This window comes from Rhinoderma darwinii, chromosome 1 (assembly GCF_050947455.1).
Source record: "Rhinoderma darwinii isolate aRhiDar2 chromosome 1, aRhiDar2.hap1, whole genome shotgun sequence".
Lineage (NCBI taxonomy): Eukaryota > Metazoa > Chordata > Amphibia > Anura > Rhinodermatidae > Rhinoderma > Rhinoderma darwinii.
The window spans coordinates 127971037-128043125 of record NC_134687.1 but is presented as its reverse complement, the minus strand read 5'-3'; the positions used below and the strand labels follow the sequence as shown (position 1 = coordinate 128043125).

The following is a 72089-nucleotide window of genomic DNA, read 5'->3' as shown; positions in this document are numbered from 1 at the left end:
TGCATGGGAGAAGTGGCAGAATGTGAAAGGAGATTAATTTTGTCCGTGGTCCATACTGTGTGTTAAAAATACTAGCATAAACTGACGCATTTGCACAATTCTTGCATAATTTTTCAAATTTTGCCCACTTGAGAGAAAAAAATAAAAATTATGTATACTGACAAATGCCATTAAAACAAAGCCCATTATGTCCTTTAAAAAGAGTGTAAAATTCAAACGTCAAACTTTTTTTTACACATTTTATTAGTACCCCTAGGGGACTTGAACCAGCGATCGTTTGCATAAATCAATAGTATAAGCAAATAAAATAAACTTTTTAATATATTTTATTGATGAAAAATTCCTCTCTTTCTCCACTAAGCAGACTTCTTTACTTCTCCCCTCCCCCCATATAATTGTTCACTCACTCTAAATTTACTGCCTAATCCATCTTGATAGACGAGACTTACTGAAGGATGCGGTTACATGCTGACCAAAGAAGTATACAGAGAAGGGAGGGGGATAAGTGATCAGGAGTACAGTGACACAGAGCCCCTTCTGCAGCTTCGAGTCAGCATTATATATCACCCCAGTGCTGGATTTACAGCTACACAACTCATTACAGCTGTATGATGTCTTCCATGTTGCTACCGCTTTTGTGGATGTGCTACAAAGAGAATGGAAGAAGGGGAAAAGGGCAAGAGGGAAAGTAGTGTGATCGTGTTGAATTGAAAAATAAATACTTTATTAATAAATTGTTAAAAATGGCAATGTTAGATGTTGAATTAACAGTGACAATGACCCCTCACTTGACACTGTAGACAAATTAATGTCTTAAGTGAACATACTCCGTTGTCAATAAAATTACTGGCCCTCTACCTATATAGGACAATTAGCCTAATTGTCCCATACAGGTAGAGGGCCAGTAATTTTATTCACAACGGAGTATGTCTACAGTGTCAAGTGAGGGGTCATTGTCACTGTTAATTCAACATCTAACATTGCCATTTTTAACAATTTATTAATAAAGTATTTATTTTTCAATTCAACACGATCACACTACTTTCCCTCTTTCCCCTTCTTTCATATATACTATTCAATTGGTGGTGTACACCTAGTGTGATCTCATTACACTAATAATTTGTACAATTATAAGAGGGTAACACCTTTACGTATTCTTACGAAGAAATTGGGAAGCAGGATATTCTCTTCTCTATGTGTGCAATATATAACAGACATGATAGCAGTTAGGATACACCCACAAGCTCAGGGATAACTGAGAATTAGAGAGATAGAGCCTGCAGTGGGAAAAACTACTAAACAGTGCAAGATACAAGTCATATAATGGCGAGACCTAGTGTTATTCCTTATGTACAGACAAATAACAGCTTATTCTGAAAATTCACCTGAAACACAGCTACGGTTTAAACCCGGAATTGAATTGCTAATATAAATGAAATACAGTACAGGAACATGTTCAATATAAAGGAATTAAACTAGTTGTAAACTAATTGAACTAAAAGTTTTAAATCAAAATGTTAAGCACTTTCAGTGCAAAACTTTAAGTAGTAACAGAAGGACATAGATTTAATTATGTCAGTTCTCTTTGAAAGCTTTATAAGTTATTAGTTCATTCCAGAAATATTACTGGTTATTATCTACACACAGCCCATAAAGTAGCAATAGTAAAAATAATAACAGTGTATACTAGATATACATTTAATAAACCACACAAATAATTCTAAAGAAGGAGAAAGCAGAATGACGTGAGATAAAATATTGCCCTGACAGTTTAACACAATAATTAATTTAGAGACTATAATACCTGCGGTGAAGCAGAATCCTCAAGGAATTTAATTTTAACATTTTACAGCCTCAGATTGAAGGGTATATTCTTTCAATCTGATTGCACTAAACTGCAAGGCCGAGCAGCTTTTAGTATTGCTTAGGATTTAATAGAGTTGTCTTTGAGTAGCCTTGCACAAGCTAGCTACAATATAAAAAGAATCTTTCCCTTGCTACCTGATTGAAAGCTACTTGTAATTGCATTATGATTAGAAAGGCAGCATGTTATGGCTCAATGTTAAAACATTTTTTTGAGTCACTTACAGCTGATGCCTGAGAGAAATTCTACAGCTTCAGTTTCACAGTTCAATGGGTCTTGAAATAACTGTTAAAATAAAAATAAAGTTTTTGTCCCTTTCAAGGTTTATATTTTAGTGTGCCAAGAATTTGTTAATTGCTTTTAAATTATATACAGTAGGTTTATTTTTCCAAAATTCCCTTTGACCCTCTAACCTTTGTAATGTTTGTACATTTACCAAGATGAGCAATATCTGTGTTTCCACATAGGCAGATTATCAAGGTATCTTTTATGGGGTTGGACAGAAATATGTGGTGTCATAACAAGTAAATGTACAACTTTTAAACAATAGAATTCACCTTATATGGATCAAGGTAACTGTATACATAAGATTGTTCAACCAACAGCTATGTTCTCTTACTCCTGAATGAACATGCTAGTTCAAAGTAACCGAAAAGGCAAGGTATTTCAATGGTGGAAGTGGGATAACTAAATTACACTCCTCAACATTGAAATTGTAAAACCAAGAAGGAAAAGTTTTGAAATTGTAGAAGCCACAGGATCAATAGACATATTAATGATATGCAAACGATAAAGAAAATGAAAACAATTTATTCCAAACATCTTTTATCTATTCAGTATCGCGTATGAGAGCCACATGCAGAAATACACGCACTTACACACCTTGGCATGCTATCAATCTGGTTATTAATGGTTGTCTGAGGAATGTTATGTCACGCTGAATGCACTTGGGCATGCAAATCAAGATTGGTTGCTGGCAGCTCCCTTTGAAATTGCCTTCCAATGACGTCCCCGATGTGCTTTATAGGAGACAAGTACGTAGACGCTGCAGGCCATAGTAGCATGTTTAGTCCACGCCTAGCTGTTAGTGTAACTGAAATGAAGACTTGAAGACTAGAGAGGTCCGGCTGCCATACATTATGCCACTCCACACCATAAACCCGGGAGTAGGAGCGGTGTGACGTTCCCTTGTGAAGGCCTCTTAATTGCGTTGCCCAAGTGGTCTCCAGACCAATCTCGGTTATCATTATGTCTGAGACAAAAGTGTCACACATCGCTGAAGAGGATAGACCTCCATTCCAGCCTCCATTGCCCTCTTGCTGTTCACCATAATAGCCTTTGAGAGCGGTGGCGTGTGGTCAATGGAACACCTATAGCTGGACGTCTGGCTCGTAGCCCAATGTCGTGCAAACACCTTCTAATGGTTTGTGTCTACACTGGTTGCCACCCTAGGCTTGGGATGTGATGTCCAATTTCACTTGCAATACAAAATGGATCACTACGCGCCATTCTTCCAATCAGACGATCCAAACAGAAGTTCGCCTCCATGCACTTCTTTCTGTCATTCCCATTCTTTGCTGTTCTCCCAACTCTTGGGACACGCAACGTTAATCAGTGCTGACATCTCGGCCTAAAACAGACGAGGAGACAGCACTTCCAACATATGTCAGCTTTTTAATCACCTGTGCAACGTTTCAGTCCAACAGGACCTTTCTCAAGCATGTCCTGTTGGACTGAAACGTCGCACGGGTGATTAAAAAGCTGACATATGTTGGAAGTGCTGTCTCCTCGTCTGTTTTTGTCTATCTGGTATCAGGGACCGTGGATCCGGTCCCATTGAGGCGTGCACCCATCTGTGGTCCAGTGCTGTGGTATTTCTCTTTTTTGGACATCTCGGCCTAGGCGCGTAGTGATCTGCCCGAGTGATAAAACAAGGTCCCTCAGTTCAAGGATTCTGTCCCTCTCGGTTTACGACAAGTGGCGATAACTGGCACATCGAAGAACAGGAGGCATCGCACAATCATCCCACAACACTTGATCAGATTTTTGAGGTTTCATGTGGCTAAAAAACTTTGCTTTCACTCTAGCTGTTATTCCTCCCCCCCCCCCCCCTACGCCACAGATAGGAGCTAGATACTTAAAAATGTGATCATTTGCAGATCTTAGCGACATCTGCTACTTCCTTGATTTGTGTAACTTTATGGCTTACCCTTCTTGGTGTTGCAATTTCATTGTTGAGGAGTGTATAAACTATGCTTATTAACACAGTTATTAACTAGGTCAACTGGCTGAATAAGGATATGGTCCAAGCACATGTACATAAAGCAAATGTGAACAAAGTACTCTGGCCAGATGGCTTACACCCAATTGTCCAGATGGTGCTAAATTCATTTTTTTTCTATACCTCAATTTATAATATTTATAGACTCTTAACACTCGAATGATGCAAATGAATTGGTAAAAAGCCAATGTGGTGCCCATATTTAAAAAAGGGATGTTGATAGTTTTTAACTGACTCAAAGACTTATTCTCTGATTAGTCCCTAGTTATAAGTGGTATACCCCAAGGTTTACCATTTTTACAATCATAACACTACCACCACAAGTCTGAACTGTTGTTACAATGATGTATCTATGGATTTCTTTGTTTTACACCCTATCATCAGCTCATCTGTATTGTCCAGCAGAACCTAATGTGGTCTTCTGCTGTTGTAACTCCATTTCAAGGTTCAATGTGCTTTGCATTTAGATATGGTCTTTGGCAAACAACTGCTTTAGGGGGCTTTCTTATTATACTTTATTTGTAAAGCCTCAGCAAATTACATAGTGATGTACAGTAAATGGTAGAGGGCTGCAAATACTCCCTTCAACGAAATACATACAGAAACACAATACTTGAGGATAAGAGAGCCCTGCCCAATTCTTACAATCTAAATTTCAATTGATTTATATCAAAGTACAACAAAGAACTGAGCAGAGTCCGAAATGTTACCACTGTACTTTATAATTCCAGGCTTCCGGTCTTGTTATAAGCATGGTTTCTGCTCAGTAAAATGCATGATTACTGTGCTGCTTTGTTAATTTTTCCCCCCTTACATGTATTTCCCAGATCTCCCACACCACCAAGATACTGTGTTGATACTATCTGGGTCATAGTAAACAAGAATAACCATATTTCATTACTTCCTTTGATAACCAAAAATTTGCTGTATAAGACTCGAGACTTCTTCCAAAAAATGTTTCATTGCAGTGCATTGCCACAGACAATGTGTCAATTTAGCTTTCTTAAAGAAGTATTCCCAACTCCCACATTTATGGCATATCCACAGAATACAGGGTAAATCCTTATCTAACCAACTCATACGCGCATATATTAAAAAGAAGAAAGTATCTAAACAAACACCCCGAAAAACTGAACTTTTTTATGTCTATCATGTCAAAACTGTAGTTTTATGATAAAAGGTAGCACAATAAATCATCCGACAAGAGGCACTGAAATTAACATCAAAGGTTACTTTAATTGTAACTGTAAAAATGTGATTTATATGTTAAAATGCCCATGTGGCAAAGTGTATGGCTTATTAAAATACGTCTGAATGAACATCATTCAGTCATAGGGATATATGAACAAAAAAATAACGAACAAAAAATTAAAGAAAAGGATAAACAAACATTAATACAATGGTAATGCAAACAGAAGCTATGGTTTCCATTTGGCTTTCCATTCATAGGTTCCCCTGATGGAAAGGTCTAATGGAACACATGACGGAAGCCCAAAACGGATCGAAGTAACGCATTATACAACGCAAGTATGAACGTAGCCTAATATTGTTAGTTAGTTCTCTCTAGTTAAACATCTTGGAGGATTTTTGTATAAATATGCAGGATACTTGAAATTTAACAAAATAAATAGTAATCGTTTTTTAAGGAAACAGGTACTTCTAATCAAAATATACAACAGCATTATTCGCACTAAAACTAACGTGTCATAAGCCATTATCCTGCTGTTATCCATCTCAATGTTTTATTATACATCTGAATTGTATATTTCAATCATATTTTTTATGATTTTTAGAAGTGATATATAACATGTACGACTATTTAAACTGGTGGTGCGACACACTACGCATGCTTGGGAAAGGGGGTGTACCCCCGAAACGTTGCATCGGCTTAGCAAGACGCCAATCTGCCCACCTCGTGCAGAGCGATGTAAGATCCTGTACAGGTACGAGGATGTAGCCATCTTTATCTTGACTGATAACTTGCTACAACGTGATATCACAAAACAAAAGCCATTGAAAAAGTAAAGTTAAAATTGCTTGACACTGTGTATTTAATGTGTTAAAAGTCAAAATAAAGATGGCTACATCTTTATGTAACATTACCCTCCCTCTTACAAGGCTTCCCTGGTGATCTTCTGACTGCTTTATTTGGAAATTTAATATGGAATTTCCTCACAAGACAGGTAGCAGGGACATCCTCCCTAGGAATCCAAGATCTCTCTTCTGGACCACGCCCCTTCCAGCTTTGGATTTTTGATGCGGATCAATAACACGGATTTTGCCTATTGCAAATCTAACCTGTGTGAACATAGCTATATTGTGTGCAGATTCAGCCCAGAGTAAAGGCCCTATTATACCGGCCAAATTCGGCAGCTTGCTGATCGGCGCTCGTTTGCTCCGGTCACAAGGAGCTATGTATGGGGACGAGTGGTGGTTACTCCTATCGCTCATTCCCATACATTATTATCATGTCAGCAGCGCATCTCCCTGTTTACAGGAGGAAGTGCTGCTGACAACGATTATATTTCAGTTTTTTGAAACTATACAAACAGCAGATGAACGAGCGTTTGTGCGTTCATCTTCTGATCCCTGCCCTGTTTACACAGGGCAATTATCGGCAACGAGCATTCTATGAACACTCGTCTGCCCCATAATTGCCTAGTGTAAAAGGGCCTTCAGAGTTCTACCAAGTTATCTTGGTGTGCAGATGCATAGGTTCTCAGGAAAAGGACTGATTCACTCTTTCAGTTTGACCATTTGATTGAGGATGGTAGTCTGTAGAATGGTTCAGGGTTATCCCTAAGGAGCTGCAAAGGGATTTCCAGAAATTGGGAACAAATTGAACTCCCTGGTCAGATGCTGAGGAGCTTTGTGATTAAGGCAAATTTCCTTGAAAAATATCTGAGCCAGGTGAGGTGATGATGGTAGACCTTTAATGAGAGTAAAATGGACCATTTTAGAGAATCTGTCGTCAACACTACTCAAATAATTGTACAGGCATTAGACGGAGGAAGATCTGCGACAAAATTTAATGGAAATTTCTGTCCAAGGGGAAGCTCAAACAGAAAGAGGTTGGAGAAGTCCAAAAGTGACTTGACGTGACGTTTTGAAACGAGCACAAACAGTACAAGCCACCAGGATGCAACGGAGGATCAATCATATGAGCGAGGTAATCTGGAACATCATCAAAATAATTAAAGGAGTAAGAAAGAGCATCTACTTTACGGTTTTTATTCTGCTTTATGAGAAATGAGAAAATGAGAATGCTGTTGAAGATCAGCCAGCGTGACAAAGGTTAAGGCACTAAGCGGACTGGAGCTTTTACAGGTGTTTGATCTGTATAGATTGTTACAGAATGTTTTGCTACTTCCAAATGATGTTGCCCTCCTCTAGGGCCAATTTGATTCCCATTTGCCAATAATATAATTTCTCTCTGCTGGGGAATATTTCTGAGAGAAAAAACTGAACGGATTAAATTTCTCCAGAGGATGGAGAAAGGGCTGGCCCTATTCCTTCCAAGAATGCATCAACCTTGAAAAAGTAAGGATTATTTTTTATCAGGGTGCCATAAGATAGAAGCAGAGGAAAACCCCTGTTTCAGGTGCTCAAAGGCTTGCATAGCTTCCTCTATCCATTCACGTGTTCCGTGTTAGTGATGTGAGGAAAGCTATGACAGAGTAACTTCGGATAAACCACTGATAGTAATTGGTAAATCCAAGAAAACACTGAAAAGCCTCTAAGTCCACAGGACGAGGCCACTAAAGTATGGCAGAGACCGTCTCTGGATCCTTTTTCAGACCGTTGGCAGAGATTATGTGTCCTAGGAAAGGCAGTTCAGAGTGCTCAAAGACATTTTTCTAGTTTGGCAATGAGAGAGTTTTCTCATAGCTGGGAAAGCAAAGTCTTTACATGAACGCAGGGAGAAGTTAGATCCTTAGAAAATATCAGAATAACATCCAAATATAAAGTAAAATAGCATACTGTTAAAGAACGTCGTCCCGTAAGATCTTATTAACAAAATGTTTGAAGACAGCAGGGCCATTACAGAATCCAAAAGGCATCCCGAGGTACTCAAAGTGACTGTCGCAGGTGTTAACAGCTGTGTTCCACACGTCTCCTTCTCTAATTGTAACGGTTCTTCACAGTTATTTTGTTTAAATCATGATAGTCAATGCTAAGCCTAAGGTATCCCCCTTTTTCTTGACAAATATAAACCAGCACCAGAAGTAGATTTTCGAATAAATCCTCATGACATGTTTTCCTTAATATAGGTTGACATGGCTTTGGTCTCGGGGCAAAGACAAAGGGTAAATTTTGCTTCTAGGGGGTCTAGGAGGGCTATGGGAAAGTCAAACTGTGGGGTGGATTTGTCTTTTCCTGTTGTTTGGAGAAGACATATATAAATTGAGCATACTGAGGTAGCAGCATGGGTGATCCGAAGACAGGACACACAGGCAGGCATTGCGTTTTTCTTATGGCTTGTAAACGGGGTTTTGCTGTGTGTTCGAGGCACACACGAGCCGCTATCAGTCGAGCGGATGGTCCAGCTGACTGATGGATTTGGCTTACAGCGGTGCTTTGCTGCTTCTATGTTTAGGGTATACAAAGAAGTTGCAGTGCAAAAAGTGAATACAAATTTGAATAAATGTCTATTTGAAAAACGTTTTTAAACACATAATGCCTCAATTTCATAAAAAAAAAATTGCTACAAAGGTTTGCATAACCTTTACTTTCTGTTGTTCTATTATTAACCGTTGTTCTAATGAGCACATGCTCCCCTGTTACAACGTATTTTTAAATTGTTCCCTGCAATTTAAAATATCGACAAACCATCCTCCATACACATATATATATATATATATATATATATATATATATATATATATATATACATATATTTTATCAGTATACAACTAGACAACAATTTTATGTAGCTATTACCTTTAGAATGTATAAACTCCCTTCATAACATTGAATTTACTTTTTTCTGAATCCAAATTAAGAATTGTTTCTTGTTTTGCCAGTTAGCTTTGTTATGCATTCATAAGAGCCCTGAGGAAGAAATTTACCTGTATGCCCATTTGGGCCTGGAGTCTTTCCCAAGGGTGATCTGCTACTAACCACTTAAAAGCAATTAAAAGGTCTAACTGTGTTTTAGAAATTTTAGACATATTAGACATCCAAGAAAACATTTTGCTTATTTTTATCCAAACTTGGTTGTTTATAGTATCCAGCAAATATTTCTAAAATCTCAGATGAATAAAATCTTAGGCCTCGTTCACACGGAGTTTTTTGCAGGAGGAAAATTCTGCCTCAAAATTCAGTTTGGGATTTTGAGGAAGATTTTGTCCTTCCTGCATGTCGTTTGCCGCGATTTTCGCCGGGTTTTTCGAGGCGTTTTTCGCTCGCGCCCATTGAGTGCTATGGGCAAAAAACTCAGCGAAATACGCTTTCTCTGCCTCCCATTGATGTCAATGGGAGGTCCGAGGCATAAACGCGTGAAGATAGGGCATGACCCTTCCTTCTCACGCGAGGCGGTTTTACCGCTCGCGAGAGAAAACCGACCCCGCCTCCCATTGAAATCAATGGGAGGCATTTTCGGCCGGTTTTTGACGAGTTTTGCGGAGCGGTTTCCTCTCCAAAAAGCTCGTCAAAATACTCCATGTGAACAGGGCCTTTCTGTCCCCTTTGATAAAAAAATAAATAAATATGGGCAGGCCCCCTTTTGTTATTTTCCAAATTTGTTAAAGCTTGCCGACTTTGTTACCAAATATATATGGTAACTTTTTTTTTTCTCACTGCACATTAAAAATCTTCTTTATTCAGATACATCTTAAAGCTTTTCTGTCTACTGTAGTTTGTCGTTTAGGGTAGAATTAAATTCACCTCCAATAATCTTAGACACCGCAGGATCACTAACCACCTAGTTTGTGAGTTCCCTGAAAGAATTCCACTTTCAGTTTCGGGGATGCATATTCATTGTTTACCCATCACCATTATATTATTAATGGAGTATCCCCAACTTATGTTGTATCCACGGGCTATGCAATAAATGTCTGATAGATGCTGGTCGGCTGTTTTTGTAACTTCCATAGAAGTGGATGGAAAGAGCCTCGCATATCCTATATGCGGTAGCAGGTGGCTGCCTCACCAGGCAGGGCAGGGGTCCTGTGACCCCCGTTCTAGGGATAGGTGTGGGTCTCAAAGCTGGGACCCGGATTTATCAGACATTTATGTATTATCCCATGGACAGGGGCGTAACTAGGAAACACTTGGCCCCATAGCAAACTTTTGACTGGGCCCCCCTCCCCTGGGTCCCACACACAGCCCGCCCTTGTAGATAGTGCCCCCCGTAAATAGTATAAACAACACAAAAGTTTGAACAGCACATTCCAACAAAATTAAACAAAACGTGTATACAGGTGCAAGAACGCCTGTGACTGCAAATTTATACAGCACACAAGAAAATTATACTGTATGGGGCATCTGGGTGGGCATTATACCGTATGGAGCATCTGTGTGGGCATTATACTGTATGGGGCATCCGTTTGGGCATTACACTGTATGGGGCATCTGGGTGGGCATTTTACTGTATGGAGCATCTGTGTGGGCATTATACTGTATAGGGCACCCATGTGGGCATTATAATGTATGGGTCATCTGGGTGGGCATTATACTGTATGGAGCATCTGTGTGGACATTATACTGTATGGGGCATCGGTGTGGGCATTATACTGTATGGGGCATCTGTGTGGGTATTATACTATATGGTGGCAGCTATGGAGGCATTATACTGCGTGGGGGCACTATAGGAGCATAATACGGTGTGGGCTGAACCGGGTGTGTATGGGTGGGGATTGGGTGGGATTAAAAGAAAAAAAAATTGCCGCTGCGTGCCACATCGATTGTCCCTCTTTGTGATACTTGAAAGTATAGCACTGTCTACAGGGAGGGCTGTATAGTACTGTTTGGGGAGGCTGTATAGCCCTGTCTACAGGGGGGCTGTATAGCACTGTCTACAAGGGGGGCTATATAGCAATGTCTACATGAGGGAGTTGTATGGCACTATTTACAGGGCACAAGAAAATGGTGACAGCACACTGCAAACACTAATGCCACCTAAGCAACTAAATATATATAAATATGCATTACTGCTAAATCTACTTACAATAGAAAGGTTCTTAGTGCACATTTTGATCAAATTGTGTGAGCCCACCTGCCACGACAAGGGGACTTCTATGTTTTGTTTATGTGATTCATATGTGTGGTGTTAGTGACTAGCTCCATTTTTGATCTTGCACTGCTCCCATTCTGCCCTGGGTGATTTTGATTAGTTTAAGGCTGGTTCCTACCATCCCCAAGTATATGTAGCCTTAGTCCCAGTTCTGGGTGCATGTGCAGCGTAGGTTCCCACCTCGTAGAGGTCTCCTTGTCATGGTAGGTGGGTTCACACAATTTGATCAAAATGTGCGCTAAGAACCTCCCTATTGTAAGTAGATTTAGCAGTAATGCATATTGATATATTTAGTGGCTTAGGTGGCATTAGTATTTGCAGTGTGCTGTCACCATTTTCTTGTGCCCTGTAAATAGTGCCATACGGCTCCCTCCTGTACACAGTGCTATACAGCCTTGTAGTGTATACAGCCTTCGCAGTGTGCTGTCACCATTTTCTTGTGCCCTGTAAATAGTGCCATACGGCTCCCTCCTGTAGACAGTGCTATACAGCCCCCCCCCTGTAGACAGGGCCATACAGCCTCCCTATACAGTGCTATACAGCCCTCCCTGTAGACAGTGCTATACTTTCAAGTATCACAAAGAGGGACAATCGATGCAGCACGCAGCGGCAATTTTTTTTCTTTTAATCCCACCCAATCCCCACCCATACACACCCGGTTCAGCCCACACAGTATCATGCTCCCATAGTTCCCCCACGCAGTATAATGCCCCCATAGCTGCCACCATACATTATAATGCCCACACATATACCCCATACAGTATAATGCCCACAGATGCCCCATACAGTATAATGCCCACACAGATGCCCCATGCAGTATAATGCCCACCCAGATGCCCCATACAGTATAATGCCCATGCAGATTCCCCCATACATATAATGCCCACACAGATGTCCCATACATTATAATGCCCACACAGATGCGTCCATACAGTTTTATGCCCCATACAGTATACTGCCCACACAGATGCCCAATACAGTAAAATACCTACACAGATGCTCCATACAGTATAATGCCCACAGATGCCCCATACAGTATAATGCCCACACAGATGCCCCATACAGTATAATGCCCACACAGATTCTCCCATGCAGCATAGTGCCTACAGAGATGCCCCCATGCAGTACAATGCCTTAACAAATTCCCCCATATAGCATAATGCCCCATAGCTGCCCCCATGCAGCATAACAATACCCCCAATAGCTGCCCCCACAGTATAATGCTCCCCAATAGCTGCCCCCACAGTATAATGCTCCCCATAGCTGCCCCACACAGTATAATGCCCCCATAGCAGTCCCCACACAGTATAAGGCCTCCCATAGCTGCCCACACACAGAATAATGCCTCCCATAGCTGCCTCACAGTATATTTCCCCCCATAGCAGCCCCCACAGTATAATGCCCCATGCAGTATATTGCCCCCATAGCTGCCCTAACAGTATAATGCCTGTCACAGTATAATGCCCCCTCATAGCTGCCCCCACAATACAATGCCCCCCATAGCTGCCCCATACAGCATGATTCCACCCATAGCTGCCCCCATAGAGTATAATGCCACCCATAGCTGACCCCACAGTATAATGCCCCCCATAGCTGCCTCACAGTATAATGCCCCCATAGCTGCCCCCACACAATATAATGCCCCCATAGTTGCCCCCACAGTATAATGCCATCCATTGCTGTCCCCACAGTATAATGCTCCCAATACAGTATAATGCCCCCATAGCTGTCCCCACAGTATAATGCCCACACAGTATAATGCCACCCATACAGTATAATGCCCCTCATATAGTAAAATGCTCCTATAGCTGCCCCCATATCAGCCCCCTTTCGCTTCTCAGTATAATGCCCCATAGTGCCTTATAGAAAAATAATAACATAATTAGTCAAGAACGGGAGGATATCACAGCACCAGAGATAAAGATATATAATAAAAATACCGGGTGCAGGCCTCAGTAAGACTTGATCCAAAGTCCCTTTGGTTAGATCCACATACAAGAAACAAGGCAGCACATCCAGGAAAACAGGGAAATTTATTCACCCACCAATGCAACGTTTCAGTCCAACTTGACCTTTCTCAAGAATGTGAACATAACACACAAACACAGTTTATAAGGACTCACAGAGTCATAAATGATAATGACATAATCAATTCAAATGTGTAAAATATCATGTAGTACAGATAATAAAAATAAGCAAGGTATATCTCATAATAAATATAAAGTGCTAAACAGATTAATAATATTATATGTGCCTATAAGCAATGTAAGGCTGCTCAATAATACTTACAAGTAGCTAAAGTGCCTAATTTACCAGGTAAAAGTGGATTAAATACACAGGTTACATTGCTACAAACATTGTAAAAAGTGGACTTCCTGTTACTCTGTCTCGGCGTCTCCTGGTCGCCACTGCGCATCTGATTCAAGTCTTTCTACAGCTATACACTAGAAGGCACTAGAGCAGGGGTCTCAAGCATGCGGCCCGCGGGGCTGTCATCTGCGGCCCACGGGACACAGAGCCGCTAGTATCGGCTCTGCTCCTGGACTCTGTGGAATTCCCTGACATCGCTGTCCACATATGAACAGCGATGTCTGGGGCTTCCCCAGAGCCGGAGTCCCGAGCAGAGCGCTGGTGTCGGCTCTGCTCCGGGACTCTGTGGAATTCCCTGAAATCGCTGCCCATATATGGACAGTGTGTCAGGGTCTTGCCCAGAGCGGAGCAGAGCGCTGGTGTCGGCTCTGCTCCTGGACTCTGTGGAATTCCCTGACATCGCTGTCCGCATATGAAAAGCGATGTCTGGGGCTTCCCCAGAGCCGGAGTTCTGAGCAGAGCGCTGGTGTCGGCTGTGCTCCGGGACACTGTGGAATTCCCTGACATCGCTGCCCATATATGGACAGTGTGTAAGGGTCTTCCCCAGAGCGGAGCAGAACGCTGGTGTCAGCTCTGCTCCTGGACTCTGTGGAATTCCCTGACATCGCTGTCCACATATGAACATCGATGTCTGGGGCTTCCCCAGAGCCGGAGTCCCGAGCAGAGCGCTGGTGTCGGCTCTGCTCCGGGACTCTGTGGAATTCTCTGACATCGCTGCCCATATATGGACAGTGTGTCAGGGTCTTGCCCAGAGCGGAGCAGAGTGCTGGTGTCGGCTCTGCTCCTGGACTCTGTGGAATTCCCTGACATTGCTGTCCACATATGAACAGCGATGTCTGGGGCTTCCCCAGAGCCGGAGTCCCGAGCAGAGCGCTGGTGTCGGCTCTGCTCCGGGACTCTGTGGAATTCCCTGACATCGCTGCCCATATATGGACAGTGTGTCAGGGTCTTGCCCAGAGCAGAGCGCTGGTGTCGGCTCTGCTCCTGGACTCTGTGGAATTCCCTGACATTGCTGTCCACGTATGAACAGCGATGTCTGGGGCTTCCCCAGAGCCGGAGTCCCGAGCAGAGCGCTGGTGTCGGCTCTGCTCCGGGACTCTGTGGAATTCCCTGACATCGCTGCCCATATATGGACAGTGTGTCAGGGTCTTGCCCAGAGCGGAGCAGAGCGCTGGTGTCGGCTCTGCTCCTGGACTCTGTGGAATTCCCTGACATCGCTGTCCACATATGAACATCGATGTCTGGGGCTTCCCCAGAGCCGGAGTCCCGAGCAGAGCGCTGGTGTCGGCTCTGCTCCGGGACACTGTGGAATTCCCTGACATCGCTGCCCATATATGGACAGTGTGTCAGGGTCTTGCCCAGAGCGGAGCAGAGCGCTGGTGTCGGCTCTGCTCCTGGACTCTGTGGAATTCCCTGACATCGCTGTCCACATATGAACAGCGATGTCTGGGGCTTCCCCAGAGCCGGAGTCCCGAGCAGAGCGCTGGTGTCGGCTCTGCTCCGGGACTCTGTGGAATTCCCTGACATCGCTGCCCATATATGGAAAGTGTGTCAGGGTCTTGCCCAGAGCGGAGTCCCGGGCAGAGCGCTATTATCGGCTCTGCTCTGGGACTCTGGGGAAGCCTCTGACATCGCTGTCCATACATCGACAATGATGTCAGGGGCTTCCCCAGAGCAGGAGTCCCAGTGATGTCAGGAGCACAGCTGGAGTCCCAGGAAGAGCCTACTAGCGCTCTGCCTGGGACTCCAGCTCTGGGCAAGCCCCTGACATCACTGGGGCAGCCTCTACAGAGGGCACTGGGGCAGCCTCTACAGAGGGCACTGTGGCAGCCTCTACAGAGGGCACTGTGGCAGCCTCTACAGAGGGCACTGTGGTGTTATCTACAAGTGGGTGTGTGACAGTATCTGAAGAGAACACTGGCATTATCTAGGGGTGTGTTGCATTATCTACAGAGGGCACTGTGGCCTTATCTACAGAGGGCCCTGTGGTCTTATCTACAGAGGGCACTGTGGCCTTATCTACAGAGGGCACTGTGGCCTTATCTACAGAGGGCACTGTGGCCTTATCTACAGAGGGCACTGTGGCCTTATCTAGGGGTGTGTTGCATTATCCACAGAGGGCACTGCGGCAGCATCCACAGAGGGCACTGCGGCACTATCTAAAAAGGGGCTGCCCATTCTTGACATGTGTGCTAACTGAGCCGCCGGACTGCATTTAGCGACACTTAAACTGGAAAGCTGGATTGTTGAAATAAGCACGTGGAGAAATATCTCAAATTTTAAACCTAGTGCTATTATAGTAATGTAGTATTATTATTCTAGTAATATAGTGTTATAGTAGTTCAAATAACTAATTGATTAACAATAATTTTGTATTGTATCAAATTTGAAAGTAATGCGCCCCGTCAACTTCCCATTTTTTCTATATGCGGCCCACTTACCTGGCCGAGTTTGAGACCCCTGCACTATAGGATCGTATTACGCATGCGTCACCGACAGAAACAGCAATTGCTGTGAACTACGGCACGAGTCAACGATGACATCACTTGCGAAGCGCACATCTGTCAACAATCGTCCGGACACCATCTTAGAGGAGGGAGACAGCGCTGCTGACTATATATGCATTACAAATCTGCCTATAACATCGTGTACAAACAGAAAAGCATAGAACGCTAAATTAGCATGTTGTATTTAAACTGTGTATTTAGGCCAAAATGTAAAATCCAAAAAAGGAAAAAGCTCTGGAAATATGTCACAGAGCTATGTGAGAGGTTCAATAAACCATACAGACCAAAGGACACCATGTATTCAAGACCCTAAGGATGAATAGAGACCTCCACTATAAATGGAACCAGGTAGGTATAGGGTACCAAAAGGCCAAATGCACGAAACATAGGATGCCAATGCAGCAAAAGGCACTAGTGACAATAGGGACCCTACCCAACGGTCAGGGGCAACAGCCCACATCAACGAAACAGGATGGGCCCTAACAAATGTGGAATCAAACTAAACCAGGCCTAGGAACTAAACCCTGACTGTGGTAAGTAGATAAAGAGGGTCAACCAGATCACTAATGTGGTGCAATACCTAAACTGGTACACAATTACAATATAGTATGTCCAAGTACATCCCTACTCTCCAAAAGATGAAGGTAGACAACCAGACAAGGTCAATACATAGTGATTCGCCACTTATGTCGGGTCTGTAGTATGGAACATTGTACACTGTATAAGTACACAATATTTATTAGAAAAAATATAACTTGCAAAATCACAGGATATACTAGCGCAGGATAAAATGGTCAGCACTGACCACACACAGACAGCCTCGAGCTCATTCACTAATAGTGAATGACACTACTTTGCTCTGTCCGCCCTTCTCCTGCTCCTAAATGTGAGTGATGTCACTCACATTTAGGAGCAGGAGGGCGGACGAAGCCAAGTAGCGAATGACGCGGCGGCGTTCTGAGTGAGGTCGGTGTGTGCCGGAGAGGGGCCAGACCAAATGATTTCACGGTCCGGATGTTCCCCACCCCTGCACTATATCATATTTAAGAATTTTTTTTATTCAAATTACCAGATCCCTTTTTTATTTGTATTCTAAATCCCTTCGGCATGTTCCACCCATAAATTATGGGTGCATACCACTGTAAGGGTATGTTCACACGGCCTATTTTCGGCCGTTTTTCGGGCGTAAACGGCCTCCAAACGGCTGAAAAATCGGAAGTAGAACGCCTCCAAACATCTGCCCATTGATTTCAATGGAAAAAAATGGCGTTCTGTTCCGATGGGCTGTTTTTTTACACAGCCGTTTTGAAAAAGAAGTGCAGGACACTTCTTGGGATGTTTTTGGAGCTGTTTTTCATTGACTCTATTGAAATCAGCTCCAAAAATGGCCCTAAAAACGCAGCGAAAACGCAGCGAAAAACGTGAGTTGCTCAAAAAATGTCTGAAAATCAGGAGCTGTTTTCCCTTGAAAATAGCTCCGTATTTTCAGACGTTTTTTGCTAAGCGTGTGAACAAACCCTGAGGCTGGATTCACACGAGCATGTTCGTTCCGTAAAGGACGGAACGTGTTTCGGCTGCAAGTCCCGGACCGAACACACTGCAGGGAGCCGGGCTCCTAGCATCATAGTTATGTACTCGCTGCGGGACAACTGTTCCGTACTGTTATCATGTATTCAGTATGTGACAGTAGTTCCACGGAGAGGCAGGGACTCCTAGCGTCGTACATAACTATGATGCTAGGAGTCCGGCTCCCTGCAGTGTGTTCGGTCCGGGACTTGCGGCTGAAATACGTTCCGTCCTTTACAGACCGAACATGCTCGTGTGAATCCAGCCTTATAATTCATGGTTTAATGAGTTGCCAATCATGCTCCTATCAGCTTGAATCAGTCTGAACATTCTCTTTTAGGGTATGTTCACACGCAGTGACTAAAAACGTCTGAAAATACGGAGCTGTTTTCAGGCGAAAACAGCTCCTGATTTTCAGACAATTTTGTAGCAACTCGTGTTTTTCGCGGCGTATTTTACGGCCGTTTTTGGAGCTGTTTTTCAATGGAGTGAATGAAAAACACCTCCAAAAACGTCCCAAGAAGGGTCCTGCACTTCTTTTGACGAGCCGTCATTTTACGTGCCATATTTTGACAGCGACGTGTAAAATTAAGGCTCGTGGGAACAGAACACCGTAAAACCCATTGCAAGCAATGCGCTGATGTTTGTAGACGTAATGGAGCCGTTTTTTCAGGCGTAATTTGAGGCGTAAAATGCCCGAATTACGTCGGAAAACACTGCTTGCGAACATACCCTTATTAGTAAGATAGTTTAGACTACAGAAAAGTTTCTTACTGGATAATTTTTGTTTGTTGTACCATTTTCGGCAGCACTAGACACGAGACTGTATGGTATGAAAGCAGTACCAGATCATTAGTTTCTCAGATACCTAAACCATCTTTTCTAGCACCAAAAACCCTTCCAGGGAGAAAGTCACTCATCACATGTATTCCCGATATTGGGGTTTGTTTTGAGCAGAAACTAAACATTTTGACCATATTTACATGTTAATATACAGAAAGTTGCTGATACATGATTGTCTCATTATTTAAATATAATATAATATGCATTAACAAGTAGTTCTGCAGGTGTCCACTGAGTGTATGTTAGATATTTATGTTTTGTAATTTGATGTTGTCTTTTTGTTTAATTTTTTAAATAGCAGCTGTCAGGTTCCAGTAGGTTTTCACTGCTCTCATGTAGTAGTTTTTTTATAAGTCACTATTCACATGCTATAGAAGATGAGGACAACCAACATATTGTAATATGATCTGATGATTAAACCCATGTTACATCCAATTTTGGTTGGTACAATGTGTTAGTAACCATTTCCCTTTAAAATATTTGCTTGTTATGAGGATCCACTTTCATACCTCCAGCTTTTCAGTTTTTCGCTGTATTGTCCCGTGAAATAGACCTCTAAGGAGGCGGAGATTATGCAAATATGTCCAAATTTAAGTGTTTCTGGGAGATTTTGTGGGGGTTCCTCAGCGGATCGGGTGTGGGGCTTAATAATGTCCCACGAATAAGGATTACATTTTTGGGAGATACTGTATGCCATTTCTACTGTACCTGTAAATACCTGGAAAAGCTCAAATAAATAAAAACATAATATAAATAATATATTGCAATCAAACACATATACAGACATAGCGTAATGTACGGCTTAACATTGAGATATCCATATTCTTAATTTTGTGATATTGTCCACGTAATAATTTCCTGCTGAAAAGTGTTTCTAATTAGGTCAGGCTTATGAAAGGTGTTTTCTCTTTAGACACAATTTCCCATGAATACCCAAAAGCAATATTAAAAACATACATTTAATGAGATTCTTGGACCTTGAGAGACTGGTTTATTTTGGATTTGTTTTTTAGAAAATAATTTATAATGGGACCATTATTGGTTTTCTTAGTATTTAGTGTCTTTGCTTCTTCAATACTGCCACCTTCGGGATTTTTACTCCATTACAAGAAACTAATTTTATCCTGGAACAGTCAGTCAGCATGCACAGCAAGTCAAAAATCAAATCTGCATGTATATCTATATAAACTTGGTGTATCATTAACTATTTATTTCTTCCCTTTTTTGCTATTCTGGCCTTTTCTCAATGCTATTTCAGCTTTTAGACATAGCACAGTTAGTTTATTATATAAGAAACAAAGATAAAAATAAAACAAGGCCATCATACAGCCTAAGGCCTTATTCACACGAGCGTGTGCGTATTGCGCACGCAAAAAATGCTGCGATTTGCGCACGTAGCAGTTCCATGTGGCCTCAGTATGTGGTGCGTGCCTGCGTGATTTTCGCGCATATGGCATCGTTATGACACTCTGTTTTTATGTTTACAAACATAAAAGCAGGAGGTGTTTTTAAGTTTTCATTCATTTATTTTACAACTGTAGCGCGAATCACGCGTGGCACACGGAAGTGCTTCTGTGTGCCGTGCGCGATTTTCATGGGTGCGTGCTGCGCAAAAAACGGGCAAGTATAGGACATGTCGTGAGTTTTACGCAGCGGACACACGCTGCGTGAAAATCACAGACAGTTGTGAATGTCCCCATTGCCTAACATAGGTCCGTGCGACGCGCGTGATTTTCACGATCGTATCACGGACGTAAAATACATTAGAACCGCATGTATTTAAAATGGTTAAACAAGAAAAAAAGGGACTGATTTTTTCAGAAATAGTACCACTCTTGTCCAAGGGTTATGTCTGGTATTGTAGCTCAGCCCATATCCTTGAATTATTATTATTATTATTATTATTATTATTATTATTATTATTATTATTACAATTTGTATTATTTTTTTAAAGTGCATTTTATTTCAGGGAGCTGTACATATGAAAAAAAGAGTTTAAGAACATAACATGAGACAATAAAAACAACCAGTACAATAAAGCTGAGCTTAATGAATGACAGACTGGTACAGAAGGAGAGCGGACCCTGCCTGCCAGTGCTTACAATCTACAAGGGAAGGGGGAAAGAGACAGTAGGTGGGGCTAGAAGCTGCTTATTCGGTAGTGGCAGCAGGGTTATTGCAGGTTGTAAGCTTTTCTGAAGAGGTGGGTTTTCAGGTTACCGCCGCAGCCATTTTCAGATTTTCATTTTAATTTTTTCCTCCCCACATTCCAGAAGCCATAACTTTTTTATTTTTCCGTCCATATAGTCCTATGAGGGCTTGATTTTTGCGGGAGAAGTTGTAGTTTTTCGTAATATCATTTATTGTGCCATATAATGTACTAGGAAACGGGGAAAAAATATTTGTGGGGTAGAAAATGAAAAAAACTGCGATTCCGCCATTGTTTTTTGCGCTTCGTTTTTACGGAATTCACTTTGCAAATTAAAACATGTTAATTTTATTGTGTGCGTCAATACGATTACGGCGATGCCAAATATATATATAGTTTTTTCTATATTTTAGATTTATAAGTGTAAAAAAATTTAATTTATTTTGTGTCGCCTGAGAGCCATAACCTTTTTTATTTTTCCGTCGATTAAGTGGTATGGGGCAAATTTTTTGTTGGATAAGCTGTCGTTTTTAATTATACCATTTTGGGGTACATGCAACGTTTTGATCACTTTTTATTTCATTTTTTGTGGGAGATGAGGTGACCAAAAAATAGAGATTCTGCCGTTTACAATTTTTTTTTTTACGGCGTTCACCATGCGGTGATACCAATTATGTTTATTTTTTTATTTTTTTTACTATGCTGTAGGGGGAAAATGGGAAAAGGTGGGTTTTTTGAACAGCTTACATATACCCTGATGTACTCCGCCCAGCTCACATATGCCCCCACATTATAAGCTGAAATACCACTAATACACCAAGCAAAATCTGCGCTTCAAAAGCCAAATGGTGGTCCAACTGAGCCTGGCAGTGTACCCAAACGGAAATTTATGACCACATATGGGGAACTACTGTATTCTGGAGAACCCGCTTAACAATTTATGGGATGTGTGTCTACGGTGGTACAAGCTGGGCACAACACATTGGGCACTGAAATGGCATATCTGTGGAAAACGGCAATTTTCAATCTGCAACATCTATAGTTTACTCATTTTTGCAAAACACTTGTGCGGTCAAAATGCTCACTACACCCCTAGATCAATTCTTTGAGGGACCTAGCTTCCAAAATGGGGTAATTTTTCAGGGGTACCACTGTACTGGTATTATAGATCAATGCAACATGGTGTCGAAAAACGAATCTTGTAGAATCTCCACTCCAAATACTAAATGGCGCTCCTTCCCTTTAGAGCGTTGCTGTGTGTCCAAATAGCAGTTTATGACCACATGTTGGGTATTTCCGTACTCCGGAGAAGTTGCTTTACAAATGTTACGGTGCTTTTTCTCTTTTATTTGTTGAGAAAATGAAAAATTTTGAACTAATGCTTCGTGTTATTGGAAAATAATGTAATTTTTAATTTTCATTGCCCATTTGTAATAAAATCTATGAGACACCCGTGGGGTCAAAATGCTCACTACACCCCTAAATGAATTCCTCAATGGGCGTAGTTTGCCAAATGGAGTCACTTTTGGGGAGTTTCCATTGTACTGGTACCCAAGGGGCTTTGCAAAAGCGACATGGTGCAGAAAAATCAATCCAGCAAAATCTGCTCGCCAAATGGCGCTCCGTCCCTTCTGATCCCTGATGTGTATTCATACAGTGGTTTATTACCACATATGTGGTATTGCCGTACTCTGGAGAAGTTGCTTTGCAAATGTTATGGTGCTTTTTCTCCTTTATTTGATGAGAGAATGAAACATTTTGACCTAAAGCTACATCTTAGTGGAAAAAAATGTAATTTTTAATTTTTACTGCACAATTCCAATGAAATCTATGAAACACCTGGGGGGGTCAAAATGCTCACTACACCGCTAGATGAATTCCTCTAGGGGTGTAGTTTCCCAAATGGAGTCACTTTTTGGGGGTTACCACTGTACTGGTACCTTAGGAGCTTTACAAATGAGACATGGTGCCGAGAAATCAAACCAGCAAAATCAGCGCTCCAAAAGCTAAATGGCGTGCCTTCCCTTCTGAGCCCTGATGTGTATTCATACAGTGGTTTATTACCACATATGGGGTATTTCCGTACTCTGGACAAGTTGCTTTACAAATGTTGGGGTGCTTTTCCTCATTTATTTGTTGAAAAAAATAACAATTCTGAGGTAAAGCTACATCTTATTGAAAAATAATGTCATTTTTCATTTTCACTGCCCAATTCTAATGAAATCTAGGAAACACCTGATCACGACACCCCTAGATGAATTCCTCTAGGGGTGCAGTTTCCCAAATGGAGTCACTTTTGGGGGGTTTCCTTTGTTTTTGCACCACAAGACCTCTTCTAACCTGACATGGTGCCTGAAATATAATTTAAGAAAAGGAAGGCCGAAAAATCCACTAGGTACTCCTTTGCTTCTGGGGCCTTTGTTTCAGTCCAGTAGCGCACTAGGGCCACATGTGGGATATTTCTAAAAACTGCAGAATCAGGGCAATAAATATTCAGTTGTGTTTCTCTTGTAAAAACCTTCGGTATTACAGGAAAAATGGATTAATATGGAATTTCTGCAAAAAAATGAAATTTGCAAATTTCCCTTCCACTTTTCTTTAATTCCTGTGACACGCATAAAGGGTTAAGAAACTTTCTAACTGCTGTTTTGAATACTTTAAGGAGTGCAGTTTTTAAAATGGGGTGATTTGTGGGGGTTCCTAATAATATAAGGCCCTCGAAGCCACTTCACAACTGAACTGTTCCCTAAAAAAATAGCCTTTTCAAATTTTCTTGAAAATATGAGAAATTGCTACTAAAGTTCTAAGCCTTGTAACGTCCTAGAAAAATAAAAGGATGTTCAAAAAATGATGCAAACATAAAGTAGACATGTGGGGGATGTTAATTAGTGACTATTTTGTGTGGTATAACTGCCTGTCTTATAAGCAGATACATTTACATTTAGAAAAAAGCAAATGTTTGCAATTTTTCGCAAAATTTTGGTGTTTTTCACAAATAAATATTGAATTTATCGACCAAATTTTTTCACTAACATAAAGTACAATATGTCACGAGAAAACAATCTCAGAATCGCTTGGATAGGTAAAAGCATTCCAGAGTTATTACCACATAAATTGACACATGTCAGATTTAAAAAATGAGGCTGTGTCATAAGGTCCAAAAGTGGGTGGGTCCTTAAGGGGTTAAACACCAACTGGGCGTGTTTTTACTTTTGACCAAGTGGGTGTTGTAAAGAAGTGTATGAGGCTGACCAATCAGTAACCAATCAGCGTCATACACTCCTCATTGTTCCAGCCCAGTGTGATTGTGCAGTGGAAGGAGCTGGGCTCTAAACAATGAGAAGAGTATGACGCTGATTGGTCACTGATTGGTCAGCCTCATACACTTCTCATTGTTCCAGCCCAGCATGATCTACAGCACAGTGTGATTGTGCAGTGAAAGAAGCTGGGCTGGAATAATGAGAAGTGTATGACTCTGATTGTTCACTGATTGGTCAGCCTCATACACTTCTTTACAACACCCACTTGGTCAAAAGTAAAAACACGCCCAGTTGGTCTTTAAGAAACTAATTAGCATAAATCTAAAATTGCTCATAACTTGCTCAACAATGATCGTTTTTCAAAACAAAAACCACTGCTGTTATCTACATTAGGGCAGATACAGACGGACGTTGCGTTTTTGCGCGCGCAAACAACGCAGCGTTTTGCGCGCAAAAACCATTTGACAGCTGCGTGTTTCATCCGTGTATGATGCGCGGCTGCGTGATTTTCGCGCAGCCGCCATCATAGAGATGAGGCTAGTCGACGCCCGTCACTGTCCAAGGTGCTGAAAGAGCTAACTGATCGGCAGTAACTCTTTCAGCACCCTCGACAGTGAATGCCGAACACAATATACAGCAACCTGTTAAAAAAAAAGAAAAAGTTTGTACTTACCGAGAACTTCCCGGCCATTGCCTTGGTGACGCGTCCTTGGTGACGCGCCTCTCTTGACATCGGGCCCCACCTCCCTGGATGACGCGGCAGTCCATGTGACCGCTGCAGCCTGTGCTTGGCCTGTGATTGGCTGCAGCTGTCACTTGGACTGAATTATCATCCCGGGAGGTCAGACTGGAGGAAGATGCCGGGAGTTATCGGTAAGTCAGAACTTCGTTTTTTTTTACAGGTTCATGTTTATTGGGATCGGTAGTCACTGTCCATGGGGCTGAAACAGTTTAACTCTTTCAGCACCCTGGACAGTGACTATGTCCTGACGTCGCGTACCGGACATTTTTTTGCCGGGTTCGGCAAAAACGAGTTCGGCCGAACCCGGTGAAGTTCGGTTCGCTTGTCCGGATTCGCTCATCTCAAAGACACTCCGTTTGGATGTTCGGAAACAGAAAAGCACGTGGTGCTTTTCTGTTTACATTCATCCTTTTGACAGCTGGTGCGCTGTTTCAGTCGGTTCGCACGGAAGTGCTTCCGTGCAACCTGCGTGGTTTTCACGCACCCATTGACTTTAATGGGTGCTTGATGCGCGAAATACGCAGAGTTATTGAACCTGACGCGTTTTGTACCCAGCCAATAAAAATTTATGGCCTATCCTCAGGATAGGCCATCAGTAGCTGATGGGTCACGGTCCGACTCCCGGGACCCCTGCCGATCAGCTGTTTTGAAGGGGCCGCAGCGCTCGTACGAGGCTACCTGTGAATCACAACTAAATGCTGTTAAATATTCACAGTGAGCAAGAAGAAATGAAGGAGAAGTAGCGCTCGTATGAGTGCTGCGGCACCATCAAATCAGCTGATCGGCGGGGGGTCCCAGGAGTCGAACCTCGAACCCATTAGCTATTGATGGCATATCCTGAGGATAGGCCATCAATTTTTAGCGGCTGGAAAATTCCTTTCATTAGACGTCTTATAGATATATCTTTAGATCATAATGTATAAAACATATAACAAAATATGTGTGAAATTTACCTAACAATGGTTCTTTCATTACATGAAATTAGAGATTATCTAATGCTGTGACTCTCTGACAGTGAGGTTATTAGTTATCTACTGATGTTTATCATTGAGTGGAACCAAAGATTTGAAACATAATATAGTGTAGAAAGAACTATAATTTCACTGCCATTGACTATTTGAACTTTTGGAACTGGACCTCGGCTTGTCTCTAAATTTACCCTTTGCTTACTGATGTGGACATTCTGCTCCTGGCTGGTTTTGATGTCTGCACTTCCTGATATCCTCTAGTTTTGTGATTTGGACTTTCTGTTTACCCTCTTGCTGTCTTGTTATCTGTTCTGGTATTGCCTACATTGCACCACTTGTCCAACACAGAAAGCAAACTGGGTTCTATGCAGCCAAATCCAACCTTCCTTGCGGTGGGCTCTGGTGAAGACCATGGAGTAGCCTTAGACTCTGCTGATCAGAGTTGTGACGGATTTCAGGTAGCGGATTACTTACTCGCTTGTTCCAGACAGTCTCCAGCTGCCTTTGGGGAATCGCTCACATAGCAATTCCATCAACTATTACTCTGGGAATTGCACAACTAGTAATTCCATAACATAATCACAAGCCTTTAAAATTATATTTTTTCACTATGGAACCTATGCATGCCATGGAGGAACAGATGCACGATCTTACTCACCTGGTACAAAATCTGTCCAAAGGGTTCGTCATCATGAAACTGCGCAGGTGCCAGCAGTCGTTCCATTCGCAACCTAAAGTGAACTTACCTGATCATTTTTCTGGTGATCGTAAGTCTTTTATTAATTTTCAGGAGAGTTGTAGGTTGTAATTCCGACTAAGACCTCTTTCCTCTGGAACTGAGCAGCAACGAGTTGGTCTCTCATGTCACTTTTGCAGGGAGATCCTCAAACCTGGGCCTTTTCATTGAGATCCGATGCCCCTGAACTTTTTTCTGCGGAGACCTTCTTTGAGGCTCTAGGTGTAATATATGGAGAACCAGATTTCACTGCAGTGGGTGAGGCCAATCTGTTATCTCTCCAGCAGGGACGGCGTCCTGTCGAAGATTATTTTTCGGAATTTAGACAGTCGTCCGTCTCTTCACAGTGGAATTATGCAGCACTCCGATGTCATTTCCGCTGAGGCCTTTCTGAAACCTTGAAAGATCTCTTAATAAATTACCCTCCGCACTTGACTTTAGAGAATACCATGACTCTTGTTGTGCGTCTTGACCGCCGACTACGAGAGCACAAAAATGAAAGATCAGCAATGGTCTCTCCCCTTCTCTGCACTGAGGTCCCTTCATCTGATGCACAATAGCCCATGCAGTTGGGCACCACTATGTCTCCTCAAGAACGGAGACTTTTTCGGAAACGCAGTGGGCTGTGTTTCTATTGCGGGGACGCTGGTCATATGCTCAAGAACTGTTCAAAACGTCCAGAACGTTCAACTACGGAAAACTTCAGAGCCTAGATGGTCCATGGGAATGCCATCTGGGCAGCCAGGTTTTTCCCACATTTTCTCCCAAAAATTATTTTGCCTCTTAATGCATGGTTTAATAATGTTTGTATTTCTGGTCAAGCTTTTATAGATTGTGGTTCTGCAGCTAATTTCTTGGATTTTCAGGTTGCAAAAGGATTGGCTATTCCCCTTGTTCAGCTGAGTATCACGGTCAAAGTATCTTCTTTAAATAATACCCCTCTTTCTCAGGGGTCGGTCAAGTTCTCTACTCCGCCTGTTACTTTGGAAGTAGGTACCTTGCATACCGAACTAATCTCTTTCTTTCTTCTAGAAAATTTGCCTTCTGAAGTAATATTGGGTATTCCATGGGTGTAGACACCTAATCGTGTTATTGATTGAGTAAAAGCAGATCTGACTAGGTAAAATTCTATAAATGTTATGATTCTTGAATGTCTTTGTCTACTACTAATGTATCTTGCAACGCACAATGATTGCCTGAGTGTATTCAAGATTTTGAGGATGTCTTTTCTGAAATTGGTTGTGAATCTCTCTCTCCTCATGGGCCGTATGACTGTCCCATTGTACTTTTCCCTAATGCTAAGCTGCCTAAGGGGCGGATTTATAATCTTTCTGTTCCGGAAAGACTGGCCATGAAAGATTATATTAAATACACCGTCAGTAAGGGTCATATTCGTCCATCTACTTCTCCGGTGGTGCAGGTCTTTTCTTTGTTGAAAATAAAGATGGCTGTTTAAGACCCTGTATAGACTACCGTGAATTAAATAAGATTACCGTTAAGAATCAATATCCTTTTCCATTCATCCCGGACCTGTTTATTCAGATCTCAATAGCCAGGTGGTTCTCTAAACTAGATTTACGCGGGGCCTACAATTTGGTTTGTATCCGCAAAAGGGATCAGTGGAAGACAGCATTTAATACTCCGGATGGTCATTATGAGTATTTGGTCATGCTTTTTGGTTTAAGTAATGCTCCAGCGGTTTTTCAGAACAGGGTTGATGATATTTTCTGAAAATTTTTGGATGCTTTTGTTTTCTTCCGATTGGTCCTCTCATGTTCAACATTTAAGGTTCCGTTCTTCAAATACTGAGGGAAAAATTGTTTTTACACGAAATTTAAAAAATGTATTTTTGGAGTTCACGAAGTTAATTTCTTGGGGTGTGTTCTGTCTCCTCATGATTTTCATATGGACTCCACCAAGGTTCACGTGAGTTTTGATTGGGTTCAACCCACTTCACTAAAAGCTCTGCAGAGGTTCTTGGGTTTTGCTAATTATTACCGAAAAATGTATTCATAATTTTTCTTCCATTGCCAAACCTTTGACGGATCTTACGAAAGTGGGTTCTGACCTTGTAAATTGGAAACCTAGTGCGGTCTCAGCCCTTGAAACCTTAAAACAGTGTTTTATTGAAGCGCCTGTACTTGTACAACCTGACCTGTCTAGCCCCTTTATTGTTGCGGTTGATGCCTCAGAAATAGGTGTGGGGGCTGTGTTGTCACAAGGATCTTCTTTATTGACTCATTTGGCGTCCCTGTGCTTTTTTTTTTTTTGCACATTTTCTGCCACTGAGAAGAATTATGATATCCATAATCGTGAGCTTCCTGCTATTAAGTGGGCCTTTGAAGAGTGGCGCCACTTTCTAGAGGGAGCTAGACATCAAATTACTGTACTGACTGACCACAAAAACCTAACTTTTTTTAGAATCAGAAAAAAGTCTCAATCCCAGACAGGCTAGGTGGGCCTTGTTCTTTACCAGATTTGACTTTATTGTAACCTACAGATCCGGGTCTAAAAATGTCAGGGCCGACGCATTATCTTGAAGTTTCTGTTCCGCACAGGTCCCCGACATTCATCCTGAACCTATTTTATCTAAGGGAATAATGGTTTCTACAATATCGCCTGGTCTTGCAACTGAGATTGAAGCAACTCGCTCTGTAAACTATTCCTGCTGGGAGATTGTTTGTACCGTTTCGTTTGACCAATGCGTTTCATGATTCTGTTTTTTGTGGCCATCCAGAGATAACTGGTACTAAAAAATTATTGTCGCGGCTCTACTGGTGGCCGTCGTTGTCTCGTGATGTGAGTTCCTATGTCTCTGCTTGCAAGATCTGCGCTGGCGCTAAGTCTCCTCAAACCCGTTCTATGGGTGAACTACTTCCATTTTCTGTTCTGCAGAAACCTTGGTCCCATCTGTCTATGGATTTTATCACTGATTTGCCTCCTTCTGAGGGGAAAACTGTAATTTCGGTTGTGGTGGGCCATTTCAGTAAAATGTGTCATTTCATTCCTTTGCTTCAACTTCCTGATTCCAAAACTCGGTCTAAATTATTTAATGATCTGGTAGTTCGTCTGCATGGTATTCCGGAAAATATTGTCTCTGATAGAGGTGTACAATTTGTGACTAACTTCTGGAGAGCTTGTGTACAGTTATCTTTCTCTTCTGCTTTTCACGATAAGACTAATGGTCAAACCGCGCTTTAATTAAAACTTGGAACAATATCTTAGGTGTTATGTTGCGGATAACCAGGTTGAATGGATCTCGTATCTTCCTTTAGCAGAATTTGCTTTAAATAATCGCCACTATGTTTCTCTTGTTACCTTGCCGTTTTTCTGTAATTATGGTTTTCATCCTCGTTTTGATTTATTTTCCGCCTCTTCTAGTGATAATCCTGAGGTGGAAGTTGAATCAAATAAACTGTGCACAGTTTGGGCTCAGGTTCAATTGAACCTGAAGAAGTCCCAAGTTATTCAAAAGAAAAATGCTGACAAAAAACATACGGTGGTTCCTGTGTTTAGTGTGGGTCAAAAGGTATGGCTTTCTACTAAGAATCTGCGAAGTTATCAACCCTTTTCACCTGGCTCTTCCTCCGTCTTTTAAAATCCATGATGTTTTTCACAAATCCCTCCTTAAAAAAAAATTTCCACCATCTAATCCACTCAAGAAACCTCCCCCTCCAGTTCAGGTAGAAGGAGATATGGAGTTTGACGTTAAGAGGATTGTGGACTCCAGAAGGGTCAGGAGTACTCTCCAGTACTTGGTGCACTGGAAGGGTTATGGGCCAGAAGAACAAACTTGGGTTCCTGCCTATTCAGTACATGCTAATCGTTTAGTTAAAGTTTTTAATTTGAAGTTTCCTTTGAAACCTATCCCGATGTTTAAGGGACCGGTGGCCCCTCATAGAAAGGTGGGTACTGTTTGAAAATGTCCATCCCTTTAAAATTGCCCTGACCACTAGTCTAGCTTCTGGGCGGCTCTGGTTTTAGTTGCAGAGCCTATCCCACTTCTCTGTCCTTCTTCCTTAAGATTGAAGGGTGGAGTATTTAAATCTGGTTTGGTTCTGTCTACTTTGCTTGTGATTTTCCTTGTTTGCATGTGTTTGATCAAGCTCCTGATTATACCCTGTACTTTTGACTATTTGAACTTTTGGAACTGGACCTCGACTTGTATCTGGATTTACACCTTGCTTACTGATTTGGACATTCTGCTCCCATCTGGTTTTAACCTCTGCACTTCCTGATATCCTCTAGCTTTGTGATTTGGACTTTCTGTTTCCCCTCTGGCTGTCTTGTTATCTGTTCTGGTATTGCCTGCATTGCACCTCTTGTCCAACACTGAATTCTGTTAAAGCAACCTGGGTTCTATGCAGCCAAATCCAACCTCCCTTGCGGTGGGCTCTGGTGAAGACCATGGAGTAGACTTAGACTCTGCTGATCAGAGTTGTGACGGATTTGAGATCACAAATTACTTGCACGCTTGTTCCAGACAGTCTCCAGCTGCCTTTGGGGAATCGCTCACATAGCAATCCCATCAATTTTCACTCTGGGAATTGCTCAACTAGTAATTCCATAACAGGTGATATGATTGGTCACCATTTATGAGTGCGACACTGGCCATAGTACTGTGGTTTATTCTTTATTTACTGCATTATGATACCACCTTAGTATACCCTTATGTATTCCGCACAGCTTACATATGCCCCCACATTATAAACTGAAATACCAGTAAAACCCCAAACAGAACCACTATCAAGCCAAATCCGCACTCCAAAAACCAAATGGCGCTCCCTCCCTTCTGAGCCCTACAGTGTGCCCTAACAGCAGTTTATGTCCACATGTAGGGCATTGCCATACCCGGGAGAACCCGCTTAACAATTTATGAGGTATTTGTCTGCAGTGGCACTAGCTGGGCACAACATGTTGCGCACTAAAATGGCATATCAGTGGAAAACTGCCGTTTTTGCACCATCCACTGCGCATTAATTTCTAGCAAAAAAAAACCTTTTGGGTCAAAATACTCACTGCACGACTTAATAAATGCCTTGAGGGCCCCTCAAAGCCACTTCAGAAGTCTTTCTAAAAAAAAATACGTTTTGAAACTTTTCTTGAAAATGTGAGAAATTGCTGATAAACAGTGGCGTAGCTGTAGGGGTTGCAACAGTCGCAATTGCGACCAGGCCCCTAAACCTGGGGGAAATGAACAACCTACAAAAACCTCCAACCAAACCAATGGCGTAAAGAGAGGTCCCCAATTTACAAGTAGACAACCTAGACACGAACCATAAGGGAATCAAAGCCCCCAACAATATGTAACATGCAACAATATATGCAAAAGTAGAAAATCTTTATTAGATAGAATAGACAATAATACAATGCGGAATAAAAAGATGGACTATACATGAAAAAAAGACGGTAGAGTCAGGTGAAATAGACCAGTGACCTGCAAAGACAGTCACCTAAAGTTGTCGGAATACACTCAATTGCCCAAAATAAAACATAAATATTGCACAATAGATGATATGCTCATATGTATACACTAAGGTAGAGGTGCCAGTTAATTGATAACAGGTAATGCATTATAGAAAATGTCCCAGATGTCAAATGCAGTTCTATGGGTCATATACCCAAGGAAATAAAAGGTATATTGGGCCATAGACAAACAGTATACAAATGAACAATTAGCACATATCCTGAGACATACCCTCTGCATCAGTTCCATAGTAATGTTTTACATACATTTTGTCCTTGTCTTCCTGTTGTCTCGGCTCTCATCTGCGCACAGACGCTCGGCACACATGCGCTGTGGGACCCACATCCGGGAGTGCCGCTTAGCGTTGGCATTACTATGGTGATACTTTTGCATATATTGTTGCATTTTACATTTTGTTCGGGGCTTTCATTCCCTTATGGTTTGCGTCCAGGTTGTCTACTTGTAAATTGGGGACCCCTCTTTACGCCATTAGTTTGGCTGGAGGTTTTTGTAGGTTGCTCATTTATACTTGTGTCTGTGTTTACAGAAAATACCTCAGGATATATGGATTTCAGGAAACGAGACAAAGATTGGATTATACGACTTGGTACTATATTCGGAGAGAATACAGTAGTGGCCACAGAGAATAGTAACATAAAGGGTTTGAAACTTAAAATTAGTGATTTCCTCAGAAAACGCACCAAAGTGTGGTGGAATAAGGCAGCATTAGAAAACTATCTACAGAGAAATATTATACCTCGTGGCCTACGGTTGCAGGTTTTTCCAACACTAGACTCTGAGGATCTCTCTTTTGTTTCCAAGTGGGAAGACTCTCTCACTAAATGCTCACGTACGCTCATTGAATTGCTCATTGGAGCGGATCGCAGAACCCTTGAAATATTGGAAAAAGAAATTGACCTCCTTAAAGAAAAAATCCAACAGTCTCTAACTATGGAGGAGATTGATGTTTTTGATAAGGCTTTGGAGGAAGAGCTAAGTAAGTGGGACAAAGTGATACAAGATCTCAAAACTAGGAAATTCCAAAGAGATCTGGGTGATTTAAAGCCCAGTAAAATGTATCGGTGGCATACCAAAAGTGATAGATCTCGATCCTTGTCCCGTTCCGTCTCTTCCACTTCCCTTCTATCAGAGGAAGGATGTGGTTTTTTTTTAGACAGGCTGCCGGAGATGGAGACCCTATATACAATCTCTTAACACCCGCAGTAAAAAGAAAGACCAGAGGGGTATACAACAGGGACAAGAGAAACAGGAGACTTTAACCCCTTCCCGACATTTATACGTCATGGAAAGCCAGTGCTTCCCGCAAAATGTCGTATACTTACGACAAATGCATGGCACCGGCTCAGAAGCTGAGTCGGTGCCATCATCCCCGGATGTCAGCTGTATCTTACAGCTGACATCCTGCTGTAATGGCGGGAACCGAAGTTAGCTTTAATCCCCGCCATTAACCCCTTAAATGCAGCCGTCAAAAGCGATCGCTGCATTTAAGGTGTTTGCAGCTCATCGACACCCCAGCAATAAAATCGCCGGGGTGTCGGTGGCTGAAATGGCAACCGGAGGCCTAATACTGGCCTCCCGTATGCCTAGCACGGAAAACTTCCAGCTCCAACCACTACGTCTATGAAAAAATAAAATTAGTTAAGGCACCAACATGTCAGGAAATAAAAAATATGCGGTTGTGCAGATCAGAGGGGAACATTTCGTCTGTTTCAAGAGGCGATTTATCGGGGCCCTAAAATTAGGGAACCAGGAAGGGGAGGGCCCAAACATATCTGCTAGCAGCGAGGGCGCCCGTATTATACCAGGACAACACTTGCTAGCAAAATTCCCCAAACTGCAAAGGTGCGGGGTGTGGACCAAAAGGGGGATAAGTAAAGACACCATTTATCAGTGCGACACCGGCCTGTGCAGAAAGGATTGCTCCACAGCGTAACACACATCTATGGATTATTTTATTGTTTACCCCATTATTATACCACCTGACTATGCCCCTGATATACTCTGCCCAGCTTACATATGCCCCCACATTATAAACGGAAACGCCAGCAATACTTAAACAAAACTACTATCAAGCAAAATGTACGCTTCAAAGGCCAAATGGCGCTCCCACCCATCTGAGCCCTATAGTGTGCCCAAACAGCAGTTTACTTCCACATATATGGCACCGCCATACCCGGGAGAACCCTTTTAACAATTTTTGGGGTGTGTGTCTACAGTGGCATAAGCTGGGCACGACATACTTGCCACTGAATTGGCATATCTGGGGAAAAATGTAAATTTTTACTTTGCACCATCCGCAGCGCATTCATTTATGGAAAAGACCTGTGGGGTGAAAATGCTCACTACACCCCTTAATAAATGCCTTGAGGGGTGTAGTTTCTAAAATATGGTCACTTCTGGGGGGTTACTTTTATTATTTCCCATCTGAGCCGCTGCAATTGTGAACCAATTCTGTGTAAATCGCCAAATTAGGCCTCAATTTCGCATGGAATTTTCTCACTCCTGAGCCCTGTCAAATGTCCAGGCAAAAGATTAGGGCCCCATGTAGGGTGATTCTAGAAACATAGCATAATAATTAGAGAGATGTCTTGTTATCGTGGCACAAGCTGGGCACCACATATTGGCATATCTATTGAAAAATCCCATTTTCACTCTGCAATATCGAGTGCACACTAATTTATGCAAAACACCTGCGGGGTTAACATGCTCACTACACCCCTAGGTGAATACCTTGAGGGGTGTAGTTTCCAAAGTGGGGTCACTTTTGGGGGGTTTCCACTGTTTTGGTCCCACAGGGGTTTTGCAAATGCTACATAGCGACCAGAAACCAATCCAACAAAATCTGTTCTCCGAAAGCCAAATGGCTTTTCTTCCCTTCTGAGCCCTGCCGTGTGCCCAAAAATGAGTTTATAACCACATATGGGGTATTGCCATACTCGGAAGAAATTGCTTAACAAATGTTGGGGTTCTTTTTCTGCTTTATTTTTTGAGAAAATGAAAAATTTTGCGCTAAAGCTACGTCTTATTGGAAAAAATATGTAATTTTTATTTTCACTGCCCAATTCAAATAAAATCTATGAAACACCTGTGGGGTCAAAATGCTCACTACACCCCTAGATTAATTCCTCAAGGGGTGTAGTATCACAAATGGTGTCCCTTTTGGGTAGTTTCCACTATACAGGTACCTTAGGGGATTTGCAAAACCGACATGGTGTCAAGAAACCAATCCAGCTAAATCTGTGCTGCAAAAGCCAAATGCCGCTCCTTCTCTTCTGATCCTTGCCATGTGCCCAAACAGCAGTTTATGACCACATATGGGGTATTGCCGTACTCCAGAGAAGTTGCTTTACAAATGTTGAGGTTCTTTTTTTCCTTTATTTGTTGAGAAAATGAAAAAATTTGAGCTAAAGCTACGTCTTATTGAAGAAAAGGGATTGTTTTTATTTTCACTGCCCAATTCTAATAAATTCTAACTACATCCATAGATGAATTCCTCAAGGGGTGTAGTTTCCTGAATGGAGTCACTTTTTGGGTGTTTTCACTGTTTTGGTCCCTCAGGTGCTTTGCAAATGCGACATGGCCTCCGCAAACTATTCCTGCTAAATTTGAGCTCCAAAAGCCAAATGGCGCTCTTTCCCTTCTAAGCCCTGCCGTGTGTCTAAACACCCATTTATTACCACATATGGAGTACTGTTTACTCGGGAGAAATTGCTTTGCAAATTTTGCGGAGCTTTTCTCCTTTAGTCCTTGTGGAAATGAGAAAAAGTTAGCAAAACCTACATTTTCTTTGAAAGAATGTAGATTTCCATATTCACGGCCTACTTCCAATAATTTCTGCAATAAACCTGTAGGGTCAAAATGCTCACTATACCCCTAGATAAATTCCTTAAGGGGTGTAGTTTCCCAAATCGGGTCACTTTTGGGGAGAGCCCTTCAAACCCGACATGGTGCCTAAAATATATTCTAATAAAAAGGCCCAAAATCCACTAGGTGCTCCTTTGCTTCTGAGGCCGGTGCTTCAGTCCATTAGCACACTTGGGCCACATGTGGGATGTTTCCTAAAACTGCAGAACCTGGGCAATAAATATTGATTTGCGTTTCTCTGGTAAAACTTTGTGTTACAAAAAAAATTGATTAAAAATTAATTTCTGCAAGAACAAAAAATGAAATTTTTAATTTTCACCTCTACATTGGTTTCATTCCTGTGAAACGTCTAAAGGGTTAAGAAACTTTCTGAATGCTGTTTTGAATACTTTGAGGGGTGACGTTTTTAAAATGGGGTGACTTTTTGGAGGTTTCTAATATATAAGGCCCTCAAAGTCACTTCACAAATGAACTGGCCCCTGTAAAAATAGCATTTTGAAGTTTTCTTGAAAATGTGAGAAATTGCTGCTAAAGTTCTAAGCCTTGTAACGTCCTAGAAAAATAAAAGGATGTTCAAAAAACGATGTCAATCTAATGTAGACATGTGGGGGATGTTAATTAGTGACTATTTTGTGTGGTATAACTGTCTGTCTTATAAGCAGATACATTTACATTTAGAAAAATGCACATTTTTGCCATTTTTCCGCAAAATTTTGGTGTTTTTCACATTTAAATACTGAATGTATCGAGCAAGTTTTGCCAGTAACATAAAGTCCAATGTGCCATGAGAAAACAATCTCATAATCGCTTGGATAGGTTAAAGCATTCCGAAGTTATTTCCACATAAAGTGAAACATGTTAGATTTGAAAAATTAGGCTCTGTCAGGAAGGTCAAAAGTGGCTATAGAGGGAAGGGGTTAAAGGTAATCAATCTGTCTAAACATATTCTTTCGACCCCCCCCCCCCAAGTTGATGTGTTACAAAGGGGTTTATCTTTTTCCCCCACGGGTAAATTTTATCTCTTTACCACTATTAAAGATCTGGTCCTTTTTTCGAGGAAATTCCTTTTAAAAAAACATTTTAATAGAAATTACTGTACTGTTCCCATGGGCTCAGTGGCTGAAAAACAGGCCTTTGATGCCCTGATGTCACTGTTGGAGAAACAGGAGGAAAAGGTTGATTCCAGATTACCTATGCATCTGTGCCACCGCTCACAACATTTCCCCCCGTTTGCCTTATGTCCTTCAGTAGACATCTTCTTTAAATTAGTTAAAAAGTATTTAGAAGCTATTTCCAATCAAAGTGTGTCCTATAACCTAAATTGTATTCAAAGACAGGCTATTAAACAACTTAAACATCTCAAGGATGAGGTTATTAAACCAGCCGATAAGGGGGGTAATGTTGTCATCTGGCCGGCACAGATGTATGAGAGTGAATTATTTTTCCAGCTTAATATACAGCAGTGTTATCGCGGTCTACCATCTGATCCCACTCTGACCTTTAAAGAGGCTCTGTCACCAGATTATCAAATCCCTATCTCCTATTGCATGTGATCGGCGCTGCAATGTAGATAACAGTAACGTTTTGTTTGTTTTTTAAAACGATCATTTTTGGCCAAGTTATGAGCAATTTTATATTTATGCAAATGAGCCTTTCTAATGGACAACTGGGCGTGTTTTCTCTTATTTCCAACTGGGCGTGTATTGTGTTTGTAACATCTGGGCGTCTTTACTTGTTTTACTAGCTGTGAATAGAAGTGTATGTCAGCATCATACACTTCTATTCACAACGCCCAGCTAGAACTGGACACTTTACTACAAAGGGGTATGGACGAACATATTATTAATGCCAAATTGAAGGAGGGCCATAAGGTTAATTTTCCTGTTAAACCCACTTTTTATTTATTGCCCAAAGTGCACAAAAATTCTATTAGTCTTTCTGGCCATCCCATCGTATCAGGGATTAGTGGTTTATGCGAGAATATTTGCAGATTTGTTGATTACTTTTTACAGGGGTGTGTAGAGACATTGCCCTCATAAATTAGGGATACAACTGATATGTTACAACAACTGAATGGGTTACATTTGGACGACAACATGTTTCTGTTGACATGTGACGTGGAGTCCCTGCACCCATTTATATGCCATGACCACGGAGTGCAGGCATCCAGACATTTTTTGCACATGACCAACCGTGATCCGTATCTTATTGAATTTGTTTTGTGCCTCTTACAGTTTGCTTTGACACATAATTTTTTTACATTTAAAGACAGTCTCTTCCTACAGCTCCAGGGCACGACAATGGGGGCAACGTGTGCGCCCTCATATGCTAATTTGTTCCTGGGGCTGTGGGAGAGAGATATTGTCCAACTCACTCCTGGTCATGATGCTGTACTCCTGTGGTCGAGGTATATAGATGACATTCTATTTATCTGGCAGGGCTCCGCATCTCATTTGGAATCCTTATTTGCCTCCCTTAATGTTAACAACTTTAATATTAAATTGACATGGCAATATAGTAAAACCTGTGTAGAGTTTCTGGGCATTCTTGTTATGAAGGATGATAAGGGGTCTATTTCCACCGATATTTTCAGGAAGAAAACTTCGACCAATGCCCTCCTTCATGCCACTTCTGCACACTCAAGAAAGTTAAAAAGGCCATACCTGTGGGCCAATTTTTGATAGCGAGGCGTATCTGCTCCAGTGATAGCAATTTTGAGCGTCAAGCATCCGATATGACAGCAAGGTTTAACAATCGTGGCTATAGCCAGAAAGATATCTGAAGGGGATATTTAAGAGTGAAATATTCTACCCGCGACGAACTTTTGGGAAGTAAGGCCAAAAAGAAAAATCATTTCAACCAAAATGTGAGGTTTATAACAGCATTCAATCCTCAGTGGACTGAAATCCGTAATATTTTACAAAAACACTGGAAGGTTCTACCTGCTATCCCTCCATCACATGGAGAAGATCCAAAAATTTGAGGGATCTCTTAACATCCAGTTATTATGTTCCTAGTCCTCCCCAAAACCCTTTTGGTAGTCGAGGCCCCCCTTGGGGATCCTTTAACTGTGGAAATTGTTCTGCCTGTAAGTACATCTCACGTCCCTTCAACTTTTACAATTCTGACAGAAGTTAGGACTTTAAGATTATGTACAATATTACCTGTAACACAGAAGCGGTGGTGTACTTTGCCACTTTCTCATGTGATCTTATTTATGTCAGAATGACTAGTAGACCTTTGAAAGTACGTGTGTTAGAACATGTGAGCAAAATACAATCAGCTGCTAATGTACAGGATGTTGATAAACTTCAGACTATCCCTCGTCATTTTCGCGAGTATCATTCCTGTAACCCCAAAAGTTTCAAGGTACGTGGGATAGATAGAATCTTTTTGGGATGGAGGGGAGGTGATGTACGCTCAGCTCTGCTGAGGAAAGAAATGAAATAGATCACTTTACTCAATACAGTGGCACCATTTGGTTTGAATGAGGCCATCAGTTTCAAGCCCTTTTTGTAAATTTCTAGCTTGCGTGAATTTTATTTTTCATGGGGTTTTTTCTTGTTTTTTTATTCTTTTTTCTGTGTTACAGTTATACATATTCCGGTACGTGGGACTGTTCTTGCGAGATATATTTCAGTGGAGAATGGGAAGCTACTTTTTTACTCAAGTTAAAGAATGTATACAATGGCTTCTGAGATTGACTCTCTTGGAGATTTATGTGTATTTATTTTTTGTTATATATTCTTTATTATTTTTTATATTATTTTTTGTTTTCTTTTCTTTCTTCCTTTTCTTTTTATTATTATTATTTTTTATATATATATTTGTATCTAGTCATATATTATTTATTGTTCTAGTTATACACTTTAATGCTAATATCTACGATACACTATAGTGTTTGTATATATATTTGCACAAAGGAGTAAGTCATTATGAAATGTACACATACACTTTTATATATATTTTTGTATTTTTATAATTATATATATATATATTTTTTATTTTTTTTATATGTTTTTTTACTTATAAGCAATTATATTAGCGTTTGCTTATACTATACATCTGTTTGTATATATATTTATTATGGATTAAATGTTTTTTGAGCACTTTATTTTTGGTGTCACTTTTTGTTTTTTTATCTTTTGCACGGTTTACTCACTTTATCACATTATTGTCGTTACTATTACATATGTATTTTACACTACCTTACACACACACACATATATATATATATATATATATATATATATATATATATATTTATGTATTATTTTGTATATATTTTCAATATTTTTTATTTTTTATTTTCACTTCACTTTATATAATTTTTTATATTGTTGCCTTTCATTATTAATTTAAATATATTTGTTATATTCTATATCCTTTATTTTTTATTCTTTTCATTTAGTATTTTGCATTTTTTGTGTATTTGATGAGGCACATATGCATTCCGTTTATTATCTATTTTATTATTATTATTTAGTGCCATACCTCCATATCTATTTTATTATTATTATTTAGTGTCATATCTCCATATCTCTGCATCGGTTCCATAGTAAGTTTTGACATACATTTTGTCTTTGTCTTCCTGTTGTCTCGGCTCTCATCTGCGCACAGATGCTCAGCACGCATGCGCTGTGGGACCCACATCCGGGAGTGCCGCTTAGCGTCGGCGTTACTACGGTGACCCTTGATTGGTGTCATCATACCGCGCCTTACCATCCAGATGTGCGACGCTTCCCGTGATGTGTGAGTCTCTTGGCGAGCGTGTCGAGCGCCGATTTGCGCTCATCACAGATGAGAACAACCATTTACTTCCTATTTAAACCCCTCTAGGTTTAATCAATTTAGCCTCCCGACGAAGGCGGTCTTTTGGTGAAACGCGAGTCGAGGCGTCCTTGTGTTTTTTTCCGATCCCTAGGTTGCCGATTTCACTCCCCACCATGTCTCAGGGTATGTGCTAATTGTTAATTTGTGTACCGTTTGTCTATGGCCCAATATACCTTTTATTTCCTTGGGTATATGACCCATAGAACTGCATTTGACATTTGGGACATTTTCTATAATGCATTACCTGTATTTAATTAACTGGCACCTCTACCTTAGTGTATATATATATGAGCATATCATCTATTGTGCAATATTTATGTTTTATTATGGGTAAGTGAGTGTATTCCGACTACTTTAGGTGAATGTCTCTGCAGGTCACTGGTCTATTTCATCTGACCCTACTGTCTTTTTTTCGTGTATAATCCATCTTTTTATTCCGCATTGTATTATTGTCTATTCTATCTAATAAAGATTTTCTACTTTTGCATATATTGTTGCATGTTACATTTTATAGCTGTATAGCACTGTCTACAGGGGGGCTGTATAGCACTGTCTACAGGGGGGCTGTATAGCACTGTCTACAGGGGGGGCTGTATAGGACAGTATAAAGGAGTGGGCAGTATGGCACTATTTACACGGGGCACTATCTTCCAGGCCATGCTCTGTGTGGCACCCATGGGATGGGGCCCAGTCAAAAGTTTGCTATGGGGCCCAGTGTTTCCTAGTTATGCCCCTGCTTCTAAACTTATAAACCTTGTAATGACCTAGTAAAATAAAAGGACGTTCATAAAACACGATGCAAACATAAAGTAGACATATGGGAAATGTAAACTCGTAACTTTATTCCTTGGTTGAACTTGATGGACATGTGTCTTTTTTCAACCGTACGAACTATGTAACTATTTTCTGTGTTATTACATCTGTCTTACAAACCGATATATTTAAATTTAGAAAAAAAAAAATTTTCTTAATTTTGCTGTGTTTGAAAAATAAATACTGAATGGATCGACCAAATTTTACTACTAACATAAAGTACAATATATCACGAGAAAACAATCTCAGATTTGCTTGGATAAATAAAACCATTCCAAAGTTAATAACACATAAAGGGACACATGTCAGATTTGAAAAATGGGGTGTTATGCCTTAGGACCCAAACTAGGCTGCGTCATTAACCCGTTAGTGACCGCCAATACGCCACTAACGGGCTTTATTCTGATGCATATGCCTTTTTACGGCACTGCATCAGGATAAAGTCAACAGAGCAGGGAGCGTCAAATCTCCCTGCTCTCAGCTGCCAGAGGCAGCTGAGGGCTGGGAGCGTCCCTGCTCTGCCGTGTGAGATCGATATTAGTATCGATCTCGCCTGTTTAACCCCTCCGATGTGGTGCACAATAGCGAGCACCGCATCTGAGTGGTTTTGGAGAGGGAGGGAGCTCCCTCTCTCTCCCACCGACACCCGGCGATACGATCGCCGAGTGTCTGTGTCTCTAATGGCAGCCGGGGGCCTAATAAAGGCCCCCAGGTCTGCCTGGAGTGAATGCCTGCTAGATCATGCCGGAGGCATGAGCTAGCAGATGCCTGTCCGTTTTAAACGGACAGGCAGTAATACACTGCAATACAAAAGCCCTCACACAACCGCATCGGCGAAAAAATAAAAACGTTACTGCTCTTCAAATATGCAGACACGAAAACAAATAGTTTTGAAAAAAAAGCGTTTTTACTGTGTAAAAGTAGTAAAACATACAAAAACGATACAAATTTGGTATCGTTGCAATCGTAACAACCCGCTGAATAAAGTTATTGTGTTATTTATATCACACATTAAACGGCGTAGATTTAAGACGCGAAAAAGAGTGGCGATATTTCAGGTTTTTTTTCTATTCCCCCCCCCCCCAAGAAAAAGTTAATAAAAGTTAATCAATAAATAATATGTCCCCCAAAATGGTGCTATTAAAAAATACAACTTGTCCCGCAAAAAACAAGACCTTATACACAGGGGCGTAGCTAAAGGCTCATGGGCCCCGATGCAAAAATTCTTACTGGGCGCAATGGACGCAGCGAAAGACGCCTGCAATTGCCATTACGGCTGAAATTACGGTGCTGTTTTCTCCTGAAAACAGCACCGTAATTTCAGCCGTAACGGACGCTGCCATGTGAACATACCCTCAGGGCTTAAAATGTCAGGGAAATAGCCCCAATACATATGTGTCCGCCCAAAAAAAAGTGTGTATATGAGACAGCATATCTATAGCACTACGACCCTATAAACTATGGATAGGATTAGATACAGTGGCTCAGCAGACAGTATCACACATGATCGGATTAGATATAGGGCCCAGCAGACAGTATCACACAAGATACGATTAGATACAGGGCCCAGCAGACAGTATCACACATGATTGGATTAGATACAGGGCCCAGCTCGCTGACATTGCGGCTCCAGCGCTGGACCCAGGATAGGTAAGAATAATAATTTTGCTTCTTTATGTGTTACTGATTATTTTTGTGTGTTTGTGTTTTTTTACAGGTTCGGTTGTTGGACTTCGGATTTGAGGACTTCAATGACGGCGTTTTTTTTATTCTCAATAAAATGGTTAATGAGGGTTGTGTTTTTTATTTCAATAAAATATTTTTTCTATGTGCTTGTATCTTTTTAAACTTTATTATCACCGCCTTAGTAATGGCCGCTAGCTGATTGACAACCTCCATTACTAAGGCGCGGCTTAATGTTAGTCGGTGCAAAGGCTACACTAACCCTCATTATTACCCCGGTACCCACCGCCACCAGGAGTACTGGGAAGAGCCGGGTACGAACCAGTACCCGACCATCTGTAGTGACGGGCAGGCACCGGGGTGGCCGCAGGCTGGTAGTATTAGGCTGGGGAAGGCCAAAAACAGTGGCCCTTCCCACCCTTGTAATGCTGCCTGCTGCTGCTGTGTTGTATCTGGCTGGTTATGAAAATTGGGGGGGACCCCACATCGTTCTTTCCAATAATTTTTTTATTTTTTTTTTTAAATGACGTGGGGTCCCCCCCATTTTTCATAACCAGCCAGATACAATAAAGCAGCAGCAGCCTAGCATCACCAGGGTAGGAAGGGCCACTGTTTTTGGCCTTTCCCCTCCTGATAATACCAGCCTGCGGCCACCCCAGTGGCCGACCGTCACTACAGATGGTCAGGTACTGGATCGTACCCGGCTCTTCCCAGCACCCCTGGTGGCGGTGGGTACCGGGGTAATAATGGGGGTTAGTGTTAGCCTCTGCATCGGCTAACACTAAGCCCTGCCTTAGCAATGGATGCTGTCAATCAGCCGGCGGCCATTACTAAGGCGGTAGTAATATAGTTTAAAAAAAAACACAGACATAGAAAAAATATTTTATTGAAATAAAAAATAAACCTACACAGCCCTCATTAACCATTTTATTGATAATAAAAAAAAAGCTGTCATCGAAGTAGTCCTGGAATCCGGCGTAGTCCAACGACCGAACCTGTAAGAAAACACACAAAAAATGATTAGTAACACGTGTGTTAGGCTTAGATACAGGCGCCATGTGTGATACTGTCTGTGGGACCCTGTATCTAAGCCTACCACAACGTAGGCTTAGATACAGGGTCCAGCAGACAGTAATCTTATACAGTATAAGATTACGGTGTGCTGGACCCTGTATCTAAACCTACAGTGTGGTAGGCTTATATACAGGGCCCATCAGACAGGATCACACATGGGCCATGTATCTAAGCCTACCATGTGATTGTCTTAGATACAAGGCCCAGCAGACAGGATCACGCATGGGCCATGTATCTAAGCCTACCATGTGATTGGCTTAGATACAGGGCCCAGCAGACAGGATCACACAATCTGTGATCCTGTCTCATGGGCCCCCTAAGCCTGCTACATCGTAGGCTTAGGGGTTGTACAGTCCCTAAACATTGATGGCCTATCCTCAGGATAGGCCATCAATAGCTGATGTGTCTCTCGGGACCCGCAAATCAGCTGTTTTGAAGGGGCCGCAGCACTCGTACGAGAGCTGCTTCCCCTTCATTTCACTACTCGCTCACACTGTGAATCGCCGACACGGATTCACAGTGTGACCGGAATGAAGTGACAGGAATGAAGGGGAGCAGCTCTCGTACGAGTGCTGCGGCCCCTTCAAAACAGCTAGATAGATAGATAGAGGTAGACCAATAGATAGATACTATGGCCTATCTGTCCACCCCACCTTCGAAGCTTGACATGTCACTATACTGCATGAATGTCACTGTACATTATATCCACATCAGGATCAAACATATAATTTTTAAAAGAACATTTCCATACCTCCCAACTTTCAAGTATCACGAAGAGGGGCAAATGCTTTTTCTTTTAAGCCACGTCTCTAATCCCACCCAATCCCTGCCCATACACACCCAATTCAGCCCACACAGTATTACGCTCCCATATTGCCTCCCACACAGTATAATGCATACATAGTGTGGTACCAAAATTAATACTGCCTTTCAGTGCCTAGGCAGTGCCATACAATGCCAAGATGAACAGTGTTATACAAATTAAATATAGTTAATCTAATGCCTAGATAATGCTGCACAGTGCTTATACAAACAGTGTCACGCAGAGCCCATATCAATATGTGTCAAACAGTGTCCACACAAGTAGTGCTATAGAGCAACCAAATAAATAGTGTAACACAGTGTCCATATGAACAGCGCCATGCATGTTTTTTTTATGCCATACTGTAACGTCCGTGGTCTCAGACCGCAGAATCCTGTCATCCTGCAGACGTCTTCCTCCACAGAGATGCCAGCAGATGTGGCCGTCTTGTCCTGCAGTGACCATTAGGGTGCATGCATGCTCGAGCTCATTCCCGGCCTTAAAGGGCCAGAGCACACACGTTTTAGATTTAACTGATTGCTCCCAGATCACCCTGGACTATAAGAAGGGCCCTGCCCCTTCACTCATTGCTTGAGCGTTGTTGTGTTTACCCGTGTTCGTCTTTGCAAATGGTCCCTTAGTGTTTCCAGTTCCCAGTGTACCCGTTCCCTGCTACCTATATCCTGTATCCCGTGCTACCTAATTCCTGTGCCGTAGAGAGTTGGAGTCGTGTTGTGTCGTATACTGCGCCTGCTGTATTTCACCGCGCCTGGTGTTGCGTGCTGCCAAGGTCCCATCCGAGCCTGCCATCACTACTGTCTGTATTGCCACAGGTACCCTTATTCGAACTATAGACTTTGCCTTGGTATCCTGTTTGGCCAGCTGCTATCCCGCTACGGCGGTGCGGCCCAGAGGGTCCACACACCCATCGTGACACATACAGTGCCCAAAGTCCTACCTTAGCTGCATTTAGTGCCATACAGGGCTCACAAGTGCAGCCTTATTACCAGACAGTGCCTAGAAGTTCCCCCTTAGCACCATACAGTGTTCAGAAGTGCATCTTAGATCCATACAATGTTCGGAAGTGCTCTTTTAGTTCTATACAGTGCCCTTCATTGAGCCACAAAGATGCCCTGACCGGTTTTTATTTACCTATCCTCGATCACTCTTTGGAACTGGATTACTAGGCTGCAAGCCTCTTTAAACTTGTGACATGTGGCCTGGCGTAACTTGTGTGGAGATGAAGGGTGATGCAATTATATCATCATTCCGAAACCGTGTCTGGAGAGGATACTGCTTCAAGATTAAAAAAATACAGATCTCTCTTTAGTGAAATAAAATCTAAGAATCCATTATCATAGCATTATAATAACATAGGTTATAGCATTTTTTAACTTTGTATACAGCACCATTGTAATGAAATACAGTAAGTGTTGACACAAATAATGTTCTATTATATAGAAATGCTTCATGAATTAAAATGTTAATATTTTCCTACATGAGAGTAATGAAGTGTTTTTATAAGTACCTTTATTTTCCTCTACAGAACTCAGTCTCTTTAAAATAAGTTTTCAACCATAATCTATGTTACTAATTTATTTAGCTACCAATTAGATCACTGCTGCCATTCAGTCTCTGTTACATTATACAATTGATTTATTCCCCTGACAAATTGTTAGCTGTATTAAGCAACTATACAGTGCTGCCTTTTTGCCTTGGTCTTTATAAGAAAATGTGATATTGAAACTGAATAGTGAATACACCAGGCTTATAATTATATCACTATAATTAGAGATCCTAAGCCATAATCAGTGGTGGAATATAAGAGAAAAAGTTATGGATAAATAAGAGTAAAACAATTAGGCCTCCTGGGCATGCAGGGGCGTTGCTAGTGTCCTAAAAGATCAGGGACACAAGCCCCGAGACGTTGACTAAGACCCCTATAGCTACACCACTGGATAGAATTGGATGCATTGTCTCAGCAGACTTTATCACATATGATAGGCTTAGATATAGGGCTCATTGCGGCTCCAGCGCTGGACCCAGGAAAGGTAAGATAATAATTGCTTTGCTTATGTGTTACAAATTTTTTTTTGTGTGTTTGTGTTTTTTTTACAGTTTCAGTTGTTGGACTACTTCGGATTTGGTCCATTTTGCATCAGTGTGTCTCCAAATGGATTTCATTTGTCAGGTTTGATTTTTTTGTCCCAATTCTCTGAAAACACCACAGTGCCCATGCTGATGGTGCCGCAATGTCTCTGTAGATAGTGCCACAGTTCCCACATATAGTGACACAGTGCCCACATATAGTGACACAGTGCCCACATACAGTGACATAGTGCCCACATATAGTGACATAGTGCCACCAACCATATGGTGCCACACACCCTTGCAGATAGCACCCCCAACCCCATGTAGATAGCACCCCAGCCCCCTTGTAGATTGCAGCACCACCCTCACCCGCTTGTAGATCATAGCACAACCCCCCCCTTGTAGATCACACCCCCACATGTAAATCGCACCCCCACCCCACCATGTAGATTGCACCCCCACCCCCCTTGTAGATCGCAGCACCCCTTCCTCCATCCTTCTTGTAAATAGCGCCACCGTAGCTACCACTAGGAGCTGAATCCCCGGCCAGAGGTTGCCGATCTAGAAGAGGGTTGGGGGTGCAATCTGCAAGGGGGGTGGTGGTGTGATCTGCAAGGGGGGTTGGTGGTGCGATCTGCAAGGGGGGTGCTATGTACAACGAGATGGTAGCGCTATCTACAAGAAGGGGTAGTATCTACAGGGCGGTGTGGCTATGTACTAGGAGTCCCTGCTTCCCCACAGAACTGCTGTTCCATACTGTATCATTTTGTTCACTACAGCACAGCAGTTCCGTGGGGAAGCAGGGACAGAACGGGGCACACCAGGCAGGTGACGAGGTGGAGTGGGCGGAGCTTCCTCCTGCAGCACGGCACGACGGCGCCAATAAAGAATCGATTCAACGATTCTGTTAAAAAACAAAATCGTGAGAGGCCTTGAGGGCGAATTAATACTAAGGCGGTAGTAATAAAGTTGAAAAAAAATACAAAGACATAGAAAAAACATTTTATTGAAATAAAATAAAACACAACCCTCGTTAACCATTTTATTGAAAATAAAACACGCCGTCATCGATGTAGTCCTAGAATCCGACGTAGTCCAACATACAAACCTGTAAAAAAAAGCACAAACAGAAAATAACATTAGTAACACATGTGGTAGGCTTAGATACAGGGCCCATGTGTGATACTGTCTGTTGGACCCTGTATCTAAGCCTACCACATGTTAGGCTTAGATACCAGGCCCCAGCGGACAGTAATCTTATACAGTATATGATTACTGTCTGCTGGGGCCCTGTATCTAAGCCTACAAATGTGGTAGGCTTAGATACAGGGCCCATCAGACAGGATCACACGTGGACCATGTATCTACACCTAGCATGTGATAGGCTTAGATACAGGGCCCAGTGTTACGGCCGTGGTCATGGACAGCAACCTCCACTTACCTTCTGTCCACAGACCTCTCTCTTCCTGCTGGTGTCTCCCTCCCCAGAGACATCAGCACTTGCGGGTGCTCTGTTCCGTAGTGTCCACTAGAGGGAGCGTGCGCTGGTTCCCGGCCTTAAAGGGCCAGCGTGCGCATATGTAATTAATTAATTAATTATGCTCCAGATCACCTTGAACTATAAAAAGGGCCCTGCCCTTTCGTTCCTTGCCTGAGCGTTGTTGTAGTCTTCCCATGTCTGTATGGTTCCTTAGTGTTATTCCTTAGCAAATGGTTCCTTAGTGTTATCCTGTTCCCAGTGTTTCCGTGCCCTATTACCTGTACCCTGTATCCTGTGCTTTGTTCCTGAGTCTGTCTAGTGTTGGAGTCGTGCCTGCTGCACCTACTGTCGTCCGTCACGTCTGGCGCAACCTGCTGCACCTAATGTCATCCGTCGCAACCTGCCACATCCAGCCCCATCCGTGCTAAAGCCTCTGCCATTGTCTGGACTATCTCAGGTACTTTCATGCTACAAACTCATTGTATAGACTTGTGCATTGACTGTGACTTGGCCAGTCGCCTCTCCGCTACGGCGGAGCGGCCTAGTGGGTCCACAAACCACCTAGATCATGACAGTATGCTCAGTCCATGGAACACGCTGTCCAGCCCATGACCACAGTTCATAAGATACAGACGGAGATGCATTACCTACGGACAAGTCAGCATCAACTCCTTGAGGCTGTAAACTCCATCATGGCCCATTTGGATCTACTCAATGTTCCACGTCCGGTTCCTCCTCCGGAGACCACTGCCTGTTACTCCTCCTGTTTGTTCTGGATCCACAGTTTCGCTGCCTCTTCCTCCTCGCTATGACGGTGACCCCAGAGCCTGTAGAGGGTTAATCAATCAATGCACTATTCATTTTAGGCTACAATACAAGCTCATCTCTTCCCCTCTGAGGAGGCCAAAGTAGCATTTATTATCTCACTCCTCGCTGGCAAGGCCCTCGCGTCGGCGAATCCCATCTTGGAGCAACAGGGACCTGAATCCTCGGACCTAGCCTTGCTCCTGCAGTCTTTCCGTTCCATGTTCGAGGAGCTGGGCCGAACATCTTCTGCCGCGGCCACTCTGCTAACCCTCAAGAAAGGAGGCTCCACTGTAGGAGAGTATGCTACCGTGTTTCCCCGAAAGTAAGACAGTGTCTTACTTTCTTTTTATCCCCAAAATCCCCACTATGTCTTACTTTCGGGGTATGTCTTATATTGCGTTGCGTTGCTCGATTTTCTAGATAGTCACTGTTCATGGTGCTGAAAGAGTTAAACTGTTTCAGCACCATGGACAGTGACTTCCGATCCCAATAAACATGAACCTGTCAAAAAAAAAAGAAGTTCTGACTTACCGATAACTCCCGGCGTCTTCCTCCAGTCTGACCTCCCGGGATGACGATTCAGGCCAAGTGACAGCTCCAGCCAATCACAGGCCAAGCACAGCCTGCAGCGGTCACATGGACTGGCGCGTCATCCAGGGAGGTGGGGCCCGATGTCGAGAGGCGCGTCACCAAGGACGCGTCACCAAGGCAACGGCCGGGAAGTTCTCGGTAAGTACGAACTTTTTCTTTTTTTCACGGCATTCACTGTCGAGGGTGCTGAAAGAGTTAGCTCTTTCAGCACCTTGGACAGTGACGGGCGTCGACTAGACTCATCTCTATGATGGCGGCTGCGCGAAAATCACGCAGCCGCGCATCAGAAATACCCCCGTGTTTCCCCGAAAGTAAGACATATGTCTTACTTTCGGGGTACGGCTTATATTAGCCGACCCCCCTGAAACCCCCGATACGTCTTACAATCGGGGGTGTCTTACTATCGGGGAAACACGGTATCTCCTTTCGTACCCTGGCAGCAGTTGGCATGGAACAATGAGGTATTTGTGGCGACCTTTTGGCAGGGACTGTCCTCACACATCAAGGACGAGCTTTCAGCCTGCGACCTCCCTTCTATCTTGGATGCCCTCATCCTGTTGACCACCCGGGTTGACATGAGGATCCAGGGACGCACTCAGGAGGTTCGACAGGAGAGACGGTTTCACAGACTAGCACCCTCGGTCCAGAGACCACTATTGCCTTCCCCTGTTGCGCTACCTGAAGAACTGATGCAGGTAGACAGAGTCAAGTTGTCTGAGCAAGAGAAATAGTGCAGACGCTCTTCTGATTTATGTCTGTTTTGCGGCCTTAAGGGTCATTTCGTGTGCCAATGTCCACAGAACCCGGGAAACACCAGCACCTAGGGTTGGTTGGAGAGGCAACCCTAGGGGGACGTCCCCAAATGTCAAAACCTCTTCCAAATGATCTATTCCTGTGACCATCATGTCTGGAGAGACATCACATTCCTCCTCTGCCTATCTTGATTCCGGTGTAGAAAAAATGATGGACTGCACTCCTGGTACAGGAATATTCAGGTGCTATAAGGGTGCGGGACGGATATCCCACAATATAGTATAGTAGAAAAACCCAAGCAATCTATTAAAATGATGGATGTAGAAATAGATTTTCTAAAATCATTGTTTTTTTATTCAAAGTAATTCAACTTTTTGTTATGTTGTTTTTTTGTCTTTTTGTCAGGCAATTTTCAAAAGACGTTTCGGACCATCCCAGTCCTTTGTCAGAATCTCTGCTTCAGAGAAGGATGTCTATGTCCTGTTATGGCGTCTGCCAGATGCTCCAAAGTGAATGTACAGTGAATGCACACAGGATCACACTATGTGTGATCCTATCTGCTGGGCTTGTATCTAAGCCTATCACATGGTAGGCTTAGATACATGGCCCATGTGTGATACTGTCTGTTAGACCCTGTATCTAAGCCTACCACAAGGTAGGCTTGGATACAGGGCGCCTGCAGAAAGTAACGTTAAATTTATCCTCTTCTTCGGCTCTGGACGCAGCGGAGGTCCTGACCCCATCCAGCATCGCGACGTTGTGTGCGGCACACAGCATCATGACGCGAGAAGACGTCAGGAACTCCTCAGCGCTCTGGAACGAGGAGGGTAAGTATATTGTTGTCACTATAGTAACAGGGGCCCGTGTATTTCATTACATAGGCTCTAGTTACTATAGTAACTTTTTATAGACATGGTGCGGGGGGCAGTGGGCCCCCCTGGCTTCGGGCCCGGTCGCAATTTCGACCAGTGCGACCGCTATAGCTACGTCCTTATGTGGCAGTCGCTCGGGAAATCCAGGGCTTGGGCCCCGAAAGGCCGGAGCTAGCGACGCCACTGTGCAAATGCAATGCATATTCCCTACCAACACGTGTCAGATATATCAGATGTAAAGATAGGATGCAAAATGGGACACCCGGGACAACCCTTTACAAGGAGGGACAATCTTCAAAGTTTTATCCAGATGGTATAGATGTCTAGACATGATACATAAAATGTGTCCCTCTGTATCAGCACCCTGTAGGAAATGCAGGAATAATAGGGATTTCAGTCTTTGGCAGGAATATTCAGAATTCGGCCTTTATAATAACTCCCAGGTAGAGATGAAAGAATCTATGAAAGTCCATAATTTCGCTTACAGATGAATCTTGTATTACAGAGCTGTGTATATCTGCCATACGTGGAATTAGAGGCTGAATTGCTGGAATATAGATCTGTATGTCTGCCTCCATTATCTTATTTGTGGCATCCACGGCACCCTAATAGAAATATCGTCATCAGTGAAATGCAGAAAAGGCGAATGTTAAAAATTTGCTCATGTGTACTACCAGGCAATGCTTAACAAACTTCCAGAAAGCTCTTATAAAATATGCCCAATAACTGATTTTTGCCTCCCATTAGAAATATTAGGCATCTAAGACTAAGAGCTCCAAAACTTGTATCATAATAGAAATTAAACAATGACTACAGCATTTATCACAGCATAGATTACTTTTAGTGCAGCCCAGTAATGTAAATTTTATATCAACATAATTATATTTCAGTGCTGTAACTTGCATTTCATAAAAATCCAAATAAAGCAACATTTAAAAAAAGCTAGCTCTAACTTTAAAATTGCTACAAATTTGTTAAAAAAAACGTCTGAAATATTTGGTTGCAGAAATCAGCCACAGCTATATACATCTCTGCTCACTCCCGCAGTTCACAAACACCACTTTTTTTGTTACAGCATTCAATTCAATAGAGTTTACTGCATTGATCACAATATACAAGCCTCAATTTGTAAATACTTATAAAGACTTTAAAGCAGTGGCCACTGTGATAATAGCATAATAGACACTTACAAACACAACAACTCCAGCTTCAGCAGCAGGTCAAGATCTCCCTTGCTTGGTCTCAAGCTGAATGCGAGAGAACATTTGTTTTTGCCATTCACCATTCTAGACCTTTTAGCAACCTAGGGTGGCACAACAAGGTAATCGCAGTATGCCAAGAAAATAATAATCATTGACATATACTGTATATATCTAGAAAGTTTGCAAAAAATAGTAACACTTTCTTAAAATGCTAAATTAGTGCATAGTTTAAAGGAAGACTGTGATGCCTAGTGTAGGGGTTGGGGGGGGGGGGCGGCACATTACACAATGATTCTCTCTTTGGTGTTTTTTGAATCCCTGTGGTCATGCACCACCACCAAGACCAGTGGCGGATTATAATATGGGAAACGCACATCATTTTAAATCGCTTAAGGTCGGACTCACTAATGGCCGTTCACAAGAAGCGCCTCTAATGGCCGTTGAGAGGCAGGGGCGGGCGGACTGCAACAGAGGGCAGCGCAGTGCTGATGAGGAGGAGGGGGATGGATATCAATTGCTGGATAGGACTAGCAGACGTGCGTCTGCTAGTCGTGGTAGAACACGCTCCTCTGACGCTTCACGTACCGCCAGTGAGGAACAGACGAGAAGGGCGGTGGTCGAGCAACGAGGAGGTTAGTGTTCATATGACCGAAAAGCACAGCATGGATCTAGAGTGGTTCAAAATAAAGTAAAAATGCGGCTGTCAGCAAGCATGTTTTTAAATATGAACCAGATCCGGGGGTATATACCCATAAGGCATCCAAAGCATAATATATGACCGAGAAGAGAACAGATGCCAATAAACAAGAACATTTAGAAAAATAAGCAAAATACTTTATTGAAAATGACACATAAATGCATAATAATAAAAAGAATCCATAAACCAACAGGTTAAAAAGACCAAACCGCCATGCAATATATAAGAAAGGTAACGTCTAAAGTTGACGTGCAATAATGACAACCAAATGGTATGATCTAATGATCAGGGTACATAAATACATAAGTATGAATGATACATTAGTGAATAGATGCAAAAAAATTTATGAACATCAAGCACATACCCATTGATCAACCAGATGAGAGCACGGCGATATGTCTGCCCCAACGCGCGTTTTGGCGCAACTGCCTTCGTCTGGGGGTAGCATTTTAAATGATGTGTATACCACTATATATAGGGATGGACCAGCCAATCATGGAGTAAAAGAAAGGGGGGAAAAAAACCCAAGTGTAAACATGTAATAATACATGTTTCGCTGCATATTTACCGGTCGCTTACCTCGTGGTGAAGCCGGTGGCCGCACCTACCAGAAACGCCAATCACGAGAGGCCAGGGTCGGATGCACGTCATCGCGTCAAAGGACGCGGTCACGTGGATCCGAAACCCGGCGCATCATGAGGGCGGAACGGAGGCCGGGCACCCCTCTACCAATCAAAGGGAGCGACACAGCGAAAAGGTAGGTAACCCCGGATACGCCAGTATATACAAAGTTGGCCGTGAAGCCAAATTATTCAAAACGTCAGTAAATAACATGTGTGTCAATATAGCACACATATAAGCAGACAAATTTGAGTGAAAATGTAACGTTATGACAAAAGACAACTTGAAGAAGCATGAATGCTACATAGCTCTATAGTGAAAAAATGATGTGATCCGTAAAATTATACTGAATAACTTTGTAATGAATCGTGAGAAAAAAGCAAATGCATTAAACAACAGTGCCTAAATACTAGGAGCAAGAAAAAATAATGAATAAATTCCTGCATCAGTGAAATAATAAATAATGAATGCATGCAGAAATACGTGAAAAAAATAAATATAATAAAAGTGAAAAATATATTGGATGAGGAAATATATGTATGTGTGTATGTGTGTTGTGAAGGTAAGTGAGTGAATGAATATGGAATGAAATGAAAAATGTGAAAATAAGTAGAGTGAGTAATACGGCCGATGAATGAGCGGTGCAGTGAAAGAAAAAAGAATGATTTGATATGTATATATGCACACAACTAAAGTAAGTAATGTGAAAAGTGACAATATGAAGTTAAGTTTAATTTAACATCTTTTGACAGAATTAATTAAGAAGTGCACAAAATATTACACTAATAGTTGTATTGACGCAAAAACCGAGATGACACACACAAGTGTGGATGAAGATTGTATATTAGCTGGTCACTGCGCATCATGAGTAAACGAAATCGATGGAAAGATATGCTGGCATCCCGAGAAGTGGAAAACAAGGAATCCAAATAATGAAAAGAAGAAAATCACATCAAAGATCTAATCTGTAAATGAATAAAAAATGTTAAAATCATATAAACACACAGGATCCTATATGAAAAAATAACAAAAGAACTCCAACACCATTAAAAGCTGCTGACAGTCAGAGAAATGATGAATATCCTGCGGTCTCATTGAGACCTGCAGGGTACATAGTTTGGAGTCTCCATATCCATTTGCACTCACGTTGCAGTAAACATTTTTTAAGATCACCCCCACGCATCCCAAGATTAATGTGGTCAATGCCCCTGATTTTAAGCATCTTGGAATTACAGGCATGGTGTGATCGGAAATGCCTAGGGATTGTCTTGAGCTGCTCAATGTTATCAGCCGTTTTTGCATTCTCGATGTCCCGTACATGTTCCCTCACCCTCAACCGAAGCTCACGGGTAGTCATACCTACATATATTTTTGGACAGGGGCAGAGAGCATAGTATATGACACCCTTAGTTCCACAAGATATGGGCCAACAGATTTTAAAATCATGTTCTCCACTAGAGTCCGTAAATTTTCCTATTCGTTCGATATTAGGACAACTGATACAGTCACCGCAAGGTTTGCAGCCCCATTTTGGTCCCTTAGTCCCAAACACCTTACCAGGTTGAGTAGGTGAGAGATAACTGCGTACCATGGCATCACGCTGATTGGGAGCTCTGCGGGGTGCCATGGCAGGATAAGGAGGAAGAACTTTCGATAAGGTGGGATCGGTCAGCAATATAGGCCAGAATTTATTCAAAACACTGCGCATTTCTGTCCACCGAGAGTTGAAGGTGGTAATAAATCTCACCTTGGGTTCTGTGCCCGACCTTTGGGTAACTTGCAACAGTTGTTGTCGGTTGGTCTTTGACGCTCGGTCCCGAGCTTTACGTATACTGCGTTGACTGTAGCCCCTTTGAGTAAACCTGTCGCCTAGTTCTTTAAAGCGAAATTTGAGATCTTCATTAGTGGAGCAAATCTTCTTTACACGTAAAAATTGACCCACTGGAATAGCATCGATGGTATGGCGAGGGTGCGATGAAGTGGCATGCAAAAGTGAGTTGGTAGAAGTTTCCTTACGGTATAAATCCGTCTGTAAGAAACCATTGCCATCTTTCTTGATTAATATATCCAAAAAATCGACACTAGAGTAACTCCACTTATATGTGAGTTTGATGTTAAGTAGGTTACAATTCAGAACTTTGATGAAATCCGAAAGATCTTCAGGAGTGCCCTGCCAGATCATGATCATGGGTTTTTTCCCCCCTTTCTTTTACTCCATGATTGGCTGGTCCATCCCTATATATAGTGGTATACACATCATTTAAAATGCTACCCCCAGACGAAGGCAGTTGCGCCGAAACGCGCGTTGGGGCAGACATATCACCGTGCTCTCATCTGGTTGATCAATGGGTATGTGCTTGATGTTCATACATTTTTTTGCATCTATTCACTAATGTATCATTCATACTTATGTATTTATGTACCCTGATCATTAGATCATACCATTTGGTTGTCATTATTGCACGTCAACTTTAGACGTTACCTTTCTTATATATTGCATGGCGGTTTGGTCTTTTTAACCTGTTGGTTTATGGATTCTTTTTATTATTATGCATTTATGTGTCATTTTCAATAAAGTATTTTGCTTATTTTTCTAAATGTTCTTGTTTATTGGCATCTGTTCTCTTCTCGGTCATATATTATGCTTTGGATGCCTTATGGGTATATACCCCCGGATCTGGTTCATATTTAAAAACATGCTTGCTGACAGCCGCATTTTTACTTTATTTTGAACCACTCTAGATCCATGCTGTGCTTTTCGGTCATATCATTTGCTTTGTTTCTGTTTTTTACAGATATTTCCAGCAATCCAACCATGGATTTTCGGGCCAGGGAACAATCCTGGCTTTCTCAAATCTCTAATGTTTTTAAAGATGGATCCATGGCCACAGGTGCTGGCAGTCAGAGAGATGTCAGGGAGTCTCAAAATTATTTTAAAAATCTCATGCACAAAAGAATGAAGATATGGTGGAATCGTGCTTTTCTTCAGAATTATCTGCAGTATAATCTTATACCGAGGGGCCTGAGGGTCCAGGTGTTCCCATCGTTTCCCATTGAGGATGAGTCCTTCACATCCTCATGGGAAAACAATTGTAACGCCTGTTCCCGCAAGATGATGGAGTTGCTCATTGATCTCAACACTAAATCCATTCAAATAATGGATGTTGAGCTAGAATCGATCCAGTCACGTTTTAAATCGGAGATGCCCAGGGAAAGTCTTGAGACCTTTAACATCCATTTGGAACAACAATGTACCATCTGGGAGAAGGAAATCGAATCAATTAAAACTAAAAAATTGATTCGTGATCACGATGATTTTACTCAAAAACGGATGTACAGATGGAACCGCCGTGTACCTACTTTGAACACTAGTCGCTCTCCGTCTGTTTCATCCGCATCATCCCTTAGTGATCAATATGATATCACTACACGCAATGCAGGCCCCGGACGTATTAACACCAGACAAAAACGCAAAGTCAACTATAATAATTCAGTTTATCCAAAAAGAAGAGCCAATAGAGAAACTGATTACAACTCCAGACAAATGCATCCCACTTCTACTCCGGCCCCCAATTTGGGTCTTCCACATCTTAAGGTAATCAACCTGTCTCAACATTCACTTACACCAAGTGACATGTCTCTTTTGGAAAGGGGGTTAACTTTTTCCCCCGCCTCTTCTTTTGATCATTTTTCAGCAGTAAAGGATCTGCAACTCTTCGGCAGATCTCTGATTTTTAAAAAATGGTATTTCAGAGAGGAGGACAGTATCTTCACGACAGTACAAGAAAAAGAGACACTGCGTATTTTAGAAGAGTTACTTGATCAAGATGAGAGTACACCTAGAGGTAAGATACCATCATGCATTAGGAATAAGTCAACCAAATTTCCCCCTTTGTCCATTTGCCCAGCAGTTGACCTATTTGTCAAACTTGTTTCTAAGGACTGGGGTACCATACCTAGTGGCATCGATCATGACAATTTGAATCGGTCTGAGCGAGCAAGTCTCAATAAAATGAAAGCTTGGGATGATATTTTGGTAAAACCGGCGGATAAGGGGGGTAACGTGGTACTTTGGCCACGCCAATTATACATTCACGAAGCTAACCGCCAACTAAGGAATACAACTTGCTATCAAAAGCTTACTTTCAACCCCTTGTCTTCCTTTAGATCGAAGTATCATGGAATTTTGCAAAATGCTGTGGCAAAAGGCACTATCACAAAATCTTTGAGTGAGTCTTTATTCGTGTCAGAACCTACCATACCAACGATGTACTTATTGCCCAAAATTCACAAAGATGCCAAAAACCCGCCAGGTAGGCCTATCATCTCGGGCACCGGGGGCCTTATGGAAAAAGCATGTAGATGGATTGATTTTCATCTGAAACACCTTGTTGAGTGTTTACCATCCTATTTGCGTGACTCAGCCGATCTGTTATTGAAGGTCGAGGGGATTCACATTGATTCAGATCACTTACTAGTTACATGTGATGTTGAATCCCTTAACACCAGCATCCAACACAGTGATGGTCTACATGCAGTTAAGAGCTTCTTATCCATGAGTGACATTGAAGGTGAAATTTCTCAACTCACATTGCTGTTGTTAGATTTCACACTCAAACATAATTTTTTCACCTTCAATGGATCGTTTTTCCTACAGCTCCAGGGGACGGCGATGGGGGCAGCTTGTGCACCCTCATACGCCAATTTGTTCCTGGGGCTGTGGGAGATGGATCTCTTCCTGTCAGATCATGGGCCATCAATGAGTCGTGTCCCCTTTTGGGCACGGTTCATTGATGACATTTTCATGATCTGGCATGGCACTCCTGAAGATCTTTCGGATTTCATCAAAGTTCTGAATTGTAACCTACTTAACATCAAACTCACATATAAGTGGAGTTACTCTAGTGTCGATTTTTTGGATATATTAATCAAGAAAGATGGCAATGGTTTCTTACAGACGGATTTATACCGTAAGGAAACTTCTACCAACTCACTTTTGCATGCCACTTCATCGCACCCTCGCCATACCATCGATGCTATTCCAGTGGGTCAATTTTTACGTGTAAAGAAGATTTGCTCCACTAATGAAGATCTCAAATTTCGCTTTAAAGAACTAGGCGACAGGTTTACTCAAAGGGGCTACAGTCAACGCAGTATACGTAAAGCTCGGGACCGAGCGTCAAAGACCAACCGACAACAACTGTTGCAAGTTACCCAAAGGTCGGGCACAGAACCCAAGGTGAGATTTATTACCACCTTCAACTCTCGGTGGACAGAAATGTGCAGTGTTTTTAATAAATTCTGGCCTATATTGCTGACCGATCCCACCTTATCGAAAGTTCTTCCTCCTTATCCTGCCATGGCACCCCGCAGAGCTCCCAATCTGCGTGATGCCATGGTACGCAGTTATCTCTCACCTACTCAACCTGGTAAGGTGTTTGGGACTAAGGGACCAAAATGGGGCTGCAAACCTTGCGGTGACTGTATCAGTTGTCCTAATATCGAACGAATAGGAAAATTTACGGACTCTAGTGGAGAACATGATTTTAAAATCTGTTGGCCCATATCTTGTGGAACTAAGGGTGTCATATACTATGCTCTCTGCCCCTGTCCAAAAATATATGTAGGTATGACTACCCGTGAGCTTCGGTTGAGGGTGAGGGAACATGTACGGGACATCGAGAATGCAAAAACGGCTGATAACATTGAGCAGCTCAAGACAATCCCTAGGCATTTCCGATCACACCATGCCTGTAATTCCAAGATGCTTAAAATCAGGGGCATTGACCACATTAATCTTGGGATGCGTGGGGGTGATCTTAAAAAATGTTTACTGCAACGTGAGTGCAAATGGATATGGAGACTCCAAACTATGTACCCTGCAGGTCTCAATGAGACCGCAGGATATTCATCATTTCTCTGACTGTCAGCAGCTTTTAATGGTGTTGGAGTTCTTTTGTTATTTTTTCATATAGGATCCTGTGTGTTTATATGATTTTAACATTTTTTATTCATTTACAGATTAGATCTTTGATGTGATTTTCTTCTTTTCATTATTTGGATTCCTTGTTTTCCACTTCTCGGGATGCCAGCATATCTTTCCATCGATTTCGTTTACTCATGATGCGCAGTGACCAGCTAATATACAATCTTCATCCACACTTGTGTGTGTCATCTCGGTTTTTGCGTCAATACAACTATTAGTGTAATATTTTGTGCACTTCTTAATTAATTCTGTCAAAAGATGTTAAATTAAACTTAACTTCATATTGTCACTTTTCACATTACTTACTTTAGTTGTGTGCATATATACATATCAAATCATTCTTTTTTCTTTCACTGCACCGCTCATTCATCGGCCGTATTACTCACTCTACTTATTTTCACATTTTTCATTTCATTCCATATTCATTCACTCACTTACCTTCACAACACACATACACACATACATATATTTCCTCATCCAATATATTTTTCACTTTTATTATATTTATTTTTTTCACGTATTTCTGCATGCATTCATTATTTATTATTTCACTGATGCAGGAATTTATTCATTATTTTTTCTTGCTCCTAGTATTTAGGCACTGTTGTTTAATGCATTTGCTTTTTTCTCACGATTCATTACAAAGTTATTCAGTATAATTTTACGGATCACATCATTTTTTCACTATAGAGCTATGTAGCATTCATGCTTCTTCAAGTTGTCTTTTGTCATAACGTTACATTTTCACTCAAATTTGTCTGCTTATATGTGTGCTATATTGACACACATGTTATTTACTGACGTTTTGAATAATTTGGCTTCACGGCCAACTTTGTATATACTGGCGTATCCGGGGTTACCTACCTTTTCGCTGTGTCGCTCCCTTTGATTGGTAGAGGGGTGCCCGGCCTCCGTTCCGCCCTCATGATGCGCCGGGTTTCGGATCCACGTGACCGCGTCCTTTGACGCGATGACGTGCATCCGACCCTGGCCTCTCGTGATTGGCGTTTCTGGTAAGTGCGGCCACCGGCTTCACCACGAGGTAAGCGACCGGTAAATATGCAGCGAAACATGTATTATTACATGTTTACACTTGGGTTTTTTCCCCCCTTTCTTTTACTCCATGATTGGCTGGTCCATCCCTATATATAGTGGTATACACATCATTTAAAATGCTACCCCCAGACGAAGGCAGTTGCGCCGAAACGCGCGTTGGGGCAGACATATCGCCGTGCTCTCATCTGGTTGATCAATGGGTATGTGCTTGATGTTCATACATTTTTTTGCATCTATTCACTAATGTATCATTCATACTTATGTATTTATGTACCCTGATCATTAGATCATACCATTTGGTTGTCATTATTGCACGTCAACTTTAGACGTTACCTTTCTTATATATTGCATGGCGGTTTGGTCTTTTTAACCTGTTGGTTTATGGATTCTTTTTATTATTATGCATTTATGTGTCATTTTCAATCAAGTATTTTGCTTATTTTTCTAAATGTTCTTGTTTATTGGCATCTGTTCTCTTCTCGGTCATATAGGTTAGTGTTCATGTTCGTCTCCATCTTAATTTACATCTAAGTGACTCCAGAGGACTCCATGAAGGGGGAATAACCCCCCATAGAGCTCTCAGTATTTCAGTATTTATTATACAGCAGGGGTGGTTTGAGCGGTGTAACTCACTGCAGAGGACTCTATGGGGGGACAATAATTTCCCTCCATAGACACTCAGCAGTGAGTTACACGCTGAACCCTCCCTGCTGTATAATAAATACTGAAATACTGAGGGCTCTATGGGGGATGGGGTGGGGGGTTATTCCCCCCTTCATGGAGTCCTCTGGAGTCACTTAGATGGTTAGAACCCCCCTCCCCCATTCAGTATAATCCCCCCTTCCAATAGAGCCCTCACTAGTTACTAATATATTACAAGGGTAAGTCAAATTGTCTGACTTCTGGGGGCTGTATAGGGGGGTCTGAGCGACGGGCTCTATGGGGGGGCTACCCCCCCCCCCCCCACAGAGATGTCAGAATCAGACACTCAGACCTCCCTATAGAGCCCCCAGAAGTCAGACAAACTCACCTCTCCTTGCAATATAATCCCCCCATACAGCCCTCAGTTTTCCCATAAGAAAAATGTATGACATATCCACCATCCGTAAGTCCCATAAAACTGAATGATGGTTACGGAAGCAGTGTCTCTCGCCGACTCCCTCTGATCACTAAAACTAAGAGTCGGAAGCACTCGTGTGAGCGCTGAGCCTCTTGGTTTCTGTTTCCGGAAAGCTAAGCAGCTTATGTACGGGCTCATAGAAAGTCAATGAGCCCGTACACCGCTATTTTGGCTTTCCGGAAAAAGCCAAACAGAAATGAAGTGGCTCTTTGCTCACATGAGCGCTTCTGCCGCTTAGTCTCCGCACCCGGGCCCCCACCCATCAAAAGTTCTGACATGTCACTATGACATGTTAGAAGTTTGTTAAAAATTGACTTACCCTTTAGGCCTCATTTACACGAGCGTGTGCGTTTTGCTCACGCAAAAACTGCGGCGTTTTCCGTGCGCAAAAGGCACTTAACGGCTCCATGTGTCATCAGTGTATGATGCGCGGCTGCGAGATTTTCGCGCAGCCGCCATCATTATGACTAGAGATGAGCGAACTTATGAAAAGTTCGGTTCGGCTAGTTCGCCGAATTTCACTAAAAAGTTTGATTCGGACCGAACCTGTAATTTCCGTGCGCCGAGCATGGTACTGTCCAGGGTGCTGATAGAGTTAATGGGCTGCACTAACTCTTTCAACAACCTTGACAGTACATGCTCGGCGCACGAAAAATACAATTTTAATGTAATAAAAAAAAATAAAAAATACGTTCATACTTACATTCTTCCTGTCCGGCCTCCAGCGATGACGTTTCATCCATGTCGCCGCTGCAGCCAATCACAGGCTGTAGTGGCGGTCACGCACGTCAGGATGACGTCAGAAGGCCGGCCTCCAGGGATGACGCTTCATCTCACGTGACGGCCTCTGCAGCCAATCACAGGCTGCAGCGGCCTCTGCAGCCAATCACAGGCTGCAGCGGCCTCTGCAACCAATCACAGGCTCCTCTCCTGAAATACTCTGTGCTGCCTTAAACTCTGTGGACAGGTCAGGATCCTGTTTCTTTTAAATGCTGCTGGGGAACCCGCTCGATCCATTATATAAGGCTGCGCTACAGTGCAGCATTTAAAAAAAAAACAGGATCCTGACCTGTCCACAGAGTTTAAGGCAGCACAGAGTATTTCAGGAGATGAGCGTGCAGATTCAGTGCTGCTGTAAACTCTGCTCTTACCATTACGTAGCTCAGTCTGTTACCTCTCCTCCACTCCTGTCCTCAATAACACCTTCAAATGATTGGCAAGTCACCACGTAATGGTAAGAGCAGAGTTCACAGCAGCACAGAGTATTTCAGGAGAGGAGCGTGCAGATTCTGTGCTGCTGTGAACTCTGTGTGAGGGGGGCCCAAGTTGTATCAACAGCCCAGGGCCCATGGTACACTTAATCCGCCACTGACCAAGACCCATCGCTAGGCATAACTCAGCATACATATTTTGCCAGGAGAGTTCCTTTAACCCCTTCCCTCTGCAGCCACTTTTGACCTTCCTGACAGAGCCTCATATTTCAAATGTGACGTGTCACTTTATGTGGTAATAACTTTGGAATTATTTTACCTATCCGAGCAATTCGGAGGTAATTCTGAGGTAAAATTTGGTTGATACATTCAGAGTTTATTTGTGAAAAACACCAAAATTTACAGAAAGTTTGCAAAAATATTTTTTTTTCTAAATTTAAATGTATCTGCTCGTAAGACAGACAGCTATACCACACAGAATAGTTACTAATTAACATTTCCCATATGTCTACTTTATGTTGGCATTTGTTTTTTTAACATCTTTTTTTTCTATAGGACTCAACAAGGCTAAGGGTATGTGCACACACACTAATTACGTCCGTAATTGACGGACGTATTTCGGCCGCAAGTCCCGGACCGAACTCAGTGCAGGGAGCCGGGCTCCTAGCATCATAGTTATGTACGACGCTAGGAGTCCCTGCCTCGCTGCAGGACAACTGTCCCGTACTGAAAACATGATTACAGTAGGTTTAGCAGAAATTTCTCACATTTTCAAGAAAATTTTAAAAGCCTATTTTTTTGGCAACCAGTTCAGATTTGAAGTGGCATTGAGGGGCCTATATATTAGAAACCATAATAAATCGCCCCATTTTAAAAACTGCACTCCTCAAAGTATTCAAAATAGCATTTAGAAAGTTTTTTAATCCTTTAGGCGTTTAACAGGAATTAAAGCAAAATGGGGGTGAAATTACAAATTTTATTTTTTTTGCAGAAATTTCATTTTATTACATTTTTTTTCTGTAATACAGAATGTTTTAACAGAGAAACGCAACTCAATATTTATTGCCCAGATGCTGCAGTTTTTAGAAATATCTCACATGTGGCCCTAGTGTGCTACTGGTCTGAAGCTCAAAATTCCCTGAAAGTAATTTTGAGGCAGATTTTTTTCTGCCTTACAAAAAAAACTTGCTTTTCACGCGTGTCGTACGCACCTATATTAGTCTATGGGGCAGTGTAGACGATGCGTGAATTTTGCGCAGCGCGAGTGCGTTGCGTAAAACTCACGTCATGTTCTATAATCGTGCGTTTTTCGCGCATCACGCACCCATTGAAGTCAATGGGTGCGTGAAAACCACGCATGCCGCACGGAAGCACTTCCGTGCGAACTGCGTGATTCGCGCAAGAGCTGTCAAAAGGATGAATGTAAACAGAAAAGTACCACGTGCTTTTCTGTTTACAAACATCCAAACGGAGTGTCAAATTAGAGATGAGCGCACCGAACTTCACCAGGTTCGGCCGAACTCGTTTTGACCGAACCCGGCAAAAAATGTTCGGGTACGCGACGGCAGGAGACAGTCACTGTCCACGGTGCTGAAAGAGTTAAACTGGTTCAGCACCATGGACAGTGACTTCCGATCACAATATAGATGAACGTGTAAAAAAAAAAAGAAGTTCTGACTTACCGAGAACTCCCGGCTTCTTCCTCCAGCCTGACCTCCCGGGATGACAATTCAGTCCAAGTGACAGCTGCAGCCAATCACAGGCCAAGCACAGCCTGCAGCCAATCACAGGCTGCAGCGGTCTCATGGACTGCCGCATCATCCTGGGAGGTGGGGCCGGCTGACAAGAGAGGGACGCGTCACCAAGGCAACGGCCGGGAGACCAGACTGGAGGAAGCAGGAAGTTCATGGTAAGTATGAACGTCTTTTTATGATTCACAGGTTGGTGTATATTGTGATCGGAACTCACTGTCGAGGGTGCTGAAAGAGTTACTGCCGATCAGTTAGCTCTTTCAGCACCTTGGACAGTGAAGGGCGTCGACTAGCCTCATCTCTATGATGGCGGCTGCGCGAAAATCACGCAGCCGCGCATCATACACGGATGACACACGGAGCTGTCAAATGCCTTTTGCGCGCGCAAAACGCAGCGTTTTTTGCGCGCGCAAAACGCACACGCTCGTGTAAATCAGGCCTAAGAGTGTACTGCTAGTTTTTAGCCGCTTTTTGTAAACAATTTTTGGTAGGGGTGCCTTGAGCCTGAAAAGGTTGGGAAACTAGCGTATTCATGAGCTTCTCATGCTACCTCTCCATGCCTTTTGATTTATTTGCCAATCCTGTCCCGCCTACTGGATGCGCTCTATAAAATCGAAATAGAAATAGACAACAAAACTTAAAAATGGAGTCTGACACACCAGAATACATATAAAACAATGTAACTTTATTGAAAAAATAAAAAAATAGCACACATTTAAAAACAGAGATGATTTCCACAGTGCGGAAAGACAACCAGATTTGTACAAAAAGGATAAAGTAATCCAATAGAAGATAGATGCCACAAAGTGGCCCACAAAGAATCGAAATTACAATTACAATATTTTGACAAAAATATACTGTATGTATATGTATATATATATATATATATATATATATGATGATAACTGACGCGGTAAGAAGACCTGCTCAGCAAGAAAATGAGTGAACTCTCTATTAAATAAGATAGATGGTAAAATATATATATATATTTGTACTAACACTAGAATGACACAAAATTAGCAAAATGTGCATCAAATGGAACTATCAATGTAGGGCACCCAGGATAATACCTGTGCTCATAGAAAGCATAGTACCTGTATAGAGAATAATCAAGTGAGAGAGAAATTATATATCCTACAATAGGATTAAATGCTGAAAAGGAACTCTTACCCATCCTATAGATCACCGTCTTTGGTGTCAACCCCTTCGACGCGCGTTTCGGCCCTCAAGCCTTCGTCTGGCGGTGGTGTCTAGACCACAGCACAATCCCTTTAAACATACCCCGAGCCAATCATAAGTTGCAGTTGAAAAAATACAGCAGATGACATGCATTAATCATAACAAATGCTCCGGCGCTGCCGTCCCCTGACTCCACCTCCGGGTCACAGACCCGGAAGCACTAGACATCGAGGCACGTGTCCCGTGCTCCAGACCAGACCTGGAGGCGGAAACATGATGACAGCAGGCCGCGCATGCGCACAACTCATTGGACTTCGGCCGTGCACTGAAAGGATACCGTCCCGTCGGATCACAATCAAGTGCAGGACGAAGATCCAGGTTAAATGTAATCGATAAATAGATGATCAAATTGCATTTAAAATTAGTAATATTATGACAGATTGAACTTATGTATATATGTATAAATAAATAAATAATGAACAGATGGCTGTTTTATGTCGGTCAGAAAAAGGGATGTAATAATAAAGTAAACATTAGTGTACATATTAGATTGAAAACATGAAATCTGTCCCTAACCTGTCCCTATTTGTATAAGGAGAAGAAGAGAATAGATTATTCTTGTAATATTAAAAAAGGGAGAGAGGAAAAAGGAAAAAGGTGCATAATGTGATGTGCAAATACAGCAATAAATTATAAAGCAAGACAAAACATACAAACAGTGACAACATATATCTATTCACATTTGCAAACATCTGTATTAATTATACTACAATTCAGTACCGATACATGGAAAACATGCATGAACAAAGTATATATGTTTAAAATATATAAATATAAATGTTTCCCTTATTTATATTTAAATAAATTAATTTAAATTACATGACATAATACACATATATCTATACGAAAACGTACATAACAACTCTACCTAAAACACATAAATATACACATTGTTAATTACAAAAACAAGCCAAAGTGCATATGTGAGAGACATATATCTATATCTAGATATGCACTTTGGCTTGTTTTTGTAATTAACAATGTGTATATTTATGTGTTTTAGGTAGATTTGTTATGTACGTTTTCGTAATTTTCTACAGAGGGGATACCCTAAATCATTGCTGCTATGTCATAAGAATAAAATCTGTAATATTACCAGAGATAGTCTGTTTCAGACTTCAAAATCCCCTACACGAAAAAAAAACGCATTCCATTCATCTCGACTTAGTGAAGTTAGTGGGGATCTCTCTAGGATTATGAATAGACACTGGTCAATTATTAGCAATAGTTATGGGCACATTGATGAATTGAACAACAATCCTTCAATGTCTTATAGACGTTCACAAAACCTTCACGATAGATTGGTTAGGACTAGGGTACAAGAACGTAGAAAAGGGTCGCAATCCCTACTTAAGCCTTTAAAATATGGGAATGTCCCATGTCACAGATGTGTGAATTGCTCATTAATGTGCAGGGGCAACATTTTCATACATCCATTAACTGGTAAGCAGTTTGACATCAGATACCAATTTACTTGTGACTCAGATTGGGTCATATATGTTCTATGGTGTCCCTGCGACCTCCTATATGTGGGTGATACCACTTGTGCTTTTAAAACCCGTTTAAATAACCATCGTTTCTCCATTCGAAAAAAGAAACTTGACTTACCTGTAGCCAAACACTTCTCGGAGCATGGACATAATGAAAGGGATCTAACATTTATGATTCTTGATCATATCCCGCCATTACAATATGGCGGTGATAGACACATGGCATTACATAAAAAAGAATTGAAGTGGATATTCTTGTTGAAAACATTGAGACCAGATGGTCTCAATGTGGAGTTTAACATAGATAGGATTGCCACGTAATGTCCTTATTTCTCTGCTCTATTTTGGGGTACTCCAATGTTTCTGTTTGATAATGATTTATGACACATTTTTTATTTTTTATGTTCAATTTTTTTATACACTGAATTCTTACATTTCTTTGTATTTCTTATAGATCCGAACAGCACTCCCAACAGAACTTCAGGATCTTTTGTGTGTATATATATTCATCAGTAATGAATTCGCTAAACAGACATCCAACATTGTTGTTTTACGAATTTGGCCCTAAAATATATTAATAAAAGTATTTTACATCTGATATTTATTTCTAGTCTCCTTGCTTGGGGATAAGTAACGTTGAGATATTGGGGTATTAGTTATATCCTTAATTCTATCATTATATTATATCGTCAAAAGAAATGCTATTGGTCCGTTACACGTGAGAGGTTGGTGAACATCCTGTGTACATGAAGATGTTACCAGTGGGTTCTGAAACCCTGGGAGTGTGATCATTCTGACCACGTAACTGTGAGCAGAGATTCACATACCCACGTGTGGATCAACAAATAGTAATCTTTCATTATGACGAAAGTCCGATATGTTTAAGCGTGGTCTTCTCCCCTCTTTCTTTTCCTCTTGATATCCCCGTTACTTACCTGTAGGAGCTTTTAGTATACATGGCTTTTTCCATTATGGTCCAATTGACTCGATACGACAATGTTAACAGAGTGTTACAATGTATGATAACGCGATTAATACTGTAGCCAATGAAGTGTGGAGGATTGGCATCAGTTGCTTGACAACTGAGGACGCCGCCGTTCATAAGAACTACACAGAGGATCGCACTGTGTCATCATCACGCACTTGGAGCGCACTGTTGCCTAACAGCGGTATACTTCCGCCTCTATGCTTCACACAGGCGCACTTCACACTTAGACATCTTGATTACAATGCGGTGAACAGCTGAACATCGCTATGGATTCCAATGGCTATACAGGCTAATGAAAACCTGAAGTTCTGATTCGTGAGCGGATCTGCTATACTTTATGTCAACACTGCTGAGGCATATGTGATTATGTTCTAATCATTTGTTTTTAATGATTTTTGTACAATGTATTGTTTTTCACAAAATGGTATATGCACATTAGAACTTTATGTATCATATTTTTTCTTTATTGATACCCTAAACCACTTGATGATAACGATTCTTTGCACTATGCACTTTATTTGCACTTTAATGAGAACAATTATGCAAAGTGATCTCAACCCTATATATGTTTGCAGTATTTGATGTGTCACTATGCTTGATAAAGATCCTATTGTAGGATTGAAATGTCGTTTTTGTATTGGGATTGAATAAACCACCATTTTCTTCACACCGGAGTGCTGCAAATTTTTCTAGCTACGTGTTTTACATTTCGTCCGAGGATCAGGACGCTTTGCTGGGCACCCGTTCAAATGGCTCTTTTGTGAGTGCTGCTGCTTTCTCCTTTCTATATATATATATATATATATGTATATATATATATATATATATATATATATATATATATATATATATGTATATATATATATATATATATATATATCCAGAAAGGTGTCATCTAATCAGACACCCTGGGGGATGGAAAACAAACAATGAACTAATCCAGGTAGCAGGAAGTTCCAACTACCCTTCCATCCCCCTACTATTCCATGAGGCCCAGCCCCCCCCCCCCTTTCACGTGCATGAGTTGTGATGTCACACAGATGTGCACGGGGGGGGGGGGTTTAAAAGGACAAATGGTCCCAAAGTTCGCTCTCTTGTTCCCGCTCCCTGGCTCCACTAAGGGTCTCCTCTTCCCTCCTGGCCTGCTCTTGCCTCATGGCCCTTCCTGAGAGACCACACCAACTTGTACCACATGAAGCGCTAAGTATCTTCTCCCCTATACACCCTAAGTTAACCCTTTATCCTCCTGCTGTCCCTGGTAACCCTTGCTATTATCGTAACGTAACTGTATTCATATGTATGTTTAGATAAGTGGGTGGCGGTATAATTAGGATTTTGATATCGTGGTTATACTGTACTACGTATAGTGTGAGTACACTCAATATATATTAATGTGTTATATGTATTGGGGTATACTGATACTATACGGTGATCAGTTACTGTGTTCTGTGTTTGGTGTATTTTATATGTAAGTGTGCTTATTGTTAGTAATAAATATTACCCTTTATTTACTATACAATTGTATTTATTGTACGGTCTTATTCCGTTGAGTAGAAGCAAGCAAGTAGACGTTAGTATAAGGAAAAGGTAGGGGAACTAGGCATAACCCTAGTGACCCTGATTATAAAGGGGGTAGTAATAGTGGGCGACCAAGTAGGTGAAACCCAGCTATTATACCAGCCCTTTTACACACGTGGGTGAGTGTGTAGTGAGCATATATATATTATATAGTTATATTATATATAGCCATTTTTCAGTGCCGTTTGTCTCAGTTATTCAACAGATGCTTGCGCTTGTGGCATTTTCCTTTTTCTGCTCCACTGAGCTTAACAACAGAATGCAGATCACAGATGTGAACAGGATCTAAGCAGTGTGCTCCCTTGACCACTTCCCTTTGGGGCCCAACAAAGGGCAATTCTCTGTGACAATGTAACACTAACTGGCATTATAAATTGCAATACACTAGCAATCACAACAGAGAAATTTCCATTAAAAAAAAAAAAAAAAAAACTCTATTCAATGAAAATGTAGTTTATAGAGTAAAATAAGTAAAAAAAATAATAAAAACTATACATATATGGTATAACCATAATTTTAACAACCTGTAGAATAATGTTGACATGTTACACAAGATGGCAAACATCATACATTTCCGTAACTGAATAGTAGTTATGGAAACAGCATAGCTCGCATGTTACGCTGCTTCTGTAACTGCCATTCACTAATATGGGACTTACGGAAACAGCATAGCTCAGCGAGCAATGCTTATTTCGTAACTCCCGACCATATAGTTAGGAAGTAGCAGTAGAATGGGGTTTAGGGGGCCCCATTCTAGAGATAGGTTCGGGTCCCAGAGGTGGGACCCGCATCTATCTGACATTTATGACATATCCTGTGGATATGTCATAAATGTCCCTCATGGGAAAACCCCTTTAAAGTGTAACTAAACTTCTAAAAAACTTCTGACATGTCATAGTAAAATGTCAGAAGTTTGCATGTGAGGGGGAAGGAGGGGGCCCAAGTTGTGTCAACAGCCCAGGGCCCATGGTACACTTAATTCGCCACTGAGGACAACGCAGATGGAGATGACTTCAGAAAGAGTGAGTATGGACTTCTCCACACTCAAACACCTCGCGAAACAAAGCACATTTAATCCAGTACCCCCCACTTCATACACGTCAGCAAAAATGCTGTGGTCCACTCTGCTGGAAGAGACTTATGCACATGATAAGACATATTTTAGCTAGAGGAATGATTTTAATAAAACCTCCAAACGGCTCCACATGCTCATTAAACTTATCTCTGTGTATGAGGGGATGTGGAAGCCTGAACACTCAGATATGAAGAGTGATTCCCCAAATTTTCGCTGCCAGTGTTATGTCAATTATTTTAAGCGGGTTTGTGCTTTGCAGACACAATTTGCAGAGAATGCCAAATATAAAATTGTTAGAGATAAGCAAATTTGCATACTGGAATCGCAGGTGATAGTTTTGAGAAATCACGGTGATGATATTGATGCCCAGCTGACTGGGTCTTATGCTGGGATCAATGCATTTA

The 72089-nt window shown here is 41.9% G+C and overlaps 1 long non-coding RNA gene across 1 annotated transcript; it reads left to right on the top strand.

Moving 5' to 3' along the window:
- Positions 1-40541: 40541 nt before the first annotated feature.
- On the top strand, positions 40542-68642 carry LOC142737201 (uncharacterized). Its single transcript, XR_012880570.1, has 4 exons — positions 40542-40624; positions 40712-40828; positions 47196-47268; positions 68499-68642. It is a non-coding gene; the product is annotated as an uncharacterized LOC142737201 (long non-coding RNA).
- Positions 68643-72089: the final 3447 nt, after the last annotated feature.